The following is a 72,089-nucleotide window of genomic DNA, read 5'->3' as shown; positions in this document are numbered from 1 at the left end:
TATAAAAGGAAGGACTGATTGTTTCTTCGTGGACATAGCCCAAATTGGGTGAACCACATATATTTGTGTCTCTCATGTTTTTATGTGTTTTCTATGTTTATATTTCTGTAATATATTGTATGTGTTCCATTGCTCTATAATATATAATTCTCTAACAAGAAAGGCCTTTGTTGTCATGACAATGCCCCTAGTAATTTGAATTTGATTTGCACCTACTATAACAACTTAAAAAAAAGGTCTCACTTCAAATTCTTATTCAAAAATTTAAGATACAATGCTTTTCTGTTGGTTCCTTCCTAGAAAGCTCATAACAATTGACAAAAGGATCAAAATTTTCAAATACTTGATGGCAATTTTTTCATTCAAATACCATCTTAAACTCATTAAATTCCAAACCAAAACTAAAAAAACAAACACCATAAAACCCTACAAAAATGAATAGATCTTAAAGAAATATTAGTGGAAAAAAACTACCTTTACACCTTCACTTATTAAACCCTGTGCAAGCACAACAGATGTGGTAATTCCATCCCTAACTAAATTATTTGTCTTTTTTGTAGCTTGTCTTACCAACTTGGCCCCAATATTTTCAAGTGGGTCCTCTAACTCCCTTTCAAAAAGATGAAACCATGGCATTTAAATAAATTTCATTAGGCTGTCCATTACAATAGAAATTGACTTAGCCACAACTCTTTCTTTTCAATTGTGAGAAGTTTTATTCATTACTCTCATGTGACTAGTCCATAAATGTTGGGTCCCTATAATACTAGTGATTACCCCATTACTGTTGTAGTTATACCCCTTATTTATATTGTTGTGCCCCTATTACCCCCATGTTGTTATTTCTGTTCCCCATAGAATCCCTCTATTGTTATTTTTGTGGCTTTATATTATTATTTTTAGGTCGGCTGGATTATATTGTGACTCCTTAGACTCCTATATATAGAAAGGAGGTTTTGTCATTTGAATCATCCAGGAATTGTTCATTTATGTAATGTAAAGGAGGTTTCCCCCTCGAAGAGGCTGAATTCTAAGGTGTGGATTTATCTTTTCTATCTTTTCTTGAGCTGGTTTCATAACATTTGGTATCAGAGCTTTGGATTCTAGGGTTTCGCTGCTCCAAACAGGTCATCGTGGAATTTTCGCTATACCTTTTTTTCTGTGACGTTTTAGAAGTCGCAAAAAAAACCCGTTTGAGAAGAAATCGCGCTGAACCTTGGGTACGCATTTTAGAGCTTTTCGCGCGATATTTGTGGAGATATGATATGAGGAAGTTTGTCTTTTTGTAGACTCCTGAATTACATTCAAAACAGGTGACCTGGGGAAATCGTCATAACTTTCTCTCTGGGGATCAGATTGAAATTTCATCAGGAGGTACAGAAAGAGGTGTAATTGCACAATTATGTTCGCTAGATGTTTCCACATCAGAATCATCTATTTCTCCAGATCTCCAAAAAGTCCTGGACAATCATTCCAAGGTATTTGAGACTCCCAAAGCTCTCCCACCTATGCGTGATCATGATCATGCTATTCATCTGATTCTAGGAAGTGTTCCTCCAAACATCAGGCCGTATAGATATCCCTATGTCCAAAAAAGTGAAATTGAACGTATGGTTGCAGAAATGCTAGAGGTTGGTATAATTCAACCAAATCAAAGTTCTTTCTCTGCTCCAGTAGTATTGGTGCACAAGAAGGATGGATCATGGCGCATGTGTCCGGATTATAGGGAGCTCAACAAGCTCACTATTAAAGATAAGTTCCCCATTCCTGTCATTGATGAATTACTGGATGAATTGCATGGATTAATTTACTTCACCGAGTTGGATCTTCGTTTGGGATATCATCAAATCAGAATGAAGATTGAAGACATTCCGAAAACGGCATTTAGAACTAATGAGGGTCATTATGAATTTTTGGTCATGCCTTTTGGCCTTACCAATGCACCTTCAACATTTCAAGGTTTGATGAATTCAATTTTCAAACCATTCCTTAGAAAATTTGTGTTAGTATTTTTTGATGATATACTAAGCTACAGCAAGTCTTGGAAGGATCATGTTGAACATGTTGACAAGGTGCTACAACTATTGGAGGAGAAACAATTATATGCAAAAAGATCCAAATCTTTCTTTGGAGTCCAGGAGGTGGAATATTTGGGTCATATTGTATCTCATGAAGGAGTTAAGGTAGACCCTAGCAAAATTAAAGCCATTAAGGAATGGAAAATCCCCACATCCATAAAGCATCTACGAGGATTTCTTGGGTTGACAGGGTATTATCAGAAATTTGTTAAGAATTATGGGAGAATAGCAGCACCTCTAACAACATTATTGAAGAAAGATGCATTTTCATGGACTCCGGAAGCAACAAAGGCCTTTGAACATCTTAAAGAGGCAATGTGCCAAGCACCAGTCTTAGCTACACCAGACTTCACAAAAACCTTTATTGTGGAATGTGATGCTTCAGGAAATGGAATCGGTGCTGTTCTAATGCAAGATGAAAGACCTATTGCTTTTGAAAGTCGTCCAATCAAGGGAAAGTTTTTAAGCAAAGCTATTTATGAGAAGGAATGTTGGCAATACTCCATGCACTTAAGAAATGGCGACCCTACCTAATGGGAAGACACTTCAAGGTAAAAACGGATCATGATAGCCTTAAATGCTTTTTAGAACAAAGATTATCCTCTGAAGAGCAACAAAAGTGGGTCACAAAGATGTTGGGTTATGACTTTGAAATCATCTACAAAAAAGGGAAGCAAAATGTGGTGGCAGATGCACTCTCAAGAAAGGATGAGGATGTGGAAGCATTGTTGTGCGCCATTTCTATTATCCAACCAGATTGGATAAACGAAGCAAGGGAGGAATGGAAGAATGATGAAGAAGTGTGGGCTCTTATTCGAAAGCTACAACAAGATTCCAATACATCTGATACATTTAGCTGGCAAAATGATTCGTTATGGTACAAAGATTGCTTATACCTATGTAAGAATTCCCAGCTAAAACAAAAGATTCTTATGGAATTGCACACTTCTCCCTTAGGAGGGCACTCAGGATTTTTAAAAACTTACCACAGGGTTAAGAAGGAATTTTTTTGGGATGGCCTTAAATCAGATATTCAAAAGTTTGTGGTGGAATGTTTGGTTTGCCAACAAAATAAAGTTGAAACAATTAAGACACCGGGTCTATTACAACCTTTATCCACTCCAAGCCAATGTTGGGAGGAGGTTTCAATGGATTTTTATCACAGGTTTACCCAAGTCTGAGGGAAAGAGTGTAATCATAGTGGTAGTTGACAGACTTACCAAGTATGCACACTTTTGTGCATTATCACATCCATTTAAAGCCAGTACAGTTTCTATTGCATTTATGGAAACAATTCAAAAGCTACATGGAAACCCAAAGATTATTGTAAGTGACAGAGATCCCATTTTCACTGGAAATTTTTGGACAGAATTATTTTCTTGTCTTGGTACTCAGTTAGCTCATAGTTCATCTTATCATCCTCAATCTGATGGGAAAGCTGAGATAGTAAACAAATGTTTGGAAGGATATCTTCGTTGCTTCAAATCTAATAAACAGACACAATGGGTCAAATGGTTGCCTCTGGCTGAATGGTTGTATAACAGTTCCTTCAATACAACAACAAAAATGACCCCATTTATGGCACTTTATGGGTATCAACCACCATCCATCACATCATATTTAAGAGAAAATTCTAAGGTTCAGGAAATGGAACATCAAATCAAACATCAACAACAAGTCCTCCAACTCTTAAAGGATAACCTCGTTTTGGCACAAAATAGAATGAAACAACAGGCAGATCAACATCGCAGTGAAAGAAGTTTTGATGTAGGTGATTGGGTATTCCTACGGCTACAACCATATAAGCAAATGTCCCTAAAGCAAGCTAACAAGGATAATAAATTATCACCAAAGTATTATGGTCCGTACAAGGTGTTGCAAAAGATTGGTACTATGGCATAAAAATTGGAGCTTCATGCAGCTTCTCGATTGCACCCAATTTTCCATGTTTCATGTTTAAAGAAGGTTATAGGCGATAAGTTCCCAGTTCAAACAATATTGCCAAAACTTGACGAGGAAGAAAAAATTATATTGGAACTGTAAGCAGTCACAGAAACAAGAACTCGACAGCTATGAAATCGATCAATTTCAGAGTATCTTATCAAGTGGAAGAACTTATCCGCTGAAGATTCCACATGGGAGGATGAGAATTTTATGCAGAAGTATCCAGAACTACTCAAGCATTGAGGACAACACTCTTTTGAAGGAGAGAGGCATGTTGGGTCCCTATAATACTAGTCATTACCCCATTACTGTTGTAGTTATACCCCTTATTTATATTGTTGTGCCCCTATTACCCCCATGTTGTTATTTCTGTGCCCCATAGAATCCCTCTATTGTTATTTTTGTGGCTTTATATTATTATTGTTAGGTCGGCTGGATTATATTGTGACTCCTTAGACTCCTATATATAGAAAGGAGGTTTTGTCATTTGAATCATCCAAGAATTGTTCATTTATGTAATGTAAAGGAGGTTGCCCCCTCGAAGAGGCTGAATTCTAAGGCGTGGATTTATCTTTTCTATCTTTTCTTGAGCTGGTTTCATAACAATAAACCATGTAGACCATTAAGTAACAAATATATTTTCTTTAACCTTTCAGTTTGAAATTTTTGCCTACCAGATCTAACACATTTTGGAAGTGGAAACTAATACAACATTAAAAATAAAACGAGAACACACATCTACAAGTTACGTGCTTAGCTACTATCATGCAATTGTTTACTATTTTTAGATAATCATACTTGTTCTCCAAAACAACATTTATTCCATTCAGTCCAAGGGTGACTCCAACAAGATAAACAAGTTTGTTCACGCTTGTCTGCAAGACAATTATAATGGGCTTTCAATAAGAGTGCAATTGAACACAGGATTATATGCCAAAACAACCCTCCACAAAAGTTAAAACTATGCATTAACATCAAATATAAGTGGAAAAGGAAAGATCATCAAGAGTGAAGTTTTACATGCAAGCGAACTTCCTTTAAACAAGAATTTTTCTCTGACCTACCATTTTTTTGTCATTGAGCCATCCCAGTTGAAGTACAACTCCTTTTCCATGGCTCTTGTATTAACTACCTTCTCTCTGGTGTGTAATCTCAAAGTCCATATTTTTCTTAAGTGATTAAAAGAAATGGGTGAAAAAACTAAAAGAGAAGACAATTGTCTACCATAATTATTAAACACTGCACCCAACTTCCTCTCCTTTCGAATGTTGCCCAATGAGGTAGACATGGAAATTATTGTCATGTTTCCTAAAGAAGAGGCCATCTTCTCATATCCTGAATAAATTACAAGATCTTCATATTAGTATCTATGTTTGAAAAACATGAATGCCATTGCATAAAAGCACTTATAAGTGTTAAAAGGAGAACTAAACAGCTATCAAGACTTTAGGAAACTTATGGAGCATCAAGAAAGAAACAACCAAATAGAAATCCAACCACAATCCTCATTTTAATGAGACAGATCTATATATTTACATTAAGCTAATACAAAGAAACCCCATCTATATTAATACTAGTACAAAACAACTTTAATCTAATACAAAGAAACCCCATCTATATTAATACTAGTAGAAAACAATCTAAGCTAGTTTCTATTGCAGGCATCCAGGATGCATATTTTTAATTTGAATTTTTGACCTCTATATAATGTGCTAGGGTAATTTTGCCCTAGTTTTCAACAAAATTTCTCCTTCTTGTACAACAATTTAACACAATAAATCCAACAATGCACCCTATCACTGATACCACTGTACATTGTTATGATAATTCACAGTAGAATTTCTTGATAATTAACCTTTCTTTTTCTATTATAGTGGTTAAATTTTAATTCATAATTGCTACTCTCTCTTCAGTGATTACAGTGAACAAAGGTATCTGGAATACTAAACAACAATACAATAGTTTTTGGCAATACACTACTCAATATCATATAAACACAAAGTCATAGCATGAAATTCAAGTCAAACAACTTCAGTTCCTGACCGATGAGAACTATGAACCACAAGTTAAATCCAAACCCCACAATATCAGTTACTCTAACCAGGAGTCAAAACTTAAATTAGTTATGTTTTCTACACTTCTTGGGCTTTACATTGTATAAGAAGTCAATTCTGAACCTATTACAGAGTTGGCTTCACCACAATATGCCTTCTTATACCAGACTACATCCTTCTATTGGAGGATCTGAATTGCATGAAGTGTCTTTGCTGGCCTGTACAGGACTTTCTCCACAGATTGAATGGAAGACAAACTCAGTGGTTTCCTTTGGTTCCAGAGACAAGAATCAAATCCCCGCAACTTGGAAACCCTCCTTGATGCTCAACCCGAATAGGTTCCGCTTCAGGCAACTCTGATTGAGACTGTATTTAGGCTTTGGAACCCTACGATCAATGCCAAGTCACTACTCCACTGCCTTTTAAACCTCCAACTAACCATCCACTTTGGGTCCAACTTGCTGAGATAATACCAAGGCTCATTCTATGACAGGAAACACCAAAGGGACAAGAACAATAAACAGTAAATTCCAGGTCCTTGTCAAGACCCCTTCTATAGGTAATCCCATATTAGTTTAGGATAAGCCAGAGGAATATTCTTGTTTTGGGAGGAGCCTAAGGTTCCACTTCCAACATCATGAGGATGAAAGCATTCTGATTTATAGCCTAGATTTGCTTTCTAATGTCCTCACATCTTGTTTGATGCACATACTAAACAGTCAGGCTATTGTCTCAACCTATAAGAGGCTAACTTTAGGACTCTTGTAAATTCTCCCTGTTCATTTTCCAATTCATCTCTAAAGTCATGAGACTAGTGCTATTGTTGGTATGTTGGTCGAATAAGAATGACCTATAAGATTCTTATTAAGGTCTCAACCTTGAATCCCATCTTAAGATTGAGTGGATGAGAGGGTTGTTGAGTGGGTGGTGGGGGGTGGTGGTGCAGGGAGGTCAATGTTTCTTGAATGAACTTCCTATGGACATTGTCTACTGCACGATTGATTTATGCCTTCCAAGGAGGTGGAAAGGGGGATTCAAAGAGGACATGTAGGGAGGAAGACAACCAATGAAAATAACTATAGACTACAACAATGTAGATACCTCAAAAAATTTAAAATACCAACATTATTTCCTCAATGTACTTTGAGAAGGATGTGAAGCAATCTCCTTGGAAGATAAAAGAGCCATATAGGGGTACCTCTCCTCTCCAAAGGCCAAATCTCTAAGAGTGAAAAGGTTGTATAGGTAAGAGGTAAGCTTGAAAAAAGTCTCTAGTTGAAGTGGGTGAGGTCTAAATCAACTTGTATAATGGCATGTGGAACTATGTTCTTACATCTGATCATCTGGTGGAGCATGATGGTTGATCTATCATCTGATCATCTCTCAATAAGTGATCAAGTAGCCTCATCGAAGTTCAGTCTAATTAGACCTTTGATCCATCCAATAAAATTGGTATAACGAGATAGTGAAAGAGTGCCATCATCAAAGGATGCCTTCAAAATGAAATTGGAAGTGCTACTTTTCCAAAATGGCTAAAGAGGTGTATACATTGCATAGGCACATTTGAGAAGGTGGTCCCAGATTGAAATGTGCCCTTAAAAACTAGACACCTAAATAACTTAATAAGAATAGGTAGGGTTGAACTTAACTTGTTCTCCTCTGTTGGAGAAATGCAACCAAGACATAGTATCTTTTGTTGCACTAAAAAATGTATTCTTAGCCTTACTAAGATTAACAACCCCAACTTACAAATGGAAAGCCAAAAAATCAAGTTGTGACTGAAGACTCTCAAGAGAGGAAGAAATTAAGACCAAATCAGTCAACGACAATAAGTACTTAGACCATGGTGTAAAATGCACCCTTCATTGGCATGTGTCATCTCCCTTAGAAACTAGTCAAGCTCATGATTCAATGTAAATCTTGATTAAGATGGGGAAAAGAGTGCAACCCTGTTTAAGCCCCTCAACGCTTAGAATAAGGTCAGAGAAGCCACCGAGTTTTCAAAACCAACTGATAACTGATCCATAAAGCCTTGGGATGCCTACAAAGCCCTTCTCCAGATCCCCAATACAAGTTGGGCACTTGTCAAATCACCCATCTTCCAGTGCTCTAGCTTCTGCTATGGATTTTGCAGTGCAAAATTTGTTTCTTTTCCTGTCAACCTTAAGACAGATAGCCTATTCATCACTGCTAACATATTCAAGATGTTGAATAGATAGTTATGTCACTCATGTCTGAATAATTTCTTGTGAAACAAGATCCCTGTAAGAACAAATAACTTTTAACATTTTCATTTCATTAACAGTGGTGCTCTCTTCAGGTTTTCTAAATGGAGGAAGATTAACATGTACCAAGAACTCCCTCTCCTCCTCTTCATACAAGTCTCCAATATTTACCAATACACTCTGCCCATCATCTAGAATAGTGCCTACATAACTGCTTGCTTGCATGGCACTGAATTGCACTCCTGAAATTTCATATGTGACAGTAACCTGCATATACTAAATCACCACACTTAGCAAACCACCAATGCACTGTGCAAAAGCATCTTGAATAATACTTTTTGTCTCAATGAAGGAAAATGTGGCACTATAATTCTTTGATATGGAGTGCATGGATGTTGAATCTTGATCTGTCACAAATCCAAAAGTGCGTACAATGATCTATATGTTACGATGCTCTGTAGTTTTGCCTTATTGATCCTAGCAACAAGGACTGATAATCCAAAACACTCCTAGAATTTGACAAAATGGAAACCTACATGTGGTTTCTCACATTATAGGTATCCTTCCCATCCATGAGTAAAATGATACTACAGACAGCCAGCGGGTTTAACATTTTCATTTCATTAACAGTGGTGCTCTCTTCAGGTTTTCTAAATGGAGGAAGCTTAACATGTACCAAGAATTCCCTCTCCTCCTCTTCATACAAGTCTCCAATCTTTACCAATACCTTCTGCCCATCATCTAGAATATTTCCTACATAACTGCCTGCTTGTATGGCACTCAATTGCACTCCTGAACTTGCATATGTGACAATAACCTGCATATCCTGAATCACCACACTTAGCAAACCACCAATGCACTGTGCAAAATCATCTTGAATAATACTTTCTGTCTCAATGAAGGAAAAGGTGGCACCAAAAGTCTCTGATATGGAGTGCATGGATGTTGAATCATGATCCGTCACAAATCCAAAAGTGTGTACAGGGATCTATATGTTATTTTTCTCTGTAGGTTTGCCTTATTGATCCTGGCAACAAGGATTGATAATCCAAAACCCTCCTGGAATTTGAAAAAATGGAAACCTGCATGTGGTTTCCCACATTGTAGGTGTCCTTCCCATCTGAGAGTAAAATGATACTACAAACAAGGTTCTTCTCATGCCAGTCTTCCAGCACTTTGGCACCCTTTTTCAATCCTTCAGCAATGTTGGTTCCACCAGTGGACACTAGGCCATTCACTGCTTGCAAATAAAACTGCTGACCCCCCTCAGACATACATCGTAGAGGAAACAAATGCCTAGCAGTTGATGAGAAGACAATGACTGAAAGGCAGTCCATGGGGCCAAAATTATGAATCACGAAGCCCACAACACACTTCAATAGTGCCAGTTTTGTGCCTGCCATGCTTCCACTAACATCAACAAAAATTACAAGATCAATGGGGGCTCGATCTTTGGGCATATCAGGGGTTTGGGATGGATTTCCAGTATTCCAAGTTCTTTGGCTTTGTTGTTGTTTTGCACTAGAGCATGGATCTTTCAGATGTACCAGGAAACTGAAATTCCCAATAAAATTTAAGCATGGAATTCCGAAGAACGCAAGAAACATTTGTAACTATATAGATGTACTATCAACTTCTATGCCTTGAATCCCTTCACTTCCTTGTGCCAATTTTCCTCTTGAATCCATAGCCTATGAATTTCATGTTGCTATCTCAATTTCAACCAAAGTAGGTTCATTCCCATTTTCCCCACCTGGCCCATTTTCTCCACTTGACCAATGCTCCAATGGCTCATCATTAGCAAAAATAGCAGGGTCTGTAACATGTCTTACAACTTCAGGATGTGGGGGACAAGAAGGTGAGAAACAGGGTAAAATTGTAGTCCTACCATCTTGTTTTTGTGGCCAATTCAAAGGACTTATACATGCTCTGCAACGCACTCATTTTGAATGAATTCCTTGTAAGGGAACTTCTTCCCACTTGGCTCGACAAACTGGACACAACCTATTTCCATGCTTCACATTGGAAGCGATGCAAGTAAAGTGGAAAGTGTGGGAACACTTTGCAGTAAATAAGGCATGGCCATGGCCTGGTTTCATTGCATTAAGACATATTTCACAAGTTTTCTGCATCATAAAATGTATGCATTAGAGAACCAGATCTATATACACATAACCATGGTTTTACAATTTCTTCAAAACACCCAATAACCAAAGTAGGAAATTTCATCCAAAGAGATAAGAAGTTTAGAATTTCATGGTTCTTTTTGTTGAGAAAATTAATCAACTTGAAATTTTTGGAGAGAACAAGTGATGAGGTGTGGCCACAAAAAGGAATTTCTCTAAGCTAAATATGACTACTGTTTTGTCAAGGGAGATTTCTTTCAAATAGAATGGGTTTCCTAAGCAGCACAATACTAAATTCCAGTATCTATCTCCTTTTCTTTTCTTCCATTTTTCGAAGCAGTCTTGACCATCCATTAAAACCAAGAGCAGAAAAGAAAACAATAACAACAAAGGAAAAGGCTTGGCATTTTTTTTCTAGCTTCTTCAATGATAGCTTGTAAAGTGAAAATGTGGTAAATGGCTTGGTGGCCCTTTCTAAAGCCTACCCTCTAGCTCTGAGATTTCTCTTCTCCAAATTTGTTGATTAGTGCATATCAATCACCTCCTCATAAAATAATGCGTGTGCTCAATCACAACATCCCTCTTATTTTTCAGATCAATAATAATCATATATTTATGAATATGAAGAATAATGTTTCGTGACTAGGATAAAGGGAATATTTAGTATCATATTTCCATTTCTATAAATTGTATTCTAATTTGTGGAGCTTTGACCTTTTGCGTCTAATGTTCATCATGCGTCTGCAATGTTTGGTTTCAAATATGATGAGACTTGAGCATGAATTTGATAAATAATAGAGCTTCATTCTAACACATGTTGCATCGAGCCAGTATTTCACCTTTAACCATTAAGAGCACATAGTATTTGATAGACAAGCATGCCAGAACTGGGAACCACAATTGGATTGGGTTTACCATTTATGGTGGTGTGAACAATATCAATTTTCTCTAAATTTTGTTTCCATGTTGAATTTCCAAGAGATCATTCTTGTTTCTCGTGCTATAACATTTTGCAATTAGTAGGGGACAAAAACTGTCTCTATAGACTATAATATTCTAAGAAGTTTCACAGTTGATTTCCTACTTATGACATGACAATTGTACCAATTGTCTTTTGTCATTGCTCACGATCACAATTTCCATTGGTAGGAAATAAATTATGAGTCACGTAAAGGTGTTCAAGTTGTTGATTTTGGAATCAAAACAAACAATGAGAAAAAAATTGATCATATGCAGCTAAATCTTGGGGTTATATTCGATTGAAAACATAGGCTTTTATGTTTTTTTTATTACTTTGTTAATTTATGTCTTATAGCAATCAAAATATATGTTGTATACTTTTTGTCAGGATTCATGAAACTATTCAAGGCAATTTAAGTCAGGATTCACTAATCAAGATCCTATTGACTTTCACTAAGCCTAATAATGTTGTGGAACTACCTAGAAAAGAAGGGCCAACATGGACTGAGAGATAAGATAAATTAAGAATGCTCACTGGCATGAGAAATTCATTCCCATTTTTGAAAAATCAATGTTTTACCAACAACTGTTCATTTCAAGATTTTTCTTGAAAATAATATCTTTTGACTATGTTCTAGAGACGGATCATTCAAATTATGCCCCCTACCCCTATATCAGTGAAAGATTAGGTGACTATCACCACTAATATGCATAAAAGAGAGCCCATGAATTACATAAGTGCTCACTGTAGGTTTTAACCCCGTACAGAAATTACTTGCATACAAATTCTAAAACATAGAAAATAAACAATGCGAGAGCAGAACACATAAAACACATATACACAGAGATTTTCCCCTAGATCCCAAAACCGGGACTACTAGTTTGATTTTTTATTATGTTCCTTTCAATGTTATAATACATATTTATACATTCTGAAGCATCCAATACCATGGACCAAAAACCATCGCGTCCAAAAAACATGTGTGAAAATCATGCACAAAACCATAGGTGGGTCTGCCCAACCTAACATAGGGTCCAAAACCAAAATTTTCCGGGGCAGCGCCTATAAAATGGGGTTACAGGTGCCCCTCAAACCCCTTGTTAACTATGTGGAAAGAATATAAGACAACCCAAAATTCTCCTACTTGTTGTTTTCTTTCCACAAGGGGCCACAAGAGAGCTTAGTCATTTTTCCAGCCCTGAAATGCCCATTGTCTCTCTACACCAAGAGAACTTCTTAGAGGTCACAGATTTTGTCAATGCATCTGCATTATTCTTCAAATTGTCCACCTTTACCAGCAACACCTTTTTGTCTTCTATCATATCCCTCACAAAGTGATACTGAACATCAATATGCTTTGTCTTTGAATGATATGCAGGGTTCTTTGCCAAGAAAATTACACTTTGGCTATCACAGTCTATCCTTATAGCTTCCTATACTAACCCCATACTTCTGCAACCAAACTGCTTCCTTACTTGCATGAGTGGCTACCATGTATTCTGCCTCTGTAGTTGACAGTGCCACTAAAGATTGTTTCTTACTCATCCAACTGACTGCACCTCCAAATAGGTTAAACACATACCCACTTGTAGATCTTCTCTGATCCAGATCTCCAACCTAGTCTACATTAACAAACCCATGAATATCCAACACTCTGTCCAATACTGGTCTTTCTTGGTAGCACAAACCATAATCACTAGTGCCACGCAAATACCTGAGAACACGCTTCACTGCTGTCTAGTGCTCCTTCCCTCCTTTTGACATAAACCTGCTCAATACTCCCACTGCATGTGCAATGTCTGGTCTAGTATAAACCATTGCATACATTAGGCTACTTATTGCACTTGCATATGGAACATGGGACATGTCCTCTTCCTCTTCTTGTGTCTTGGGACACTGTTCAACAGATAACCTCACACTTGCAGGAATAGGAACCTTCACCGGTTTACTATCCTGCATATTAAAAATCTGCAATATTGTCTCGACATACTTCCTCTAGCTTAACCAGACCTTCCTCTTTACCCAATCTCTTTTTAATTTCCATGCACAAAATATAGTTTGCAGCACCAAGATCTTTCATGTCGAATTTGGAGGACAATTGGGTCTTCAAATCCTGGATAACTTCTTTGTCATTCCCAACCAACAACATATCATCCACGTACAAGACCAGATAAATAACACGGTCACCAATTAATTTAAAATACACACAGTGATCTTCTTTGCTTCTGGTGAAGCCAAGTCCCCGTATAAATGTATCAAATTTCTGATACCACATCCTTGGTGACTGTTTTAACCCATATAGAGACTTCTTTAACTTACATACCAGTTCTTTCTTACCCTTCACCACAAAGCCTTCAAGTTGCTTCATATAGATCTCCTCTTCCAGATCCCCATGAAGAAATGTTGTCTTCACATCCATCTTTTCTACCTCAAAATGAAAAGCGATAGCAACAGATAAAATTAATCTAATAGAAGTTACCTTGGCAACAGGAGAAAAAATATCACCAAAATCAATTCTCGGCACCTAGGAATAACCTTTTGGTACCAAACAAGCTTTATATTTCTCCACTTTTCCTTCTGCATTTGTCTTCTTTTTGAATACCCATTTTCTACCAATGGGTTTCCTTCTAGCCAGAAACTCCACTAGATCCCAAGCCTCATTTTTGTACAAGGATGTCATTTCATCAACCATGGTCTCTTTCCAGAGTTTTCCATCCTCTGAATCCATTGCTTCCTTCACAGTTCTGGGATCATCATCAGTAACAGACAAAGAAAAATTTGAACAAAAAGCAAATGGACTATACCTTTCTGGCTGCATTCTTTCTCAAACTGATCTTCTCACAACTGGAGTTTGTGGCTCTTCATCTTCTGATTCCTCCTCTGCTGTAAAGTTTAATTCTTCCTCCTTTAGCTCAAACTCTATATTCTTAGGTTCCTTTGGTTGGAATTCATGTTTAATAACATATTTCACCTCTCTGAACACAACATCTCAGTTGTACATAACCTTCCTTGTTACTGGGTTCCAAATCTTATAACCCTTTAAACCATCCTTATACCCAATAAAGATTCACTTTTCAAATTTACTATCCAACTTTGTTCTTTTCTCCTTTGGAACATGTACATATGCATCACATCCAAATACCCTCAGATGTGAAAGAGAGGGTTTCTTACCAGTCCATACCTCTTATGGAGTCTTATCCTCCAACACTGACCAAGGTGACCTATTGATCAGGTAACATGTAGTATCCACTGCCTCTGCCCAGAATTCCTGTTCTATCTCGGCACCACTTAGCATGCTTCTTGCCCTTTCCATCAACGTCTTATTCATTCTTTCTGCAACTCCATTTTGCTGAGGTGTATATGGAGTAGTCTTTTGCCATGCTATACCACACTTCTTGAAGAATTCTTCAAATTCCTTACTGCAAAACTCTCCACCATTATCTGTCCTCAACACCTTTATCTTCTTCTCTATCTGGTTTTCCACTAGAGCCTTAAATTCTTTAAACTTATCAAAGACTTCAGATTTCTTCTTAAGGAAATATATCCATGTATTCCTTGAGAAGTCATCTATAAATGATACATAGTACATGGACTTACCCAGTGATGGAACCTTCACAGGTCCAAACATATCACTTTGCACAAGCTCTAATATATGTTTCACCCTTTTACCACCAGAGGGGAAACTCACCCAATTCTGCTTCCCATATACACAATTTTCATAGAAATCAAAATCCAGAGAGCTATTGCTCATACCTTCTACCATACCTTTACCATGAAGTATTCAAAGGCCCTTTTCTCCAATATGTCCAAGCCTTTGATGCTATAGCATGGTCTTTTCTCCAGAGACCACTAGATTTTTTGCTCCACTTTCAGGAACCACGGAATTGTTGCACCCATCAACAACAGTGCTACCTTGCAGCTTGTACAAAGTTCCAATCCAAACTCCCTTGCATCAATACCAGTGCTCCTCGAACCATCTTGTAGGTATCCTTCTCGAACACTATTTTTACACCTACATCATCCAGCTTACTAACAGAAAACAGATTTCTGGCTAATGCAGGAATATGAAAAACACCTGGAAGTGTTCTAACCATTCCACCTTGCAGCTTCAACTTTACTTTTCCACGACCAATGATTCTAGCCTTCCTGTCATCCCCCAAGAAGACATCACCACCATCATATTTCTCATACTCACAGAACCAATCTTTATGGGGAGTGAAGTGAAAATATGCACCTGAGTAAATTAACCATGCCTCATGATCTACATGTGTACTTGAAGAAGCCAAGTACACATCCCCACTTTCATCTGAGGTGGTTTTCGCCTCTGCAGAAGGAGCCTCATCAGATCCCTTTCCTTTGTCAGGAGCTTTAGATTTACAATCCCTTTTGAACTGGCCTTCCTTTCCACATTTCCAGCACACCACCTTTACAAGTTTTCCTAGAGATTTAGATCTCCCTCTAGATTTAGATCTCCCACTCGATGACTTATTTTTGTTTCTGTTCTGGGACCGTCCTCGTATAGACAAGGCATCACCATTTTGGCTCTCCATATTTTTCCGTCTCATCTCCTCCATCAGCAAGGCTGAGACTATTTCATCAAATTGTATGATAGTTGCATTGCTACCTATTGCAATAGACCAGACTATCCCACAAATCTAGTAGAGAACACAACAAACTGATGCACTTATATTGATCTATAATTTTAATATCAATAGATGCTAACTGACTTACCATAGTATTAAATGCATTCAGATGCTCTATCACCGAGTCTCCATCTTTCATCCTCAGGTTACACAAATTTTTCCACAGGAACAGTTTATTCACCAGAGACTTAGATTGGTACAAAGTCCCTAACTTGTCCCACAAAGCCTTTGTTGTAGCTTCCCCTAATACAATCAGCAATACTGAATTTGAGACACATAATCGTATTGTGCTCTTTGCCTTTCGATCCAAATTCTTCCATTCTTCATCGGACACTCCTGTTTGTTTAGTACATGGATCTACCACGATCCACTGATCTTTATCCACTAACAGATCCTCCGTCTTGAGTTTCTACAACTCAAAACTCCGACCATTAAATTTCTCAATCTCTATCCTTCCACTGCTTGCCATCTTCTTTCACCACTAGAATCGATCTCACAGATCTCCCACTAAACAGGGTCTACCACAGGCCCGAGCGAAACCCCTCAGCAAAAAAGGCGTCCCCTTGAAGCCAAATCTTCTCTTATACCAAATGTAGGTTTTAACCCCGTACAGAAATTACTTGCATACGAATTCTAAAACATAGAAAATAAAAAATACGAGAGCAGAACACATAAAACACATATACACAGAGATTTTCCCCTGGATCTCAAAACCGGGACTACCAGCTTGATTTTTCATTATGTTCCTTTCAATGTTATAGTACATATTTATACACGCTGAAGCATCCAATACCATGGACTGAAAACCATCGCGTCGAATACCATGGACCGAAAACCATCACGTCCAAAAAACATGTGCGAAAATCATGCACAAAACTATAGGTGGGTCCACCCAACCTAACATAGGGTCCAAAGCCAAAAATTTTCGGGTGCCCCTCAAACCCCCTATTAACTATGTGGAAAGATATAACACAACCCAACACTCACAAATGTGGGTCTGATACTCTACCCACCTAAGCGGACCTCTAGAGGGAAGATCTTGCTGGGGACCAACCATCCGAGAGTGCCCCATGACTAGGCAAAGGAGATGACGTAGAAGCAGATGAGAAGCACACCACCAGTATGAAAGATGAGAAGCACACCACTTGTTTCCAGACCTTTTTCTTCCCCCTATTACAAATTACAATATTTAGTATACTATCTAGATCTAAGATTCTGTTTGCATTTATGGGAAGTTTATTTTGTGGCATCAAATTATCATCTTCATCTTGATTTCATTTTTCACAATATGATCATACAAGGATCCCATATGGTCATCTGGTAAATATTTTCCATCATATATACCTCAGTTATTCCCTATGAAATCTTCCTTTGACATTTGCAATAACACTGCCAGTTAGGAAAGAGGCAGTTGGACAAAGGATGATCCCAAAATAATTTGAAATATGATGATCCATGAGAACTGCCAACTAATTACACAGATGAAAAAGGCATACCTTATTCTTCACCATTGGATTATGTGCATCAATGTTGAACATGATCACAGAGTATGCAAGCACATAAACTATGTCTACGCTAGTGAAAACCTTTGGGTTGCACTTACAATAGCGCTCTACAAATTTTTTTGTGATGCAATCAACTTTCTGTGCTTCTCCAGGTAATCTAAAGCCTTGTAAGAAGGAACTTATTGCCTCATTGAATTCCATCCCTTCAAAATTAAAGGAATCAACATATGCATGCAACACCCTTAGAGAAAAATCATCTATTTCCGTTAAATCTAAGTTGCACAAAACGCCGAAGCGTCTTGAAGTTTCTGAAATAGGTACTACTGGAAACATGAACCCAAAAATGGAAACATCAGGAAAAATGTAAAAACCACCTAGTATGTTGAAACATCAAATTCAAGAGGATGATCCCCTAGTTCATCATCCATACATAGTTTTCAATAAACCCTTTCGGGCTCTAGATTCCATTCTTACTTTAGAGGGGTTGTTACACTAAAAAATGTCACCTTGACTACTTACAGTTAGTATGGCTCAAATCAACAGTCATGCTACCCTCTTAGGCAAGTCTCATGCCTCTGTTATCCATCTCAAACTAAAAGAAGAGAGAAAGTCTTGTAAAAACTATGTTTATCTCTGGGGTCGCAGGTTCTCTCTAGCCTTACCTGCGGGGACGCGGACCATGTTCACAAAATCTGCGTCCATGGACGCTCTGTATGTTAAGGGGCAGGTGCGTCCCTCTGTAAAAGGCAAAATGCGCGAGTTTTATCTTGAAAAAGTTACTTGTGGTTACTTCTAGAACATTCTAGAGGTCGGTTTGATGAAATGGATGCGCCTCCAGTTGGTTCATGTATCTCTATTAAGGGGGAGCTTATCCCATCAATAAGGGAGCTATCCCACCCATAGAGGGGGATGATCCCATTGATAGTGGACCTGAATAACCTCTTTACAGCACTATAAATAAAGGCATTGAGCCAGAAGGAGGAGAGGTTGGAGCTATACATTTTCTTTGGGTAAATGCTGCAGGATTTAGGTCTTCCATTAGAGCCTTTGTGAGGAGAGATTGTCTTCACTTGATTCTACTTGGGAGAGGGTGAGCTTTGTCAAAGTAGAGGAAAACCCTTGATGGACCCTGGGAGGAACTTGCACAACACCAAGGCCAGGTTGTAAGAGTTTCTTTGTTTCGTTATTAATACAAACTGGTTTATTTTTCTCAATAGCTTGTGTTAATGAGTTATTTCATGTGTTCCTTGGTCTGCATGTTGAATATATGTTTTATTATATGAAATGCAAGTGCTTGGTAATTGTTTGATTGTTTGTGGTTGCAGGAATTGACTTGAAGGAGGAGCTCATCCGGATCGTCAAGAACGGACTTCAACAACAGCGTTTTGGAATAAGGTAAGCCTAAACACTTGTAGTTTTCATGTTGTAAAAGGTGTATTTAGAGAAAGATCACTCCATTTTGTCTTGTTTGTCATTAGAATGTCTTAGACTTCTAGGAAGGTCAGTCGTGTCCGCACCCTTGACAGATTCCGTGTGACAAATTGGCGACTCCGCTGGGGAGAAATAGGTACTACTATGTTGCACAAAACGCCGAAGCGTCTTGAAGTTTCTGAAATAGGTACTACTGGAAACATGAACCCAAAAATGGAAACATCAGGAAAAATGTAAAAACCACCTAGTATGTTGAAACATCAAATTCAAGAGGATGATCCCCTAGTTCATCATCCATACATAGTTTTCAATAAACCCTTTCGGGCTCTAGATTCCATTCTTACTTTAGAGGGGTGGAGGTTGAGATTACTAACACATACACATATATAGGGGCTTATTTTTTAGGTTTTAAGTTTGGTTTGAGGGAGGATCTCCAACCTTGAGTGAATAAGGGGTATGGATGCCTTTCTCTTATAAACAAGAAAATGTTTCCAACACCATTTTTAGGGCATATCACCCAGACAAGACCTCATGGATTCCAATTTGACACTTATAGTTTTATATGGTTCAGAGGTATGGAGGTCAAGCTTACTCAGGTTAGATTGGGCCTTTGGTTAGGTTATAGTGACCTTGAGTACATGCCCACTTATTGTGTTGCATCATCAAATGCAAGAGGATGATCCCCTAGTCCATCATCCATACATAGTTTGCAATAAACCCTTTCTAGATCTAGACTATGTTTAGATTGGTAGAGTTGTTTTATCCACTTTAGATATTTAGTCAATAGTAGGTAGAGACTAGTACCCATATATTTCTTATTTATCTTTGGAGGCCATTGCGCAATTGGCCCCCTTTTGGGAGAGCATAGTGCTAGTATTTAGAAGTTTCTTATTTCTTTTGATCCATCATTGTATTGATAGATCATCTTCCCCCATTCAAACACACTTTGGATGCTCCTGGTCACTTTTTCTCTAATAAGCAAGAGATGGATGGGATTATCCAGGAGGATATGTATAAGTAGTATATCTAGGTCACTTGGATTACCATCTTGGGGATTTCAGACCCAAAATTTCCTTTTATGTAGAGCACTTGTTGGCTCTTAGAGACAGCTTTATAGTGTTGATCCGCTTACACTCTTTGACACTTTATGCATGGAATTAGGATCCCCTTAGGCTAGTTTTGAGTGTGCACTGATAAGCTTCAGGTGGAAGCTGAGCACCAAATGTCACAAGAGGATAAGTTATGTTGGATATGCCATATATAGGAGATAGAGACAGGGGAGCACTGCATTTTTAGGTGTCCCTATTCCAATGAGATACATGGTCACATCTATTATATTTAGGGAGTGCCATAACTCCCTCTCCACCTTTTGTTGGTGCCTAGCCTAGTGATGCCAAACCTTATACTTGGGAGAGGTTGTTAGGTCCACAACTCACATTCTCCTGCCCTCCCCCCACCCCCCCTTGATAGGACACTACTAGGAGGATCACAGTTTTCTTCCTAGGAAAATTGCAGAACCATTCCAGTTTGAGAGACAACTTAACCCCCTGCAGTGAGACCCACGTGGAGTTTTTGTTCATGCTAGATTGGTAGGAAACCCCCTCCTACCACCACATGGCAGAGGGCCACCTCTTCCAAAGAGAGACACATCCCCAGACTAGATCCATCTCCTTTGGCTAGTCATCTATACAATGTTTCTTTCCTTTTGGTCTCCAAATGGTAAGAGATATTCCCTTTCAACTTCAAAGGAGAACACCCTCTCCTTCATTTGATAGTGGGCATTTAGAGAATTTTGGCCCATTTAGAGCATTGTATTTATTCTTTTTGGTGTTGTGTTAGTTATGCTCAGATACTGACCTTTGCACTCCCACTCTGTGTTGCCACTTTTTCACTGAGCAGTCTCGTTGACCTACCTTTGGTCATTCATTGGACACTAATAAACCTATATTATCTTATCATGAATGAATATACTTAATTATTAGTTTGAAACATTTAATAAAGATAAAATTCATTATTATATGCTATTGAGCAGTAGAGTTTTCTATGAAGCAGTTTATATGGGATAATATTAATTGATGAAAAGACATGTCTTTCAGATAATATCAACATGAAAAAACATGCTTAAGGGAAAAGAAAATTCTATTAAATTCAAAGTATTTACTTTAGGCCTTCACTATATGCAAACCAAAACCTGAGACTACCTATTTGATTGCCATCATAAGATGAAGAAATGATCTAAACTTCTATGGCATCTTCCTATGGTAAGTTAATAATAGTGCTTAAGGTATTGAGCCCCTCCTACTGCAATTCATAGCCCTGATATATGGATTGTTCAGACAATTCAATAAGATTATGATATATGGATTGTTCTAATTCAAAATATTGCATAAATAAATTCACTGACGAGCTTATATTATGCACACTCTAAAAAAGCCTCCATGCACAAAAGCCAAATCCTCAAAATTAGTAGACATTGTTTTTATACAAAAATATTGAACATCTGAAAATTGTATTACTTCACGTGACTGCTAAACTATACAATTCCTTTTAAATGGTCAATCTTCAACCATACAAAATTGTATGTCATATCATCCACACTAAGCCTCTTTATAACAAAAAAATCAGAAAATGGTATTATCCTTGACAGGACTGTGATTTTCATTGTTTGATACACTTGTGATACCTCGAACATGCAAGGCTTAACTTTAGAAAACTGTTAGATGACCCAAAATATATATTATCATAGGTTATAAGGTTAGAATAAAATAATTATTAATTTAAGATATCAAATTATTAATTATTAATATACAATATTTAATTATTTAACGAAGACATTTAGAATTAGTATATTGTTGTAACAAGATATGAGTCTACAAATGTGGCATATCTTAGGCTCTAATTTAGGAGAATTGTTAGTAAGTTGTTTGAATAGATTTTATTGTAAGTGGACACTTGTTATTGTATAAGTGATCCATAATTAGAGGTATTTAGGACATTGAGCTTATAAATAGCTCATTGCAAGATTGTTTGGTTGTTCGGGTGTAAACTCTTGCAAAATTCCATATGTAATTGTTTTTTCTTATTAATAAAGTTACGTTTCTAAGGACACTTCCGCCATTATTGTGGTATCTGAGCTTCAGTAATGTTGTAGCTAATGTGAGGAGGAGATTCCAGCTCTACAGGCACATGGGGAACTCCATTAAATTGGTCAGTTAATATTTGGTACCTACTTTTTGGTTTTTTTTAACAATTTTTAAAGCTTGAGCCAAATTGAAAACAATCATGTGAAAGAAAAAGGAACAGATGACAGCGTCCTACATATAAACTGCTAGAAAGATTTACACTGTTGTGCAATTAGATAATCCTAGCATACAACCTGCTCTCACATTTTGTAATAAAACACAATATCATGAGGTAGAATCAAAGTATATATAATTCTCGACAAACATAACGTGTGTCAAAGGCATTGAAAAGCCGAAAACAAACACTCCTTAATCGTGTGCGGTTTATATTATTATTTTTTATCCTTTCTAGCATGATAAAATCTAGTAACTATTCCATTGTTGTTCTCCCATTTCCAGGTATGTCTAGTAAAATAGCATTGGCCCAAGCCTATGGCTATGAGATATAGAGCTTGGGTTCATACCAAGTGCCCCACTTCGAAAACACTCCAATTGTAGCAGTGGTGGACAAGTTTCACTCCAATGACATTTTTGGGTTGCAGGAATTCAATTGTAGATTTTCCACTGCTTCCAAGGATTCGTCTGTGGGGTATTGTGGTTTGATAGACTCTAGCATCATAGTAGACATGATCTTTTCTGGACATGACCACGGCTCTATCAGACGATTTACTTCAGAGATTTGGATATTTTAGCTAATTGTGGAGTCGAAAATTGGATATGTATCCTTTATCTGCGCCAGTCAAACTCCTGTACACTTACCATTGAATCTGGCCACTATACTGGTGTGAATGTAGTGGAGTGGCTCATAGCGAAAGTCATCTGAAAACCATCCTCAGATACCTGGAATTTCACATGCTTTTTCCTGCAACAAAAGACCCTAGAAATACTTCTTTATGATGTTAGGAGTCTTGAACAGCCCCCTTACATGCTTCAGGGACATGTGGATCGAATGCTCTAGAAATGTTCTCAAATTTACATGCCTGCATTCGTCGACTTTCACTATGGGCGAATGAGTTCTAAGATTTTACAAGAACGTGAATATGGGTGCAAGAAATAATATGATAAGGACTGCATATCTTTTCAAATTGATTGCTAGGAGGCGTACTCCATGAGGCAGCCAGACAATCAGTACCGACATTGCCCTAAATGAAAACAATGACAGAAAAGAAAACGTTATAGAATAATGATTTTCTTGTTATATTTGGTATTTTATTCAGCGTGTCTCTGCACGCCCGATAGTTGTATTCTCCTGCTAATGTTTCACATTTCCACTTCATAGTTCCTATGGTACATGGCACAATCTTTTGTAAGAATTGCTTAAGTTTGGGTTCTAGAATTACATGACTTTATGGAGAGAAAAGTATTTTTTTGTAATGGGGCAATGAAGTTTTTTTTTGGAGAAATAAGGTGAGTTGGGTAATTTCTCAATGAAGTGATTTTTTTATTTAAAATTTGTTAATTTTGGTTCATCGCATTGTAGCTCAAAATAATTTTACTTTGAGAGGGGGTGACATTTTTTTATCAGGATATGCAAGAGCATTGTAAAAGTCAAATTTCGAAAGTTACGTTGTAAATATTTGAGAACTTGACTAGAGCCAAGTGAAAAGCTCAGCCATTTTTCTCCTATTTCAATGACTATATGAGGGTCAAGGCCAAGCCTTGATAGAACATTTTTTTACGTAGTGTGTTGCATGTTGTCTTGCCCATCTTGATACTTTTTTCTGAGCCTAATTCTTGGTGTGAAGCTGCAACACTACAATGTCAAAGTTGATTAATTTATTTTCTGATTCCAACAAAATTGTAGGCACAAAATCTTACAAAACATGGCAATATATCATTGAAAGCACTTGCATCTATAATAAACTTTGGCATGATATACGCGATGGAGATATTAAGCCAAATAAACCCACAGATGCCACTGCACTAGCAAAATGGAAAGTTAAGAATACCAAAGCATTAGCTCTCATTAAATCTTCTATTAATGATGAAATGCATGTCCATATAGCAAATGCTACAAATGCATGGTCTGCTTTGCAAATTTTTAAATACTTTTTTGATACTCAGGCTGAATCAAAGAAAGTTGATCTACAATTAAAATTGTTGCAACAAAAATTGACTAAAGGAGGTGATGTTCATGAGTACAACTTCAGACTTAAGAATATTAGGCAGGAAATTGTTAATGTTGGTTTTCAAGAAGTAGATGCTAGTTCTATGGTCACAACTTTAATTGTTGGACTTCCTTCTTCCTACACACATTTTTTGGAAACTCTACAATTAACTGGAAAGTTAGAGAAGCTAAACTTTGATGAGCTCTGCGAAATGTTGACCCAACATGATAAAACCTTTGGGAAGAAAAAGAAAGTTGTAGAAGATGTCTTTTTCATAGAGGCCAACACTAGTAAATCATCAACTGACAGTTCTAGAAACAGAGACAGGGGGAATTTCAATCAGAATCAAGCAGCACATAATGTACAAAGTAGAGGTCGAAGCCAAAGCAGAGGAAACAACTTTAATAGTGGCAACAGTTCAGGCCGGAGTAATTTTCAAGGCAGAGGAAATAGTCAAGGAAGAGGCAATTTTCAAGGAAGAGGAAATAATAATCAAGGTAGAGGACAACCTCAAAACAGAAGTCAAAGTAGAGGAAGAGGAAAGTCTCTAGGAAGAGGAAGAGACTTAAGTCAAATTGTGTGTCGAAGATGTAACAAAGTTGGACATTATGCTAAATATGGTTGAACTTCTATTGGTAAAATCCCCAAGTTTCATCAGCACTCAGCACAATTTGCAAATGATCAAGATGATTATGGTTCAAAATATGTATTTACTTCTTCATCGACATTACAACTTTCCTCCTATGTTAAAAGTGATTATGAAGATGCTTGGATCTTGGATTCAGGAGCAACTCAGCACATGACTTGTTGACGAGACTTCTTTTTGAATTTTCAGGATTGTCATCTTAATTCCATATTTCTTGCAGATTATACAAAACACACTCCTTATGGAAAACGTGTAGTTAAAGTTTTTCTCCTTGGCATTGGAGAAAAAATGATTTCAAATGTATGGTATGTACCAACTTTTAAGAAAAATTTGTAATCTTTAGTCACAATTCGACAAGCAGGACATGAGATAATTATGGAATATGGCTTAGTTAAAATTAATTCAGTCAAACAGAGCTTGCAAATAGTGATGATAGATTATGATGATGGAAAATTATTAAGGATGAAAGGGACAATTATTCCAAGGCATTCTGACTTTGCAGGGACAATGACTATCGGGATTTCACCTATAATATTGTGGCATGTAAGATATGGACATTTAAATTTTGATAGTCTTTCTCAATTGATAAAAACAAGGGATGGTTAAGGGACTTCCAACTTTCAAAAATGAAAATGCAAAATGTGAAGCTTGCATTTATGGAAAACAAAGTTGAGAAAGTTTTCCAACAAGTTCATGGCGTGCAGACAGGTTGATGTAACTAATTCACAGTGATGTTTGTGGACCACTACAACCTTCATTCAGTGGTTGCAAATATTTCTTACTATTCACTGATGATTTCAGTAGAATGAATTGGGTTTATTTCTTGAAGCACAAGTCAGAATCATTTGAAAAGTTTAAAATTTTTTGCCAACTTGTTGAAAATGAAGTCAAAGAAAATATAGGCACTCTGAGGAGATGTAATGTGGGAGAATTCACATTAAATTAATTCAAAACTTATTGCAGCGATAATGGCATAAGAAGACATCTTACAAATGTTTACGCTCGACAACAAAATGGAGTAGTAGAAAGAATGAATGGCACCTTTTTTGGAATGGCGATATCTATGTTAACTTTCAAAAAGTTAAGTTCAACATATTGGGCAGAAGCAATTCATACAGATGTCAACTTACGAGACAGATCTCCAACTGCTTCTTTAGATGGAATCACACCTTATGAAGCTTGGTTTTGTTTCAAACCTCGAGTTAAACATCTTAGAGTTTTTGGATCAATATGTTATGCCGTAGTTCCAAAAGAAAAAAGAACTAAGCTTGACTCTAGAAGTTTGAAATGCATAATGATTGGGTATTCTAATGAGAAGAAAGGGTACCATATTTTAACCAATGGAAAATTTATTGTGAGTAGGGATGTAATTTTTGATGAAACATAGAGTAAGAGTGCTGAAAAAATTGAAAGTACTCTTCAAAAGTTAGAAACTAAAGGTAGTCAAAGAAAAGGAAATACACAAAGTCAACCAAATTCACCAAATTGGTATGAACTTGATTTCCCTTCATCTGAAGATGATTCATCCAATCCATCTACTTCAACAACACCATCGGGATCTTCTAGCAGTTCATTCGCATCTCCAAGTAGCAGTGATTCTTCAGACAATGATTCTCCACCTCCAGAGTCTTCAACTGATTAACGAACATCAGTTTACATTAATCCTCTTTACAATGATGGTGACTTTTCAGAATCTCAAACAAGTGAGCATCAACTACCAAAATGGGCAATACAACTTTTGAAAGATGTAAGGCCTGATGCGTAGAATAAAATAGGAATAAGGAAGTCTGACAGAAGTGAAGGAAATTTTGCATTGATAGCAAATGATTTTATTTAACCTTCCACATAAAATGAATCAGTAAAACATAAAGAATGGCAACAGGCTATGATTGAATAATATTAAGAAGTAATTGATAAGAACATTTGGAAACTTTTTGATTGTCCTCAAAATGTTAAACCCATAGGATGAAAATAGGTTTACAGAATTAAGTACAACCAAAAGGGAGAACTTGAAAAGTATAAAGCAAGACTTGTCGATAAAGGTTTTGTGCAGCAGGAAGGCATTGATTATGATGAAACTTTTTCTCCAATAGATAAATGGAACACCATCCGATTAACAGTTGCATTCGCTGCTCAAAAAGGATGGAAAGTTCATCAAATGGATGTAAAAAGTGCTTTTCTCAATGGGGATTTACAGGAAGAAGTATATATGATAGAACCACTAGGTTTTTAAATTGAAGGGCAGGAGCATAAAATTTGCAAATTGATCAAGGCTTTATATGGGTTGAAACAAGCTCCCTCAGCATGGTATGCAAAAATGGATGAATACCTTAGGAAAGTTGGTTTTCAACGAAGTGAATCTGATGATACTTTATATGTGCAACAACGAGGTAAATATCTGGTGATTCTTATTATGTATGTAGATGATTTGATCATTACCAGAAACAATCATGATCATATTGCATAGGTGAAAATAGAGTTACATGCAGGTTTTAAGAAGACAGATTTTGGATTACTTTATTACTTTCTTGGAGTTGAAGTCTTCCAATGTCCACATCATATTTTCATTTCTCAAAGTAAGTATGCAGTAGAGGTTCTTCAACGATTTGGAATGCAGGATTGCAAGCCCATTCTTACCCCCGTGGAGCAAAACTTTAAACTTAAATTTGAAGGGGGGACATGGTGGACAACACTACTTATAGACAGTTGATTGTCAGCTTGATTTATTTGACAAATACTCACCCTCATCTATCTTATGAAGTTAGTATTCTTTTCCATTTTATGCAGGAACCATGAGACATCAACAGGAATGCCACCAAAAGAGTTCTTCGATATATCCAAGGAACAAAATATTTTGGTCTTCTTTACAGAAAGACTAAAAACTTTGTAGTTGGTGGATTTTCAGATGCCGACTTTGCTAGAAGTATTGATGATTGAGCATCAACATTAGGTTATTTAATGAACATGGGGTTAGCAGCAGTGTCTCGGAGTTATAAGAAACAAGCTATAGTGGCCACTTCTTCAGCAGAAGCAGAGTACATTTCAACATGGGAAGCAACATGTGAAATCGTTTGGTTGCACAGAATTTTGCAGGACTTGGGCATTTCTTAGGCAGAAGCTACGTCATTATTCATTGACAACCAGTCAACCATCAAGCTTGCCAAGAACCCAATTTTTCATTCAAAGACAAAGCATGTGGACACGAAGTATCATCATATCATATCTCTCATTGTCAAAGATGTCCTGAAGCCAATTTATTGTCCTTCAGAAGATCAGTTCTTCGACATTTTCACGAAACCTCTAGGCAGAATAAAATTTACTAAGTTTAGGGATGAACTTGGTATCTATTGTAATGTATTTTTGGATCATAGGGGGGAATGTTAAATGATCCAAAATAAATATTATCATAGGTTATAAAGTTAGAATAAAATAATTATTAATTTAATATATTAAATTAATAATTATTAATCTAGAATATTTAATTATTTAATTTAGACATTTAGAATTAGTATATTGTTGTAACAAGATATGACTCTACAAATCTATCATATCTTAGTCTCTAATTTAGGAGAATTGTTAGTAAGTTGTTTTAATAGATTTTATTGTAAGTGGACACTTGTTATTTTATAAGTTATCCATAATTAGAGGTAGTTAGGACATTGAGCTTATAAATAGCTCATTGCAAGAGTGTTTGGTTGTTCAGGTGTAAACTCTTGCAAAATTCCAGATGTAATTGTTTTTTCTTATTAATAAAATTACATGACTAAAGACACTTCTACCATTATTGTGGTATCAGAGCTTCAATAATTTTACAGTTGATGTGAGGAGGAGATTCTAGCTCTATAGGCACATGGAAAACTCCATTAATTAAAACCATGCTTTCCTGTTGCGCAATTCTAGTTGAAAGCATGGTTTCAAGAATTCTACTTTTAGAAGACACAAGAAAATGTATACACTTTAACACAAAAAGTGTAAGAAGTATACCAAATCCAAGATTGTAACACCATATGGCATAAAATAGTAGAGATAAATGAACCTAACAAATTAATAATTAAATTCTCCATCATATTTTGTAAGTTGTGTAACTCTAAAAGTAGGCCACATTTACAAATCACAAGTAGTCACACCACAGAATAATAGAAAGCATGGAAAGAAAGTAGGAATTAAATCCCATCACCTACTGTAACACTTTCAAAGTACTTAGCCTTTATAAAGAAGGAATGTGTTGCTCTGATTGCACTTCTGGGACCAAAGAAGATGAAGACAATTTGTCACTAAGCTTAGAGAGCCTTACTAGCAGTGATTGAACTTTATCAGCAATACCTAAAGGGTGGAAATCATTTTCCAATAGATGATACAATTTTTTCACTTCTTGCAGAACATATGTCATGACACCTTTGGAAACCTAAAATATAATAAAGACACAAGTTACCCACATAAGTAGATGTTTCCAGTTTCTTTTCATGAACCCAAAGAGCCTTTAAAGTCAGTACGATTAACTTATATTCACATATCCTCAAATGTTAACTTATATTTGAAGGCAACAATTAACATAAACCATTTTTTTATAAGAAATAATGGAGATACATAGAACCAAAAAGTTTGAGGTGAAGACGCTTTTGAATTATTAAAAAATGAAGCGCATTATGATTATATGGTATAGAACTTTAGTATAAACTATTCTATCTAGTTATAATTGAAACCATGTAGCTTGCTAAAACAAAAAACTGTACAAGCATAAAAAGTGCTTAGAAGAATATATGTGTGCTCTGACTTTTCAGCGAAATCAAGGAAGGAATTAATTTCTTCAATAAATGACTTAATGAGTTCTATACCTATTACTTACCATTTCAGATAGAAGTGTTGAGCATGAAAATTGCGAAAAAAACATATTATTATTAGACATTGGAAGAAAACTCCTTGAAATAAGCATAAAATATAATATTTATACTAGAAAAACCTATACAAATGCAAACATATCAAACAGTGACAGATGAACGTAAGCCCTTTCATTGAAATAACTTACCACTTCTCCAGTATCCATTTTAGAATCCAAACTAAATCCCAAAAGACTGGCCATTCTCAAACTTCTTTCCTTCTCATTCTCTAGTTCAAAATGGTGAGCCCCATGTTTGTGATCATAAGGCATAATAGAAATGGAAACCAACAATCCAGATTATGCCATCAGCTGTAAATCCTTCAATGCTCAATATTTATTGTAGATTTTTTGTAGGACATAGAGCTTGTACCATGCATAAGAATGATACAAATGACTTTCTAATATCCAAAATATCTTTTTAAACTTTGAATAGCACATTTCCATCATTTGAGGTTTAGGAGTATTCTTCAGAATCTTGACCATACACATAAGGCCTTCAATATCTTCTATAGAGTGAAAATATTCCTACATATCATATTCCACCCGTCATAAGAAATAGCATAAGGAAAAAATATATTACAAATAAAATTTTTAGCTCACCAATCTGCGAGCGCTCAAGCTCAGTTGCAACCTTCAGTTGTTCAAACCTTGTATAAAGTTAAAGCTACCAACTCTCACGGAGATTCAGGTCAGGACTGTCTCTTGGATCCCTGTACTTATTGAAATTCACAAGATGTTTGTTTATTATTTCACTAAGCCAACGAAACTTTATTGTCCATTTATATTACAAACAAAACTGAAAGGCTCAATGTGCAGTCATCTGTCAATCCAATTAGGATTGTAGTTAGCCATACTAGAATAAAGACCTTATTCAAAACACTTTTTAACAGGTAACTAAAAAGCAACACAATATTTTTCCTTTATGTAATCATTAGATGTTATATCCACTACACATGCTAGAAGGAGTGCAACATGTGTCTCTGTCATTGAAACAAAATATATACTCTGTCATTGAAACAAAATATATAGAACAAAATCTGCCATACTTGCCATAGACAAACATTTAAAGCTCCTAAAACAAGATAGCTCAGGATCAATCAATGTCAGTGCATCCACTGCTGGGATTGGGGCAGGCTATTTGGAGTTGTTAGTGAAAGAATTAAGTGGAATACATGTTAACAACCATTACTATAAAATTATACAAATTAAGAAATTGTTCCATCTATTCCAACACTAGTTAATATGCACTCACCGCATATTATGCTTCCAACTTTGAATTGTTATGATTCACTAAGTATTTCAAGTATGGTCCTGTAGGTTTCCCAAAGAAACTTAAACCATGGGGTAACCAATTCCCGATCAGACTTGTCGTTCCTTTTCTCTCCACTGAAATAACTAAGCATCAAGTCCTCTAGCATCTTCTCTGCCTCTAAGTCCTCAACATCAAGAGAAATCTTAGATGCCTTTGCTTGAGCTTGAGCCCATTCAACCTTCTCACTGGAGAGATGGAGGAAATGCTTGATAACCACCTCCAAGGAACTGACATTCATTTGCAGGCATACAATGCAATATGAATAAGTTCATCCTTTGTAAACCTGCCACGTATCATATCCACACAAAGTTCCACATATTTGAACATTATCTTTTCCAGTGTCTTTTTCCATGCTTATAAACCATCTTTTTATAAGCAATATTGGAGATATGTAGAACCAAATATTTTGAGGTGAAGACGCTTTTGAATTATTAAAAAATGAAGTGCATTATGATTATATGGTACATAACTTTAGTATAAGCTATAAATATAAGTAGATATAGTAAAATTTGTCCTAATATTTCACCACATTCTATCAATTTATAATTGAAACCATGTAGCTTGCTAAATGTGTGCTTTGACTTGTTAGAAACATCAAGGAATGACTTAATTTCATTAATAAATGATTTAATGAGATCTATACCTATTACTTATCATTTCAGATAGAAGTGTTGAGCATAAAAACTGCCAAAAAAACATATTATTATTAGACATATTAGAAGAAAACAACTTGAACTAAGCATAAAATATAATACTTATACTAGAAAAACCTATACAAATGCAAACATCTCGAATAGTGATAGATGAACTTAAACCTTTTCATCGAAATAACTTACCACTTCTCTGGTATGCATTTTAGAATCCAAACTAAATCCCAAAAGACTTCCCATTCTTGAACTTCTTTCCTTCTCATTCTCCAGTTCAAAATGGTGAGCCCCATGCTTGTGATCATAAAGCATAATAGAAATGGTAGCCAACAATCCAGATGATGCCATCAACTGCAAAGCCTTCTATGTTGAGTATTTATTGTATCTTTTCTAGAGGATATAGAGCTTGTGCCATTAATAAGCATGATACAAATGACTTTCTAATATCCAAAATATATTTTTAAACTTTGAATAGCATATTTCCATCATTTGAGGTTTAGGAGTCTTCCTCGGAATCTCGACCATACACATAAGGCCATGAATATCTTCTATAGAGTGAAAATATTCCTACATATCATATGCCATCCATCATAAGAAATAGTATAAGGAAAAAATATATTACAAATATAAAATTTATCTCACCAACTTGTGAGAGCTCAAGCTCAGTTGTAGTCTTCAATTGCTCAAACCTTGTATCAAGGTAAAGCTACAAACTCTCACAGAGATTCAGGTCAGGCCTATCTCTTTGATCCCTATACTTATTGAAATTCACAAGATGTTTGTGTATTATCTCACTAAGTGGACAGAACTATATTGTCCATTTATATTACAAACAGAACTAAAAGGATCAATGTGTAGTCACCTATCAATACAATTAGGATTGTAGTTAGCCTTACTATAATAAAGACCTCATTCAAAATTTTTTTTAACAGGAAACTAAAAAAGAACACAATATTTTTCCTTCATGTAATCATTAAATGTTATATCCACTACACATGCTAGAAGGAGTGCAGCATGTGTCTCTATCATTGAAACAAAATATATACTTTGTCATTGAAACAAAACATATAGAACAAACTCTTCCAAACTTGCCATAGACAAACATTTAAAGCTCCTCAAACAAGATAGCTTAGGACCAATCAATGTTAGTGCATCCACTACTAGGATTGGGGCAGGAAATTTGGAGTTGTTAGTAATTAAGTGGAATGCATGTTAACAACCATTACTATAAAATTATACAAATTAATATGCACTCACAGCATTTGATGTTTCCAGCTTTGAATTGTTATGATTCACTAAGTATTTCAAATACGGTCCTATAGGTTTCCCAAAGAAACTTAAACCATGGGGTAAGTAGTTCCCGATCACACTTGTCTTTCCTTTTCTCTCCACTGAAATAACTAAGCATCAAGTCATCTAGCATCTTCTCTACCTCTAAGTCCTCAACATCAAGAGAAATCTTAGATGCCTATGTTTGAGCTTGAGCTTGTTCAACTTTCTCACTGGAGAGATGGAGGAAATACTTGATAAACTCCTCCAAGGATCTGACATTCATTTTCAGGCATACAATGTGATATTGAATAATTCCATACTTTGCAAACCTACCATGCTTCATATCCACACAAAGTTCCAAATTTCTGAACATTATCTTTTCCAGTGTCTTTTGCCATGCTCTGTACTGCTTTGATTTTATCAAGTTGTGAAGTGCCTGCAATAATTCTTGGCCAACGTTCATCAAAAATCTGCATACAATTTACAATAAAGCTCATTAGTCTTCTATATCATTATTGAAAGTGTTAGGCACATATTTCTACTTCTGAAAACAAATTACCATGGTTTCATGTGTTCACATCTAGACACTAAGCACATGCCATTTATTTTTTATAAGTATTATGAAACTACCTAACAGATGAAGAGACTTAGGTGTTAATCTAGGAGTCTTAGGTGTCAATCTAGAAGTTGTTGTTCCATATGTTTGAGTTGCAGTTGTGTCATTTCCTAGTCATAAATCCACTTTCTTAGGATCTAGATTCATTGAAGTATGTGATCTATGTGATATATGTTTTATATATTCGTAACTGTTGTGATGAATAAAGATATCAAGTGATTTGTGTGTTTCATAATGTGTTTTCTCTATTTTTCTAACATAACTTACATCATAATTAATTTTTGAAAAACTAGTTATACATTCATGTTAGATTGGAGTATATTCCACTAAATTTATAAATTCATGTAAAATTAGAGTTAGCTCCACTAAATATTTAAATTTATGTAATTGAAGTGTGTTGTACTATCTTTTCAACTTCTAAGTCTTCTCTCCTAGTTTGAGTTGTGTTGGATGTGATATCTTGTTATGCCAATGCATGTAAACAACAAGAAACAACAATAATCACTATCCAAAATCTCTCTTTGGAGTTTCAAATTGTTCACTCTCTAAAATTTGTAAATCTACAAATTTTCATATGCATTTCTTAATACATTAAGGATGTGGATACAATCTTGCTACAGATTGCTAGGTGGAAATAGCTGTTAAACACACATGGACAACAAGAGAGATATGAAAGATAAAACATGCAATACATTTTTTATTAACATGAGATATACATTTATAGTACAATACGTGACTCTTGGGTTTCAAATCCCAAGGTATCTTGGATTGCTTTGGTCTATTCGGCTTCCACACTAACCCATTTAGGATTAGGTGTCCAACATTCCCCCCCTTAATCTGAAGGGTTATGTATGAGTCCAAGAAGAGAGCTGTAATACAAAATGTGCAAAAAATGCATGGCTGCACTAGGCTGAATGTGCTCTATGAAATGTTGGTATAAAGGGCGGTGGTTTAAGGATGACCACCAACACTGGAACGCTTAGTGCAGTTCCCGGAACTCTTCCAAAACTGGCAAGAAACTGAAGTTTTCTGCTAGAGGAAGTGATCCTATTGTTTTAAAGAGGGAAACCTTCAACCATAAAAGGGAGGTCTCACCCCGCATAAAAGGTAAAACTTCAACTTGAAAAGGGAAGTCTCAACCTGTGATGGTTTAAGGATGACCAACAACTCTGGAATGCTTAATGCAATTCCTGGAACTCTTCCAAAGTTGGCTAGAAGCTGGTGTCTTTTCCTAGAGGAAGTGTTCTCAATTTTGTTCCCGCAACTCTTCCAAAACTGGCAAGAAGCTGAAGTCTTCTGCTAGAGGAAGTGTCCCAGATTGCTAACTGAAGGCATGTTCAGGCATCTTTGTCTCTGGCTACCACTCTGAAACTGGTGTGGTAGGTTGTGGCTCAGGCTCGCTTGATGTGGCTTTGAAGCTTGTAGATGACCATCATTTCCCCCCCTGTCAAATACAAGGTGAGATGATGGAGAAAACTCAACTGCAAGACTGTTCAATATTCTGGAACAAGTTTTGACAGGTGTTTGGAATATCTTCTTGGCTGTTGATGCCCATTGCCAAGAAGCGATCCATCCAAGATGAATCTTTGTTCTTGCAGGACGTTTGCTTTTGAAGCATCTGTGTGAAGAATGGCTAGTTTTATGACAGTGCTTACATGGATGAAGATCAAAACAGTGATCTTTCAAATGGCCAACTCGGTCACAGTGTTGGCATTTCACGATCTGTTGTTTTTGTTGTTGTTGTTGCTGTGGAAGAGGGGCAAAATCTGGAATAGCTGAAGCTGAACTATCATGAGGAGCAGGTGAACTGTCATGAATGAATCCGACACTCTGAAATTCAATGGGCTTTGAGTAGTTTGGAATATGAAAGGACAAGTCTTTGTCATATCCAAGACCAGTTATGTGCCTATTGTGGACAAGTTGTTCCCAAGGTCTGATGATGGGCTTGGGAAGTGCACACTGAGTTTCTGCATCTGCATGTACAACTGCTGCTTTATCTGAATGAACTGTAACATTATTGACTTGCTGTTTATGGGAGTCTGTTTCAATCTTCTGAACAGAAACAGGTTCAGAATGATGACTCCATTGCTGTAGTTCTTCTTGCTGCAGCTTTGTCTCAAGCTGCAAAAACTCAATATTTTCATGTGCATTTTGGAGACAAATTTTGATATTGGAAAGAGAGGTTTTGTTGATCTTAACCATCTCATCAACAGTGGAAAGTATTAAATTATTCAGTAGTTTCAATACATCATCTATTCTATCCATTTCAAACCAATATAATCAGAGAAGTGATGTTATCTTCAGCTACAAATTGGTCTATAAAATGATAAATAATTGCAACTATTAGATGAGTAGCAGGATGCCAATATCACCAAGTCACTGTAGCAGACAGCACAATACCAATTTCAATGTAGCAAATGACTCGCTGCTTTAATGTACTTCTCAAATTATTCAAACTACTCACACTGTTCGAATGCATAACCGAGAATTACTTCTCAAGAACTTTCATACGTTGATGCAGCAACCTGTATTTCCCGGAATCACATTGCTTGATCATATCAAAATACCATTCAATCACTTGTTAAGAAAATCCACTTCTGGAAAATTCAACTACTTTTGGAAACTTCTTTGTACAAAACAATAATGGTTATAAAACCATGATTAGTACAAATTATCCCAAGTTTTCATCATAACTTCCATTTTTTTTTTTTACAAACTTTCACCCTGCGCTCTTACAGTTCAATCCAACAATTCGATTTCATTTCAATAGTGTCCAGGAATAGAGCAACTAGCAAGACTTTTCAAACCTGCGTCCGGTTTCCACTTGCAACTTCATTCTTGTTTGCAACTCCTACATCGTATTTAACGTTTTCTTCAGCAAATCATCGTCCACAGGAATTGCATTAACATGCTTAACCTTACAAATACTCTGGCAAACTGCGTCTTCAACATTTCTGTCCACGCTGTCAATTCAGATTTAATTCATCAAACTTTTATCAACTCTGGATCGCACCTTCTGGCATGTCATTTCTGGATTATCAAAACGTTGTTTGCTCTCCAGCAGAACTCTGATGATCGATTGCAAATGAACCGATACATTCTTCAACATCCAGAAAAACCGTTACATTGCTTTTCCACTGCACTTTTGACCTGTGATGCAATTCTCATCAGGCAATCAAACAACAGGTGAATGCATTGAACACAATCATTATTAATGGCAATGGCTTATCGAAGGCATCATTACAAATTCAACACCACTGCAGAAAATGCTTTAATCGATTTTGATATACATCGATTTTCCCACAGTACCAATTTATCACGCATTCAACTGCATTCAATGTGTTATATTATTCAATCAACAGCGCCATTCATAATTTAAACTGTAATAAGTTACAAAGACTACCTACTCTGGTTTAGCGTGCCCATTTCCAAGGTAAAAAATTTCTTAGGCTATACCAGAATATGGAGGACCAACTACTTATGTGGGCTGGAATTATATGCCACCCAATATACAATTTCCTTGGAGCTCCTCTTAGAGAACCCTTGAATCATATCGGTTTTGGAATTCGCCGGTGCCAAGGAGGATTAGTTCGCTTATAGATATGCCCACTTACTCACCAAAGCGAGAAGAGAAGGCTGGAAGAGGCATCCGAACCATCTCCAGTATCCACGGACTAGTTGACCTTTTTAAAAGGTTTTGGGTATGGAATAGGCCCGCCGATCGTGTTTACTCGGCACAGCCAACTGAAATAGTAATCGATCAGGCTGGCACACACCCCCAAAACATCTCCCACATTTCCAATGACTCGCCTGCTATCTCCCAAAGTAAGCAGGAGAAACTGTATGCGCCTCAGAAGTTTCCTCTTGGCCCTTTTTATCACAGACCTGACTTAGATGAGTCAGAAATAATTAAAGGCAGTCTCATCTATGAACGCTATGAAGACTGTTATTTCAAGGAGTTGGTGAACAGCATGAGAGTTGATGTGTTTACGAGTGAGCTTCGAGCTTGGTATATTCGGTTGCAATGTCCTTTGATTAACGAAGAAGGCCGGCGTCGGAAGATGGATCTTTACAGTGACGATGACCTAGCTCGGATGATGGCTCGGGATGGCTTATTCCTTCTGGAATTCTTGAGGTTTTTAGGCGGTTTACACCAGCGTAATGCATCTCGAGGCCGATTTAACTGCTGAAAAACCACAGGCTTGTTTCTCGAGCAATAACCACAACTGTAGTTGCTCATTCAACATCCGTAGACCATAACGACTCCATACCATCAATGCCTGAAAGTTTTACTGTCTTTTTTTTTTCAGAAAAATGAAATGGCTCCTTCCACCATTCACGCAGCCTCAGTTTGAAGAATCTCAAACGTTCACCATGTCAGACGTTAACCATGTCAGGCGTTAACCAACGGATGCAAAATAGCAGACATATGCGTTATGGTAGAGTATGGGACAGAGGAGTTACAAGTCACGCCAAAAAAGGAGCCTGGGACCTGTGCTCCGATACAGCGTGCCACAGCGTTCAAGTTTAATGGCTATTCAAACACATTCAGTAACGTAGGTGAGAATAATCAGGTGAATTGTCAGGCAGTAGAGGCGCAGGTGTAATGACGCTCTTTTTTTAAATGTTTATGACAGTCAGAGAGCGATTATTGTATTCAGAAGAACAGGCAGGCATAATTAATGGAGCGTTACAGGTAATGAAGACAAGGCCAGCACTATTCAAGGCAGCTCAGACTGGTTGCTCAGGGAATAACAACATCTCATTTTTTTAACTAAAGGATAAACCCCGAGGAAGAAAACTACACATGCCACACATTATGGCTCCGATACCATGTTAAACACACATGGACAACAAGAGAGATATGAAAGATAAAACATGCAATACATTTTTTATTAACATGAGATATACATTTATAGTACAATACGTGACTCTTGGGCTTCAGATCCCAAGGTCTCTTGGACTGCTTTGGTCTATTCGGCTTTCACACTAACCGATTTAGGATTAGGTGTCCAACAATAGCCATGAGTTCGTAGTTTACAAGAAATAATCATCTTGTAATGTAACATTAGATATGGAAAATTTCTATGTATATTCATGCACATATATTAATTAAAACATAACTAAGTAGGTATCTATTTCATGCCATCACATGTGATGGAAAATACTATTTTCCATGTAGGCATGCTCCAACTAAGTCAACCCTTGCACTCTAACATCACAACATGTGATATTCATGGCAGGGTTCAAGGTTAGATTCTTAAGACGCCAATATTATTTGATATAAAAAAATTAGGTGCTCTAAATTTTCTAGCTTGCAACAATGATCCAATATTTGTGCCCATCCACTACAATATTATATGTTTAATAAGATATAAATGTGCATATATTGAATTGTGTCCATGCATAATTCAACATCCATGTCCAATCCTCAGCATCTTATGTGCCAATTTTTACGGTTACATGTGGCATGATTTCCAGTCATATTGAGGATCATAGTGGAAGCCTAACTAGTTTCATTGAGATCATGGTGCACGCAAAACATACAAGAGAAATAAAGATAAAGCTTAAGTAACTTAGGGAATCAAACCTTAATCTTATAAGTGAAAATGTCTTATAGATAAAACACTTAATAGATGCAGTAATAAAATGTAGTTCTTCTATGGATAGGTCTATGTTGTTTATTTGAAGGATTCACTTATTTCATTTTTTGACACTAGTGTGATTCCCCTCATGAGTCTCTATGGGGTCAGTATTGTACCTATCTATTATATCATCAGAGATTTTTGGTCTTTTTTTCCTAAAGAATCTAGATAAATGGCTCTTCACCATCCCATCATAGGTTGGAACATTTAGAAATATAATTTCTTTTTCCTTTTTGGAAAAATTCATAGCTAATAGTAAACAGTTATTCATTCTCTCTTTTTTATCTCATCTTATTTTGTAGAAAGCAATGGAAGAATAATTTATAGTTCTTTTTGAACTAGAAGAAAATCATTTGTCTTACCTCACTCGACATTTGTTGCATTTAAAACAATAGATAGAGTGTTATGTACCATAATTTTGAATATAAATCTATCACATACCTTCTTTACACAATACTGACAACCACCTACTATGCTCCAATTCACTAAATTTACTTCAATTAAATTTATATTCAACAGTTGTCACATGCATAAGTATTAAATCATCTTATAGGCAACTAGATCACATGCAAATATATTCATATGTTAAAATAATCAACACATAATGTGTAAGGAATCAAAACATCTAGAACATCATATGCAATTAAATCAAATTAAATTAGCTGGAAGAGTATCACTTGGAAAATCGAGCATTGCCACCCAATCTAGAACTTACTTCCTCTAGTTCACCCTCGAGCTAAGAGTTCTTGCCCTTTGATCCACTCCTTCTTGTTGATATCTTCAATGGCTATTTAATTCCACCTTTCATGATATGGTTTCCTTTAGCGGCATCCCTCTATTGTGGATATTTCTATCCACTTGCCTAGGATTTTCTCATAAAAGCTCATCTTTCTCTCCTGCAAGGCTTTTATGTTTTTTTCTTAACCCTAGCATCTTTCTCTTGCTAAGATACTTAATGCATATTTATATCCCATTCCATTAAGCTTGTCTAGAATTTTATCTAGAAGTCTTGTCATGAAAGAATTATCCATTCCCATTCACCAATGGGATTTTATTTGGAAAGAACCTCATCTCTTGGTGTCTTGATTTCTAAGCATTTAAATTATGTTATGAAACCAGCTCAAGAAAAGATAGAAAAGATAGATCAACGCCTTATAATTCAGCCTCTTCAAGGAGGCAACCTCCTTTACATTACATAAATGAACAATTCTTGGATGATTCAAATGAAAAAAACTCCTTTCTATATATAAGACTCTAAGGAGTCATAATATAACCTAGCTAACCTAACAATAATAATATAAAGCCACAAAAATAACAATAGAGGGATTCTATGGGGCATAGTAATAACAATATGGGGATAACAGGGGCACAACAATATTAATAAGGGGTGCAACTACAATATTAATGGGGTAATCACTAGTATTATAGGGACCCAACATGCCCATCTCCTTCAAAAAAGTGTTGTCCTCAACGCTTGAGTAGTTATGGATGCTTCGGTATAAAATTCTCATCCTCCCATGTGGAATCTTCAGTGGATAAGTTCTTCCACTTGATAAGATACTTTGAAATTGATCGATTTCATAGTTGGCGAGTTCTTGTTTCTGTGACTGTTTCCAGTTCCAATATAATTTTTCCTTCCTCGTCAAGTTCTGGAAATATTGTTTGAACTGGGAGCTTGTCGCATATAACCTTCTTTAAACATGAAACATGGAAAACTGGGTGCAATCGAGAAGCTGCAGGAAGCTGCAATTTGTATGCCATAGTACTGATCTTTTGCAACACCTTGTACGGGCCATAATACTTTGGTGATAATTTATTATCCTTCTTAGCTTGCTTGAGGGAAATTTGGTTATATGGTTGTAGCCGTAAGAATACCCAATCACCTACATCAAAAATTCTTTCGTTGTGATGTTGATTTGCCTGTTGTTTCATTCTATTATGTGCCAACACGAGGTTATCCTTTAAGAGTTGCAGGACTTGTTGTTGATGTTCGATGTGATGTTCCACTGCTTGAACCTTAGAATTTTCTCTCAAATATGATGTGATGGATGGTGGCTGATATCCATAAAGTGCCATAAATGGGGTTATTTTTGTTGATGTATGGAAGGAAGTGTTATACCACCATTCAGCTAGAGGCAACCATTTGAGCCATTGTGTCTATTTATCAAATACAAAGCAACGAAGATATCCTTCCAAACATTTGTTTAGTATCTCAGTTTGCCCATCAGATTGAGGATGATAAGATGAGCTATGAGATAACTGAGTACCAAGACAAGAAAATAATTCTGTCCAAACATTTCCAGTGAAAATGGGATCTCTGTCACTTACAATAGTCTTTGGGTTTCCATGTAGCTTTTGAATTGTTTCCATAAATGCAGTAGATACTGTACTGGCTTTAAATGGATGTGATAATGCACAAAAGCCTGCATACTTGGTAAGTCTATCAACTACCACCATGATGACACTCTTTCCCTCACACTTGGGTAAACCTGTGATAAAATCCATTGAAACCTCCTCCCAATGTTGGCTTGGAATGGATAAAGGTTGTAATAGACCCGGGGTCTTAACTGTTTCAACTTTATTTTGTTGGCAAACCAAAAATTCTGCCACAAACTTTGAATATCCAATTTAAGGCCATCCCAAAATAATTCCTTCTTAACCCTGTGGTAAGTTTTTAAAAATCCTGAGTGCCCTCCTAAGGGAGAAATGTGCAATTCCGTAAGAATATTTTTTTTTAGTTGGGAATTCTTACAGAGGTATAAGCGATATTTGTACCATAAAGAATCATTTTTCCAGCTAAATCTATCAGACGTACTGGAATCTTGTTGTAAATTTCGAATAAGTGCCCACACTTCTTCGTCATTCTTCCATTCCTCCCTTGCTTCGTTTATCCAATCTAGTTGGATAATAGAAATGGTGCACAACAATGCTTCCACGTCCTCATCCTTTCTTGAGAGTGCATATACCACCACATTCTGCTTCCCTTTTTTGTAGATGATTTCAAAGTCATAACCCAACATCTTTGCGACCCACTTTTGTTGCTCTTCAGAGGATAATCTTTGTTCTAGAAAGCATTTAAGGCTATCATGATTTGTTTTTACCTTGAAGTGTCTTCCCGTTAGGTAGGGTTGCCATTTCTTAAGTGCATGGAGTATTGCTAACATTTCCTTCTCATAAATAGCTTTGTGTAAAAGCTTTCCCTTGATTGGACGACTTTTAAAAGCAATGGGTCTTTCATCTTGCATCAAAACAATACCAATTCCATTTCCTGAAGCATCACATTCCACAATAAAGGTTTTTGTGAAGTCTGGTGTAGCTAAGACCGGTGCTTGGCACATTGCCTCTTTAAGATGTTTGAAGGCCTTTTTTGCTTCTGGAGTCCATGAAAATGTATCTTTCTTCAATAATTTTGTTAAAGGTGCTGCTATTCTGCCATAATTCTTAACAAACTTGCCATAATATCCTATCAACCCAAGAAATCCTCGCATATGCTTTATGGATGTGGGGATTTTCCGTTCCTTAATGGCTTTAATTTTGCCAGGGTCTACTTTAACTCCTTCATGAGATACAATATGACCGAGATATTCCACCTCTTGTACTCCAAAGAAACATTTGGATCTTTTTGCATATAATTGTTTCTCCTCCAATAGTTGTAGCACCCTGTCAGCATGTTCAACATGATCCTTCCAAGACTTACTGTAGATTAGTATATCATCAAAAAATACTAGCACAAATTTTCTAAGGAATGGTTTGAAAATGGAATTCATCAAACACTGAAATGTTGAAGGTGCATTGGTAAGGCCAAAAGGCATGACCAAAAATTCATAATGACCCTCATGAGTTCTAAATGCTGTTTTCGAAACGTCTTCAGTATTCATTCTGATTTGATGATATCCTGAACGAAGATCCAACTTGGTGAAGTAAATTGATCCATGCAATTCATCTAGTAATTCATCAATGACAGGAATGGGAAACTTATCTTTAATAGTGAGCTTGTTGAGCTCCCTATAACCCGGACACATGCGCCATGATCCATCCTTCTTGTGCACTAATACTACTGGAGTAGAGAAAGAACTTTGACTTGGTTGAATTATACCAGCCTCTAGCATTTCTACAACCATACGTTCAATTTCACTCTTTTGGGCGTAGGGATATCTGTACGGCCTGATGTTTGGAGGAACACTTCCTGGAATTAGATGAATAACATGATCATGATCACGAATAGGTGGGAGACCTTTGGAGTCTCAAATACCTTGGAATGATTTTTCAATACTTTTTGGATATCTAGAGAAATAGATGATTCCAATGTGGAAACATCTAGCGAACATAATTGTGCAATTACACCCCTTTGTTCCTTTTTTAGAAGCTTTGTCATACCGTTAGAGCTGATTATCTTTCCTGGTTTCCCTGCAATACCCCTTAATTCAACTTCCTTTCCTTCCATAGAAAATTTCATGAAAAGTTCTTGAAAATTAAAAGCTATTGTACCCAAGGATTGTAGCCATTGGACTCCTAGTACAACATCAGCACCTCCCATTGGAATGGAAAGCATTGGGCTAGTCAATACATATTCTCCCATCAATAGCTTGATATTATGGCACTTTCCAGAGCAATTTATTGTTCCTCCATTTGCAACCATCACTTGAAACTCTGGTGCTGGATATAAGAAGCAATTCAATTCTTTTTCTACCTTATAACCAATAAAATTGTGGGTACTTCCTGAATCAATCAACACTATTAACTTTTTCTTCTTGATTTGTCCTTCTATCTTGATGGTTTGAGGAGTGGTAATTCCAGCCAATGCATTACAAGATATGGTCGGATTCATTTCTTATTTATCTAGGCTTTGTTCTTGGAGTATATCCTCTTCTTTTGACCTTTCTTGCTCCTTTTCTTCTTCCTCTTCGCAATCTATGTAGAATAATTTCTTCTCAGCACACTTATGACCTTTAGTGTATTTGCTATCACAACTGTAACAAAGCCCTTTTTCTCTTTTTTCTTCCAATTTTTGTGGTGTCAACCTTATAGGTTGTGGAAATCTAGGGGCAACAACACTTCCATCTTTATAGTTGTGAGTGGTATGCTTCCTGGTTGCCATAATTTTGCTTTCCATTTTTCTTGCTAATCTGAATGCCTTCTTTAATGAATCAGGTTCCTAAAGGCGAACATCATGTTGGATATTATCCTTTAAAGACCCTATGAACACATCAATCCTATGCTCCTCTAGAATATTTTTTACCTTTATGTTCAATTTTTGGAACTCTTCAATGTGCTCCATTATTGAACCCTTTTGTTTGAGACTTATTAATTGGCTAAAAAAAGTGTTGCTTTTTGTATCCTCGTAATGTGCTGTCAATTCTTCCTTAAAAATTGCCCAAGTAATAATTTTTTCTACGAGAGAAAAGCCATTGATACCACACAAACTGATTTGGTTCCAAATATAAAGTTGCAATACGTACCTTTTGTGTGTTTTTCATATTATTGAGATCGAAAAATTGCTCCATATGTAATATCCATGTTGCGGGATCCTTGCCATCAAACTTCCTCATATTGATTTTTGGGATATGGTGGGTCTTCGATCCCACATTAGAGTCTATGAAATCATGATTAACATTTCTTTTGTTTGCATCATGAGTTTTCTTTACAACCTTTTCACCATTAGTAAGTATTTCTTGTAGAAAATTTGTCAAATCTGTCTTCAAATCTGCCACGTCTGTCTTCAAATCTGTCTTCAAATCTGCCATGTCTCTCTTCAAATATGTCTTCAAATCTATCTTCAAATCATCCATCTTAGCTTCCATGCCCTTTATCTTAGATTCCACACAATTTATCTTAGCATCTGTTAGCTTTTGTGAGCGTGAAATTTGTTGCACTTGTTCTTGTAATTTTGATATATCATGTAGCATTTCTTCCTCTTCTTCATGAGTCATGCTAGCGCTTTCAGGTTTCTTACTAGGTGTTTTCATTTTCTTTCCTCGGGGCATCAGTTACAGATAATAATGCTCTAATATTCCCTTTGAATTTCTTTAAAATAAATTTTCAAACCGATCTTAAGAAAAAATTTAAAAGAATCTATACACCTTTTTTTCACTTTGTAGGAACTCAATATTGCCTCTGATGTATCTCTGTAATTTTGTATCATCCAATTCTAAAATTTCAATTTGTAGTAGCCATCTATGTCCTATTTCCAATGCCACCAGTTTGATCCCAATTGGATTCTCCAAGGAAGAGTTATGTCAAATCTCCCATAGTGACCTAATTATAGACTAGTTCAGTAGAGCTAACTTGTACGACGTGCGACGTGTCCCTGTTTTGACCTTTGGCTCTGAAAAATATATAAACGAAACTACAGTCCGTCCTATTTTTGTACCTTCTTATGAAATTTCAATCTGATGCTCAGAGTGAAAGTTATGATGATTTTCCCCAGGTCACCTGTTTGGAATGAAATTCAGGAGTCTACAGAAAGATGAACTTCCTTAGCTCATTTCTCCACAAATATAGTGCGAAAAGATCTGAAATTCTGACCCAAGATTCAGTGCAATTTCTTCTCAAATGTTTTTTTTAGCTTCTGAAACGTCATAGAAAAAACAGTTATAGCGAAAATGCCACGATGACCTGTTTGGAGTAGCAAAACCCTAGAATCCAAAGCTCTGATACCAAATGTTATGAAACTAGCTCAAGAAAAGATAGAAAAGATAGATCAACGCCCTAGAATTCAGCCTCTTCGAGGGGGAAACCTCCTTTACATTACATAACTGAACAATTCTTCGATGATTCAAATGACAAAACCTCCTTTCTATATATAAGAGTCTAAGGAGTCACAATATAACCCCGCCGACCTAACAATAATAATAATATAAAGCCACAAAAATAACAATAGAGGGATTCTATGGGGCACAGTAATAACAATATGGGGATAATAGGGGCACAACAATATTAATGGGGTAATCGCTAGTATTATAGGGACCCAACAAATTATCTTTATTTATTTGTTTATAAAACATTTACTCCCATTTTTTCCTCTCATACCTAGATTTTCTATTACAACTTAGTCTAGCTTTGGTCTGGCACGATAGCATACATACTCCCCCCCTTAAATTCACACTGTCCTCAGTGTATTGTTGAATATTACAATTTATTTCATCGTTCTCTTGTATTTGCTTCTAAAATTACAAGTTCCCATGGCCTTCTCACCTGAATAGATATTCTGATATATATAGGTTACAAAGGAGTTCTACCAACAAATATCCTTTAATTCATACATATAACATTTGTTTCAATAAATTTTGTGAGAGACGTTAGATGCCTTAAAAATCTCAAATTCGTTTACCATAGTTAATGTCATAACTTGATATAATAGTATTACTATTTGAGTAACTACGAGTTAATGTTTCCTCCCATTTAACTATGATTCCTCATTTTCAATTTCACTGTATTTATTATAGGAAGAAATGCATGTTCTTGCACTGCGTTTGTATTCTTGCCGAACATTTTCTTCCTGCAATCTCCCTGCATTAGTCACAACAATCAAACTAGCATATTTGACCAAATCAACATGTATAAAAATATCACATTAGGTTAGCTCAAAACATAACCATCAAAATCATAAATCGCATGTAACCATCATCAACCCAATCATAGATCACATGTAATCATTCTAGATAGAATCATAAATCACATGCATATTAAAACTAATAAATACTGATACTTATCCTTTAATAAATCCTTAGCTTCCATCCTAGTATTTATTTTGTATGCACTTCGAATTAATTTCCATACCAGACAAACACCCATTGCCTTCTCCTTAACCATGTGTACATACACATAGTGTGCATCACACACAAACATCTATACATGTCAGACAACACCATGCAATACATGCATCCCCACCAGTACCATATGTACCACATGTACATAGTATTGCCTGTACAATATGTACACAGTACCAAATGTCATAGCATCACTTGCATGACATGTACATTATCCACATGTTTTCAAACAATGTTAGTATTATTAACATAACATCAAGTCATCACCAAAAATTCCTTTAATTATTTATTCACACTACTTTTAGTTAAGTCCATTCAAAACATGCTCGATTTGTCAATTGGAGAATAGAGAATTAATGGACCTGTTCAACTTCTGCAATAGAGCATAAATGAATAAATTCATGTCAAAGTATTTGAGTGCTTCTATTCAGCTAATCTTGTTCATATATCTTTTGGTTGCAGGACAATTTCAACAAGGAGAGAAAATGATAACACAGAGGTAATCCTACATAATTCAACTTTAGAATACCAAGAAATTTGGCTTTTGGGATTGATTCTGTCACTAGAAAAGGTCCTAATAACACTGGAATATGACGTCCGCCCAATCATAAAGTAGGGTATTGACTATGACAGTTAGTCTAGTCTGGACTTCAATGTTATATTTGAAGTTTAATAACAACCTTAACCTTGTCTTTAGATGTGAAAATAATTATTTGGTACTCAAAAGTACACCACACATAATTCATTTATGTGATATGATTTCTCGTTTGCGATTTTTAACACTACTCCCAACACCTGTTTGGCCATGAGTAATTTAGTGTATATCCAGAAGCATCGAACAATCAGTATGCAAGTACATACACCTCCTATACTTGAGTCATAAATGAAGGTTACAATGTTCTCAAATTCCCCAATCTCGTAATTTTGCAGGGTACTATGTGTCCTAGGGTTTAAGCATAGGTTATCAACATGTTGACACCCCACCTTAAATATTAAATCACCACCTAGAAGACAAAAGAGTATAACTCATTTATTTTAAACAAGATCAATTATCAAATTCATTAAGGTAAATTTCCGTGTGGTTTATGCAACTATTGTTATGTTTCCATATTCTAACCCAGAAACCACTATCAATGCAATTTGACAGGTATACTTCTCCCATATTTCTTGGTAGGAAATAATGGTACAAAATATGCATGCTAGATTATATGATTGTCAATTAATTTGAATAGATTGCTAGATATCATTTTATCAAAACCAATTATCTTTGTGCACAAGAATCTTGATTACCAGTACCACTTATCCATCCAATATGGTTGAAGCATCCTATTAACAATGAGTTTTTGAATGGTTTCTTATCCTCTCCCTTCAATCCCTAGAACATTTTATAGGTCACACCTTAATTGATGCATGCATAATTTTACTACTAGAATAAGATCCTTAGACTATCATGAGCTCATTATTTTTAAATTGTTGGGTTTAGACTACTTTTGATCATTAAGGGATATAATGTAATGTATAACAACCGCTTACTGGTTTATAAGATTCCATAAGTATGACTCTTATAAATATGGGTACTTTGACAAAAAATCCTTGAAGCATCGATAGAGTTTCAGCTATGAGTCGTTCAAAATGCATTATGTATTCTATCCTCATTTCAAATCATTATAATTATCTTTAACTAGTTTACCAATTATAACGATAGGGTGTACATTTAATTATTCCACCATCATAGGTTGTATTAATGCGAAGCCTTTTGTTTTACCAAAAAATTGTTAATTAATTCGGACAAGTCATGTTCCAAATCTAGTGTACAATTATTATTAGTCATTACAGTGCTTTGAATTCCTCTATTTCTACTTCAAATTCATCAAGCACCACTATATCTAATATTTTTTTCATTTCTGTTCTCATAAAGCATGTATACTTTGTTTATATATAGTAGAAGCATACATATCATTTCAATCTTATCAATTCCCACAAGAAGTACATTCGTAATATCTACAATCATTCTACTAGAAGCATCTTCTTCTTGTTGCAGATTTGAAAGGTTCCTATTTGTGAGATATTACTAACAAAAACCTATCTATATCTAAATTGATATGCACATCAAGGTTGTGGAGTTTGAGGTTGCATACTTTGAGTTGACACATTGGAATTTGAGTGAACTTGAGAACTTTCCCTTGAGCTTGCATTTAATACTATCTTTCTGCTATTAATTGAGAGGCACTAAGAGTTGATTTTACACTCCCATTGTGTATTTACACTAGATGTCCTTTTGGGTGTCATTCCCATTGACCTACTTATTAGGGTCATAAAATTAATAATGTATGATGTCTTCTCCAACATGTATACAATGAGTTGTATTGCATGCGTGCACACACATCACAACCCTGAACCTTGTTTAGTCTAGATTGGAAATATTATTTGTGCCTCTTGCATATCTTAGTTACAAGTATTGGCATACTGCTTCACTCAAAGAGAAACCTGTAGGTTCCAAACTATGCATATCTAATAAAGTATGCATGTTGCTATTGAATATTTGCATAATGACCTGGTAAAGTTTAGTTCCCCTCAATAGTGTATATTTGAAGGATTTTCCCAAGAAGGGAGAATTAAACTGTTCAACAAGTGGAAAAACCACCTCCAAAATTGAATTTCATTATTCCATTTAGATGCACCAATCAACGCAAAAATAAAAAATTGAAATACATGTATAAATAATCAACATACATAGTCTAACACCATGTAAAATGGCTTGTCTTTCATGAGATTAACGATATTTCATGGGAAAAATTCATGAATAGATACAAATCAGGAAAACCTTCAGAGTTTGTTCTAGGATGGAAACATATTAATTAACCATCAATTTCTGATACTGTTGATAGAATGTCATGAACTTTTTTCTTGTGATTAATAGAGATTCAATTTATATACTTTTATTTTGATCCTTCCCCATGTTGGCCATGATCTATGGAAAGGGCACTTATCATTTTATCTATTATTGTTTGTCTGTTACCTCATAAGGGTTCAACATTTCTTCCCTTCATATTTCATCCTTTCTTAAAATCTCTATAAGCATAAAATTCATTGAATTAATCTATGTCCTTGGATAGATTGTCTTTATTGGCATTAGTTGTATTTTATTAAGCTATGTCCTCAAATAGACTATGCATAGAAATCATACAACTCATAATTTAATTTTTATATGAGCAATGTAATATGAGGATAGTATGGAAGAAGAGGCCTATTGGCACACAGTTAAACATAGGATTCAAAATTTACTTATCCACCATTACTCCTTTCAACCCTTGCATCATATTTATAAGCCATGATGACCACACCACTAAAAGCCATCATCTAAACTTTCAATACCATAATCATACTTTAAAATTGTTCATTCATCAAGCTCGACTATAAACATATAAAACTAGGTCTATCATTCGTAAAGTATCTTAACCAATTTTAAATCATGTTAAATAGTGAAAATTTGAGCCATCCATGCATGTAAGCACGCAAATGAAACTCATCGTAAGCACACAAACGAGCCATACATTATTATCATTCACCCTGTTATAACTCAGAAATTTTCCCTAGAAGTTATCAAAAGAAGGAAAATACCGAGGTAACTTCAAACCAATCTTTTAAGTATAGGCTCTAGGCAACCTATGACTCAGAGAGGGCTCTCTCTTTATGTTTTAGCTTTGTTTGCTGTGATTTTAGGGTAGTTCTTAAAGTTCAGGGGTTTTTGGGTTTGTTTTGGAAATTGGATGGTGGAATCCTTAAACAGATGGATAGAATGGTGTCTCTGGCTATTGGGTTATGGAGTCATAGAAGGGTAGTAGAACTGGGATTAAATCATTAAAGGGAGTGTTCAATGGGAAAGCTAGCAAAGTGAAACACAGGTTTTTAGGTCAAATGGGTGAAATGGTCTTAACTAGGGTGAGAGAGCACTTAAGAATCCTCAAACCAGGATTAAAAGGAGGAACAAAGGATGATCATGAGCAAAGGGCAGTTAATAATCCTTTACTATAGACCAGAGGGAATCTACATGAACTAAGGAGCAATCAATAATTCCTTAACTTAGATAATTTAGCAGAAAACATAAAAAATGCATAATAGCCAAAACAGAGTTCAATGAAGCAAGTTTTGAGATATCATTCCATATTATAGCATTTAGATTTCAGATACATTTAAGATTATGGAAAAACTTTTAAAGAAAAGTCACAACACAAAAGAAAATACTTGTCTGTATTTCACACTACACATGAATCCACATAAATGTATTTTCTTTATTCAATAATCCAGCTTGCTGGTCCAACAGTGATATAATAGCTTACAGTATTTGATCAAGAAAGCTATAGAAATCTTTAAGAATCCACCCTACATACTTCGAATTGTGAAGTATTTATACAAAAAATTAGTACAAAATATATCAAAACAACTTGAGATTTAATCTAGGAAGTACAAAATATCTCCTTACAAGAAGATAGAGACAGTTGATGAAGTGTTTCATGGTATCCCTTTTGTTATGGTTGTGCTGGCCTTTATTGCTGAATTGTAGCCCTTTATGCTGGCTTGCAGTTGTAGAGTTTCATGCTGGAGTCTTCTTTACTTTCATCCTTCAACTGATACTCTTTAACTCTGATACTCTTTGACTCTTCTGCCTTGTTTTCACCTATTATACCTAGCTGTCTTCATTTTTATTGTGCAGTAACTTTCTGATGTAAATTTATTACAGTATATTTGTCATTTTCTCCCACCATTCTGCATCAGGTAATTTCACATTCACCATTCTCATGTAGATTTCATCAGCCTCGGTATACTTTGCAAAATTAGGCTTGGTGAGGAACAAATTTTTTACTTCATGGTCAAGGAAAAACAAGTTTTCAAATGTCCCATATAACAGTTTGCCTATTGGCAAGGATTTTATGGATGATGAATAGGCTTGTTCCTTAGACAATTTTCTAAGTCTATCACCATAGTGCAACCGTGTCATGAGCTTGTCATTGATTACTATAGGACTAGGTAGACCCTTCTCCCTCAAAATCTAAAATTTAGCCATGAAGCTATCAATGGCTACCTGCATATTGTGGCACTTTTCTTCCAAATTAAGCATAAGGTTCCTTTTGGAAAGGACGTTCCTTATTTCTAAAACAGTAGCAGTCCTATCTTCTATATTTAGCTCCTGGAGCTCATATCTATTCTTATTGTTGAGGAAGTGGATGAGTCTATTTGCATCCTCTGGCTTATCTCCCAACTCCTCCTTCAATTTCTAGATAGCTTCTGTAGCTATCTTTACCGGCTCTGTTTGTTGAAAAATAACTTGGATTGATGGCCAAATATCATTGATGGAGTCAATGATATTGGCCCACAGCATTTCCTTGGTTTGTCCAAGTGGTTTCTATAATGTTAAATCCTTCTCTAGGGTTTTGATTCTCTCACCCATTCTCTGGGCCTTTTGTGCTTCTTCCTTCTACTTAAGTTGGGCAAGTGATCCAGGTGGATGTTGGTGGCCACCCACCAACCCATTTGGACCCCCACAACTGTCTCTTTCAGTCTTTTCAGTTTCCTAAATTACAGCACAGTTTACTATTTTTAGCAGTTTTTCGGGTCCTGAACTTCCGGAGCCGTTTTGAGGCCCTAAACGACGTTTTTTTGGGATTCTGGGGCAACATGGGTCCATGGACCGATGTTGCCTCCCAAAGTGGTAGTACTCGGATAGATCTTTCTAATGAGCTATCGTACGCGTCAAACGGAGATCGTATGCCAAAGTTACGACCCCGGGAAATTGATGTACCAATTTACCCAAACGGGGCCCACAATTTGGCGTTTCATCTTCTAGGGTTAGGTTTCGGGATGTGAAGGGTTTTCCATTGTTTCTCAACAATAAATAGGCCTTCGAGCCTCATTGTAATACAGTTCGGAACAGTTCAGAGGCATGTAGCCGCACATCTCTTCTCAGAGATAAGCTACCATCGCCCTAGCTGGTTTATTTCCATTTCTGGTTGTAAGCATATTTCGGTATTTTCCATTAATGAAATGAAGTATTATTTCCGGTGCATCTCTGTATTTATGGTTATCGCATCTCTGTATTTGTGGTTATCTCTGTAATTTGTTGCGTTCCTGTCTAAATCCGGATCAGTGGTATCAGAGCGGTCTGCTTTTTCTTTGTTTTTCTTTGCATGTCCCCAACAAGGTCGGGATATAAGGAGTTAGGGCTTGAACTGGTCGAACCTTTGCAAGACCAGCCTCGAAAATCCCAACGGCCTCCCATGGCGGATGAGAAGAAAGACGAGGGAGCAGGAGATCCTATCAAAATCTTGCTCGAAGAAGCACTCGAGCGGCAAAGGAACGCGATGATGGATAGCTTTGCGCAAATTCTTCAGCGGCTACCCAGAGGCGACGCATCGACTTCCAACAGCGACTCTGGAAATGCCACACCCTTCAAGGTACAAGTTAATTTTGAAATCCCCATCTTCGAGGGTCAGATAGATGCAGATGCCGTAGATAAATGGTTAAATCTGCTAGATGGGTATTTTTCTGTTCATGAATTTTCAAGTCGGGAAAAGATTGTTTTCGCTCTTCTCAAAGCAGCCCCCCACGTCAAGGACTGGTGGGAAACCTACTGCGAGCAGAAGGATGAAAGTACAGGCTCACTATTTTCGGCCGCACCCACTTGGAATGACTTCCGGGATGCCATCAAGGAGCAGTACTACCCTGTCGGAACCTATGAGGACAAATACATCAAATGGACCACACTGCGGCAGGGACGAGACCAAGATGTGTCGGAGTTCACAAACATTTTTCATACCCTTCGCACACAGTTGGGTATCAAAGATTCTGAGCTGCATCTGGTACTCAAATACCGTGGCTGCCTACACAGATACATCCAGGAAGAGATGGGGTTCTTAAACATCTCCTCACTCGGCACAGCATACCGATACGCTGTCAAAATCGAGCAAAAGTTCAAACAAAAGAAGCGAGACTTTGGATCTGCAAATCCAAAGCCCAAAGGACAAAGCCAAGGCGGGGTGACCCAAGACAACCCGTCGAAGCCGCAAGAAAAGAACAACACCACGAAGCCGAAGAAGGACACAGGGAAGTGGTGTGAGTTCCACAAGAGTCCCACTCATAACACAAGTGAGTGTCGGACCAAGCAGTCGCTGGTGGCCAAGTTGAAGGCTTCCGAATCAGATGCATGTTCCGACCTTGAGCCAGAACTTGACAAGGGGAATGGCAAAGGGAAGCAGATCATTGATGCGGATCCTAGCGCCACTGTTGCCACTGCCAAGATCAAGAAAAATGAGCCCGAAGATCCAGAGGAAGGGGAGCGTCTTTTCCACTCACAGATGTGGGTGAAGGGTTCACCGCTGCGATTCATTGTCGACAGTGGTAGCCAAAAGAACCTGGTTTCAGCAGAGGTCGTGAAGCGGTTGGGCCTACCGACTACACCTCACCCACAGCCGTACAGTATCGGGTGGCTTCATGAAGGACGAGATCTCAAAGTTCGCCAGCAGTGCCGCCTTTCCTACAGCATCAAACCCTTCACAGACGAGGTATTGTGTGATGTTACACCTCTGGATGTTTGTGATGTATTGTTAGGCCAGCCATACTTGTGGAGGCGACATGCTGTGTATGAGTCAAGGCCTCGTGCTATCATTATTTCTTTGAATAATTCATTATACAGGATACCAGAGGTAGCCCCACCTACCGCCACATCTTTGATCACTACCAAGAAAGGCAGCAAGCTCATATCACAGACCAGGAAATTCATCTGTCTAGTTCACTCCCAAAATAAGGGGAAGATCGTTGCTACATCCATGACCCCTGCAAAGGGTTCCTCCATGCAGCAGCAGCAGCAAAGGGATACGGTCATGACAAAACACAGGAACAACTTCTCCTCACCCACATGGGTACCACACAAGTTTCAGGTGGGCAACAAAGTTTGGTTGCATCGACAGAAAGAATGCCTTACCAGAACCCATCAGAAGCTCAGACCACTCCGACATGGTCCTTACAGCAGTACCAAGGCTATGGGGAACAATGCTTTGGAGCACATCAATCCTCCATTCCTTCACCTGCACCAAATGTTCAATGTGGACCATCGGCGACCATGCTTCCCACCATCACTGGACACATCAGAGATTGCAGGACAAGTTCAGCAGATGGAGGAACTCAACGCAATGGGGACCATTGCTTCCTAAGGGGGGAGGAATGATCCAGGTGGATGTTGGTGGCCACCCACCAACCCATTTGGACCCCCACAACTGTCTCTTTCAGTCTTTTCAGTTTCCTAAATTACAGCACAGTTTACTATTTTTAGCAGTTTTTCGGGTCCTGAACTTCCGGAGCCGTTTTGAGGCCCTAAACGACGTTTTTTTGGGATTCTGGGGCAACACGGGTCCATGGATCGATGTTGCCTCCCAAAGTGGTAGTACTCGGATAGATCTTTCTAACGAGCTATCGTACGCGTCAAACGGAGATCGTATGCCAAAGTTACGACCCTGGGAAATTGATGTACCAATTTACCCAAACGGGGCCCACAATTTGGCGTTTCATCTTCTAGGGTTAGGTTTCGGGATGTGAAGGGTTTTCCATTGTTTCTCAACAATAAATAGGCCTTCGAGCCTCATTGTAATACAGTTCGGAACAGTTCAGAGGCATGTAGCCGCACATCTCTTCTCAGAGATAAGCTACCATCGCCCTAGCTGGTTTATTTCCATTTCTGGTTGTAAGCATATTTCGGTATTTTCCATTAATGAAATGAAGTATTATTTCCGCTGCATCTCTGTATTTATGGTTATCGCATCTCTGTATTTGTGGTTATCTCTGTAATTTGTTGCGTTCCTGTCTAAATCCGGATCAGCAAGTCTATAGTCTATTTCTAAACTTGCAACCTTTTCTTTTAACTTGTTCATTTCAGTAGCCTGGATGGAAATTTCTTCCATGGCTCTGACTAGTTTTGTTGCTTTCTCTCCTGATGTACCTGCTGCTGATGTAGACTCTGTTGTTGATGGCAAGGCTATTGCAAGTGTAGTTGTAGGTGTCAAAGATGCTACTAGTGTGGATGGCACAACAGTGGGTACTATGGGGATAAAATTTGTTGAACAAGTGGCCACATGTGCCTGTTTTAATTAGATCAAAGCATCCAATTCATTTTCAGTCCCTTTTAGTTTATCATTCAGCTTCATGACCAAGTCCATAAACTCCTCATATTTGGTTTGATTCTGTATTACTTCTAAGGTTTGAGGATGTTGCAGCCAGGGTATTTTCAAATGCCTCTTAAGTGTAGCAATATCATCATTTTTCTTCCTAATAAGCTACTCTGTAGCTTTTATATCCTTGGGATCGTGTCCCAATTCAATCACTAAGTCCTCTAAGAACTTGATCATGGTATCCTTGACCTATGAGGAGGCCTTCTCTAACTGGAATTGAGCTGAGATGTTGTTCAGAGAGTTCTGTAGCTAATGGGTAGTTATGGCTTTAGCTATCAGGGTGGAGTATATCATCTCTCCAGCTTGTTTATGTAGTTCAATCTGGTTTATGGAATGAATATCCCTTGCCAACACTTCAAAATCTACCCTTTTGAACTCTGATGCTATCTTTGGTTGCTAAGTTGTAGGCTTCACAAAAGTCATTTGTAGCTTTCCCTCTTTAATGTCAAAGGCTGACATTAGCCTCGTTTGATTGGTGGGAGTCAGCTTTAGGTACTGAGCATATTTTTGGGCCTTTAGCCTCTCATTTCTAGCCTTGATTTCTTTATATATTTCCTTGATATCTTGATCTTTATCAGCAGGCCTTCTCAAGGAAGACACTTCAACACTGAGCTGCCTTTCCAACATCTGAGTTTGTGATGTGGAAGTCTCTTACATGCCTCCAGATGGAGTGGCAGGCATACTTCTTTTTGCTCCTATATTTGTGACCTCAGCTGAGTCTTCAGAATACTCTTGCTTAGAGGCTAGATTTAGCCTTTGCCTCTTGTTTGATTCTTGCTACAAATCAGAGGTGGCCATTCCTGAAGTGGAAGCCCCTTCTCTGTTTCTTTTTGGAATCTTCTCCTCATTTTGAGGAGTCTGAATAACTAGAGGGGTACTCATGTTTCTTTTTGGTTATTCTGTTACCTGTAGAAAAGAATTGTCACGAAGCTGCTTCTCTAAATCAATTAGAGCATTCTCTACATCTACTCTGGTGCTGTCTTGGTCTACTAGGGTACCGTCCACCCATGTTGTCTGATTTGCATAAGCTTCTATCTCAGGTATGGGATGGTGAATGAAAGTTCCTAGCTTTAACTTTTGTCTCTTCTTTGTGATGAATTATAAAGGATCATATCTCCAGAAAAACTTCTTTGGAACTTCATATTCTGTAATATCAAATCTGCCTCTTTGCTAGCCTCTCTAGAGTTGCATATGAAGGGGGCTAGTTGGTCTTTTATCTTAAAATAAGCCTTATTCTTGGCATTGATGAAGTTTACTTCATCTGCATTGATAATTTTCCTATAATATACTAGGGAAAACAACCTCATGGGGAGGTATCTTGTCAACTTATATGGTGCGAGAATGCAACCATAAATCGTAATTTCTGTATGGTTTTTGTAAAGGTACTAGTCACCAACTTTGGTCTACTTAGACAATTGAAGGAATCTCTTTATTTCTGGATTGATTCTAGGAGGAGAGCTTCCAGTGAACATTTCCATGATCAGATGCAAAAACAAATCAACAAAATCAGAGTAAGAGTATGGGGACTGGCATTGGTGGATCAATGGGGTCCAAAAAATGACTAACTTGGGCCAACCCTTGGTGTCAAAATTTTGAAGGGTGAATGGGAACTTCTCTGATTGATAATATAAGAACATATGGTATAAAACCGAGGAGTACTTAAAAACCCTTTCATTGTTCATTGTAAGGAATTTCTCATGCACCCTATCAGCTATAAATTCGGCATAGTCATAAATGACATCAGGAGGTTGTCATGGAGTGTAGATGGACATGAAGGCAAGGATTATTTCATCAATGTACTCATTGGTGGAGTAACCCAAAATAGAATATATCATGACCAAAATATTCTGACCCCATGGAGAGAAAATGACTGATACATATGGAGGGGAATCCTTAGGGATGTGTTTCTTTTCTCTTACGAAGGTTTGGAACAATTGGGCCAACTTTGCAGAGCTAAGTTTTGGATACAAGTCCAACAAGTCTCCAATTGAGAGTGAGGTTAGGATTGGTCCTGTTTGGAGCTGCAACATTTCATTTATAGACTCAGTAGTGATGGTGGAAAGGACCTTCTAGCCATGAGACATGACAATTCTGTGATTTGGGATGTAGCAAGCATAACACATATGCATAATTTCCGGAAAAATGTGGACTTTGGGGAACTGGTACTTGGGAAGATTTGACTCCCAAAGGTTAATTTCATCAGCATGGTTCAGGAACTTGTCCCTACTTTGGCAATGTACTTTGAGCAGGGGTTCTAAGATAGTGGTATCTTTTATTTGGAAATCTTTATCTGCCAAAGGAAGGTGGTCCAGGTCTAAATGAGGTGTAGTGATGGGCCTTACATCCATAGCAACTGGGGCAAGCATACTCAGTTCTTGTGGATTTGAGTGTGGGGGAGGTAATTCAGAGTTTTTAGGGAAATGGAGGTTCTGCAGTTGTTTATGGCTCATAGTGTTAAAATTTAAGTAAATTTGATCTTCTTTACTTAACTAACAGTGTCACGAGGGTGAATTGACTTTGAATTTGACAATGGAGTAGGAATTCCACAGTTACATACCTGGAATTGGGTAGAATTGACTGAAATGGTGGTTTAAGGTGGCTACAGAGGTTTTCACAATACTGGTACGGATTGATGAACAAACTAGGCTGTCTGCAACATCTGTGGAGCAATGGCAGAGGTTTGTGAGCAATTTGGTTGTTTGCAAGGGTCGCAATGACTTTCTATGTTCTCAAAGGAAAAATGTGCGAGAAGAGTGAAAAGAGGGGTAAACAGGCCTTTATAGAAAAAATGGTTAATTTTGACGAGTTTCACTAATTGATGAACAATGAAGGTTTTCGGTTGGAAAGGGGAAGTGGTTTGGGAGGTCCATCTCATTGCTTTTGTGGTGCGGGCAGTATTGAGGAGGGGTCACCCAATTCCATTCAGTGCTTGACACGCATCGGGGGCCAGGGGGAAAACTACCTGATCGGGCAGGTAAAGGGTGGACGTCGAGCCAACTCGACATGCTTGTGAGGTGTTGGACGTGGAGGAGGGACGATCAATGGTGATTGGGAGATGGGAGTTGCATGGGGTTTTAACCATAAAGTTTTTTGGGGGGCCCATGTGTTATAGACAATTTTGTGCCTTACAGCAACAAGCATGAATTGTCAATAATCCAAGGGATACAAAGTTCCCTAAACATGATGTTCCTACCCCTAGAGGAACAAGGTCAGCAAACCAACAGCTCTCAGATCAGTTCTCCACCTGAAAACACTCAAAAACAAGCAATCCTGAAATCAAAGCAGGTGCTCCACTAGGTTTCTGCGCTGAAACTCAGTTGCTCCATGGTGTACCTGCGTTGCAAAGCAAGTGGGACAAAGGCCACCTGCGCTGAGTGAGAAGGGACAAGTGGCACAGTGAGTCATTGCTTTGGAATCTTCCAAAAATGACACTTGGATCAGGTATTTTGCCTTGTGATGAGTCAGAGGCTCTGTTTCTCCAAGTGGAAGCAAAGTTCTCCAAGTGGACTCAAGAACTGAAGATCAACTAAAGATTAACTGAAGAGAGAGAGGACACAAGGCCGCTACACATCAGTTGCAAGTTGACTCATCCTTTCTCAATTCATATATATATTGAGCTCTCTCCTATGAGCTCAGGAGGCTGGAATTTTGTGCAAAGTAATGATATGCTGTTGGTTTCACTATTGAGCTATTGGGTGATTGTTTGAGAGAGGTGAAGAAGAGCAATTCTTTCTGCTGGGAGGTGTTGCTGGGTTGGAGCCTTCAATGGTTGTAATACTCTCAGAACCTTTACTTCTTCATTAATAAAAGCTATTGAGGTTCTTCTATGTGCTCTTGTTTCAATAATATATTGTGATGATTGCATGTTTGGTTTACACTAATCCATGAACCAGTTATGATTGCATGCCTCTTGTAGTTTCCTTCTTTGTTATTTTGCAGGATCTCATTGTAGCTGGGCAAGCAAAAGGACAAGGAGCTAGGAGCAAGCGGCCAAAGAGAAGAGTTTGGATTCGACATTAAGCGCAAGGCAACGGTTAGTGCATTTCTCCATTCTCTTTTGCTTTCATAAAGAAGTAAACCTTTAGTAGTTTTTTTTACAGTTGTTGCTAAGGAACTGTCACCCTTAGAGTGGGATAGGGTCATCCGAGTCGGATACTTTTCCCTACAACAAACTGGCGACTCCACTGGGGATCGTATCCGTTTGATTGTGTTTGTAGTATCTTGCTATTCATTTCCTGAACAAAAGAGTACCAAATCGAAAAGCTTTTGACTATATCAAAAGCGAAGTAGAGGGCAGCTACTCTGGCTCATTTCTGAGCAAGTTCATGATTTGAAGAGCTGATCTACAAGGATCCTTGTAAGCTCTTAGTGATAGCTTTGCACCTTCCTAATCATCCCTTTGAGTGTGCTTGACTGATTGCTTCTGATTTGAGCAAAAAACGTGCATTTTTGAGAAAATTATGACCCGGAAACTGTGAAAACGCAATTCTCGTTTTCCAAAGCAGGTAGTACACAGGCTACCTGCTTTGCAATGCAGGTCCCGAAGGGGCTACCTGCGCTGAGAGCCAGTTTGGCTGTGCAGAGCCTGCGTTGGCCCAAATTTGCCTAGTGCATTTGGGGTTTCCTCCTTTCTCTTGCCTGTTTTCACTTAGTTTTGCTGCTAGGTGTCAGTCTTATGCCTGTTTTGAAACCAATATTACTTGCCATCATTATGCCTCTGTTATATAATGAAATTGTACTTGTTCTTTGTATTTCTTACTCATTTACAATTTCCCATAACGAAAGGTAAACTGGTCATGCTTTTGGCCTCTTAGATCTGAACCTGTGTTAGGCATTTTGCTGGTCTAAAGAGTTAGCTTGTTTGCTGTCTATAGTTGATTAGTCATTTTACTTTCGTTAGTATGGTTTGATTTCATGTATTTCCAGTGATTAAGCAAGTGAATCTTAAGGTGTCTTGTGATTTTGGACAAACTTGTTTACTTTCGCTTTAAATCGAAATCAAAGTTATATAACCACTTTCTTTTTGTAATCCACCCACATTAAGAAAGGGAAAAGAAAATACATGCATTGTGCATTTTGCATTTGACTGTGTGCTTGACGATTTAGGAAAAATTTGCATTTTAGTGTGTGCTCTATGATCTGTGTGAAAAGATTTGCCTTTCTTTTCCCTCAGTAGTTAAGGTTTTCAAAGTTGAAAGATTGAAAAGTTTGCTTCTCATCTTAGACTGCATTCAGGAATTTGTTATATACATCTCGTGGTGATCCTTAAAGGCAAACTGATAAGCAAGATCAACATTAAAATAAATCCAATTTACATAACAACGCTTTGTAACATAACGCAAACACATAGAGGTCTAGGTAGAGACGTGTTCCGGCGTCGTTAAACATAGTGACTGTCGATCTCTACGAAGGTGGGTGATTCCTCCTGAGAGTCGGTGGCACTAATACGGACTTGTGCTCCCACATACCGTCGCGTATATATTGGGAGACCCCTATAGGAAATTATCCTTTATCCATAGGAAACCGTGTCGACCGCCCTACTGATCGCGATGCAGTGAACACAGCATTCACGAAGATCGACCACCCGTACCGTAAAACGTATTCTGTGGTTTCGCGAAAAGTTTGGCACACCCTCTGCCTAGAACTCCAGAGAAGTTTCTTTTGGCCTTTTTCAAACTCTATAACTGAAAAAGTCCATCCGAGCATTTGTCACTTCAGGCTCGTTAAAACATCGAAGGCGACTAGAGTCATCTTTAGCTTTTTCTCGACTCTTAAAACATGAAAAAGCAAGTTTGTGTCTAAAAGCGTCGTTAATAAAATTTATTTTAAGCGGAACATAATCACCTGTTATTCCCACGTTGATCTTTCAGTTGAAAAGTATGGAGCCCACCAACCAAGGAAGTAACCTTGGCGGAAGTCCCAATCCCTTCTCCTCTTGGGGAGATGTTGGTGCGCCTCAGATGGCCACATTGTCACTTCCAGGATTGACAATTGGCCTACCCGTATGGCTCTTTTCAACTAATGTAGTGCAGATCACCACTAATCCTGAGCAGTCGAATCAACAGTCAGAACAGTCTAGAGCTACCCACCAGCCTTCCACTTCTTACAATTCTTCCTCTGATCCTTCATCTTCACAAGGAAGAGCCAGCAAAAGTCAGCCTCCCATGGAGAAGAAGGAAAAGAAGAAGAGAGAAAAGAAGCAGAAGGGGCCTATGGCGAAGGCGACTGGGGGCAAGCAAAAGACAGCTGACAAAAACCCACACACTGCACCAACCGGGCCTAAATCGCCATGTGTCATTTGCAAAGGGGCCCACTTCCATCGTGATTGTCCCTGTATTCCCCGGATACTAAGGGACTGGTCCCCAAGGTTGCACAATCCGGTAGCATCAACCTCTGGTAGTCATGTTGATTGCAGTCCGTCAAATAGCGAGAGTGAAGGACGAAGAGGGAGACCAAGATCACCCTGTATATTGTGTGAAGGCGATCACGCCATCCACAAATCTCCATTCTTAGATGAGGCAAAGAGAGTTTTGGAAGATCGTCCGGTTTCACCGTTACGACTTCCTCCTGGATACCAAAAACTTGCGCCTAATCCCTCGGTAGTTGAAAATCCAGCTGACCCGCTCAAGTGGTCAGCTGAAGTGTCGGTCATTGAAAATGAACCTACTGAATCCAGAACAGACGAAAGTCTAAAGGTCGAAACGGCAGTCGACCCCGTTCTTCCTTCAGAGGTTTCATCCTCCAATGACCCCGTCATTGAAGACCCATCTTCAAATGACGCCCTCACTGAAGAGGATAAGGATGACACCGTCCATATTCTTTTCATCAACACAGACTCTGATGAGCATCAGGGCAATGCGCCCATTCCTTTATCGCAGGAAGGAACATCGTCAGGGTCGTATCCGGCCGTATATTCGGTCCCACCACCAAGCAACCTAGTTGTATCCTTTGATTGGAATCAACTAGGCAGACCCCGGTTACCAGCCAGTATCCCATTCAGAATCATAGTCCAAATCTACAGAATGGTGATGGCTGGAACTATCATTGATGAAGGGGCATCTGTGAGTATCCTTTCCTCTGTTGCTTGGAAAGCACTTGGTTGCCCGACGCTTTTACCTGAGATGAGAAATCTATCAGGTTTTGATAAAGGAACCAGTCACCCGTTAGGGATTCTCCCCAATGTTCCAGTTACATTGAAAGGGAAGACAGTTCATATGAACATCATGGTCGTCCAGGGACCCTTGGCATATAACTTACTCCTTGGACGAGACTATATATATTGCATGGAGGCAATAGTGTCCTCGCTCTTTAGAGTCATGTGTTTTCCGCACGAAGGAAGAATGGTCAAGCTCGTAGACCAACTTTCATTTCTAGGATCACGCATTGCAAATAGTCAAATACCATCCCTTAACAGTTTATTCACTCAAGGAATGCCACCGCCTCCGGTTCTACTTCCCGATGAATGAGAGTAATTCGAGAAGAAAAGAATGGGGACCCAGGGGGCATGCACCCTGGCCTGCCTCGGGCAGAGAAAACCTTAGGTATAAAGTTAATTTCCGCAGAAGAATGGACTAGTCCGTACCCCGTCCAAAAAAAAAAAGGAAGAGAGGGTTGTTCTAAGATAAAATTCTTTTGTCAAAGTTATGTTGAAGCGGAAGAATCGCTCCCTTTGTCTAAAGAAGTGGGCTCTCCTAAGGAGAGGATCTATTTGTGGCAGCAAGAAGGCACCATCTTTGAATGTCAAGCCTCACCCATTAAAACAATATGTTTTAAAAGAGAAGTAGGGGCAGTCTTCAAAGAAAGAGAGGAAATTGCTGCAACAAGTAGTCACCATCCTTAGCAACCTAATGATAGACATCGCCGAAAAGAGAGTTTAGTTTGCGGCAGCAAACGAAACCATTTTTCGGATAATAAGTAAGAGGACCTCTCCCCCGTAACACCAATGTTTTATCTGTTGCGATCTTGCAAAAATCAAAAAGTGAACTGATGGGAAGACAAGTACCATCGGCACCGAAAAATAACGAGAAGACAAGTATCGTTAAAAATATAGCAAGACGACAAGTAGAAAAACAAAGGTGGGACAGAGGAGAAGAAGAGCCTTGAAATTATACTTTATACCTGGGGGCATGCAAACCTTTTGGAGTGCAAGCATGGGACGACTATTTATTTTTTGTAAATTTTTAGGTCCTCCCTTTAAACCTGTAGGTCTAACCCGTTAAACTCGTAGGATTAGCCGTTTCCAGCTTGCATAAAGAAAGGATGAAGGGCAAAAGTTAAAACCTGCCAAATTGGAGTAATTAGTGAGGTATCGCTCCTTAAATAAGATTACCTCACCTAAAGCATTCCTTGTATTAAGACTGGTATAATCGAGCAGTTTTAGCAATGTTCATGCTCGTTAAAAAATAAACGCAAGAATCGAGCAGTTTTGTACAGAGTTCATGCTCGTTAAAAAATAAACACAAGTTGTGAGCAATCTTTCCCTACAGTTCAAGCTCATCCAGAAAAAATGAACCGGTAAACAACCTCGAGAAATGTAACCTTTGAAAGCCATATTAAAAGCCCTTGGTCGTGTTTATATGCCATCACCTCCATCCGTTCATTTGGCCAATCGTTCACCTCCATATGTTTGTTTACCCATTTTGAGGAACAGCTACGAAGAGTGATTTCACTTAGCCATCCTTGTGACACTGCCGTGATTGGAGAATTCCAACCTCTACCTGGAATCTGCTGCTATCCCTGTTCATCACTCGTTCCTCAAAAGACGAGTCTTCTTTGAGCTCTTTTCACTGACTCGTAAAATATGAAAAGTTTGCCGAGTTTTGGCCTTCCAGCTCGTTAAAGGACAAGAAGAGCAATCCCTCCTCTAGATTTTAATCTTTTTGGACCTGAGGGATTATTACACAAAAAGATCGAGTGCTTGTTTTGTCCGGCTCGTTAAAGAAATCGAAAATTCATCCCTTCTGTATTGTTTTATACTTTTTCGGACTTAAGGCATTAGAAGACGAAAAAGGAATTTTGGAGTTAACTTTTCGTACCTTTTCAGACTCTCTAAAAATGAAAAGGACCGAGTTTTCTTTGTCGTTAGACTCGTTAAAATGATTAAATAGCGACAAACTTGTCTTTAGACGAGAACGAGTTTCCCTATCGCTAGGCTCGTTAAAACATAGCGATGGGCTTGCCCGAAGGGCAGGTTATAGAACAAGCATATGTTATCCTCCTCAAGCTTGACAAAAATAAAGAGGTACTGGTCAGCAATGACTGGGGAAAAATTGGGAGAACCTCACAGCATTAATGGTAGCAAGTCGCTCTTGAAAATGACACTTTGTCCTCCGTATCACATCGGGTTGGGTTGTTTCATTCACCGGTCTCATAACCATGGTCTTCGCCACACCATCCACAATTGGGGTAATGCTACCAATCCATCACATCAGTGTCGTTATATGTTCAAGAGATGTGGTTCTGTAAAGAGTCAACCGTGTTCCACCCACTACCATACATTATCCTTCATCCACTTCATGACCGCCATCCTGAATCATACATCACAGTTTGTTTTCACCTCATCACAATCACTAGCTCCGTTCCGTGTCACTGATGTGGGATTCATTAAGGCCCTCCTTTGACGGATCGCTCCTTGTCGACATCAGCTCATTATCCAAGGAGTTGATCTAGGAACACCCCCCTCAGTACTTTGAAGCTTGCATGCCTCAATGGCAAGTTTCTCACTTCCGGCCACAGGTATACATCAATGACCTTCGACCAGAAGATTTTGCATGGTGGTCGACGCCAAGTCCTTTATTCCCATCATGTGGATTGTACTGCCGTGCCTTGAGGGTCATCATCCTTATCGATGACTCCTATCGCGCTTGTTAACGGTTTACATCATTGACCGGTAATCAAGCGAGGTCTTTCCATGTTCGACTTCAAGAAATTCTCACATGGATCGACTTGTACATCGAGTGAAGATCGGAAGAGATTGAAGACCCCGGATCTAGTTTCATCCATCCGGGCTGCGATATATATTCAGGACATAAAGACATTTGATATGTACACCATTGCAGCAGATGATCATCCTTCTCAAAGGATGATAATTTCAGCAGAGAATTATCAGTCTACAATCAGACGATCGTCTGTTCTATGTACCAAAATGTATTTATAAAGCTGAGCATGGGAATGCCCGCCTCAGCTAGATCATGAAAAATGTATGAAAAATAATGTATTGTATTGTATCTTATTACAGGACACTTCTCAGCAGATTGAATGAACTTCGGATCCTCTCAATAAAGCATTTCACCCGATAAACGACCTCATACTTTAGAGGGCATCTGTTATAGACAATTTTGTGCCTTACAGCAACAAGCATGAATTGTCAATAATCCAAGGGATCCAAAGTTCCCTAAACATGATGTTCCTACCCCTAGAGGAACAAGGTCAGCAAACCAACAGCTCTCAGATCAGTTCTCCACCTGAAAACACTCAAAAACAAGCAATCCTGAAATCAAAGCAGGTGCTCCACTAGGTTTCTGCGCTGAAACTCAGTTGCTCCATGGTGTACCTGCGTTGCAAAGCAAGTGGGACAAAGGCCACCTGCGCTGAGCGAGAAGGGACAAGTGGCACAGTGAGTCATTGCTTTGGAATCTTCCAAAAATGACACTTGGATCAGGTATTTCGCCTTGTGATGAGTCAGAGGCTCTGTTTCTCCAAGTGGAAGCAAAGTTCTCCAAGTGGACTCAAGAACTGAAGATCAACTAAAGATTAACTGAAGAGAGAGAGGACACAAGGCAGCTACACATCAGTTGCAAGCTGACTCATCCTTTCTCAATTCATCTATATATTGAGCTCTCTCCTATGAGCTCAGGAGGCTGGAATTTTGTGCAAAGTAATGATATGCTGTTGGTTTCACTATTGAGCTATTGGGTGATTGTTTGAGAGAGGTGAAGAAGAGCAATTCTTTCTGCTGGGAGGTGTTGCTGGGTTGGAGCCTTCAATGGTTGTAATACTCTCAGAACCTTTACTTCTTCATTAATAAAAGCTATTGAGGTTCTTCTATGTGCTCTTGTTTCAATAATATATTGTGATGATTGCATGTTTGGTTTACACTAATCCATGAACCAGTTATGATTGCATGCCTCTTGTAGTTTCCTTCTTTGTTATTTTGCAGGATCTCATTGTAGCTGGGCAAGCAAAAGGACAAGGAGCTAGGAGCAAGTGGCCAAAGAGAAGAGTTTGGATTCGACATTAAGCACAAGGCAACGGTTAGTGCATTTCTCCATTCTCTTTTGCTTTCATAAAGAAGTAAACCTTTAGTAGTTTGTTTTACAGTTGTTGCTAAGGAACTGTCACCCTTAGAGTGGGATAGGGTCATCCGAGTCAGATACTTTTCCCTACAACACCATGGGTCTAATCATCGGCAATATGAGATTAATTTAGAGCTTAACCTCATTAGGGACTCTTTAACACGAGATTAAGGACTAGGGGCGGGCTTTAAAATATTTTGTGGGATAAGGGGTAATAATATAGTTTATATATAAATAAGGGGTAGGGTTAATTTATATGAGGGAGTTAAATATATACGGGATAATGGGTTTATCAAGAATTTTATATATTTAATTAAAAATATAATATGAAGTGAAATGAGTAGAAGGGGTATTGCATTTAGGTACATGAAACGTTATGTGTTTCTCCATATACCTAGTACTTAGGATAAATGTATTTAGTGGGTTTTTGTACATGAAACATGTTTATAAAGGGGTTTTCCTAGGCAAAAGAACTTAACCTTAGGAAAAGGGGTTTTGTGAGGGGGATGAATGAATTATGATGAAAGTTAACACCTTTCCTTCTTAAGTCATCAAGTCGAGGGTCCGATCCCACTAGAAGTCAGAGAAATGATCTGAGCCTTTTTTACTTAAAAGCTATAGGTATTAATATTTTTATTATGAAGGGGAAGTTAGTGAGTGTCATGGGGGTTAAAATGAATGAGGGGATTTTAAGTAAACCAAATTGTGAACCATTTCTTTAGTTTTATTTGATCACTTATGCATATTTAAATCATACATTTGAAACAATGACATAAGTGAGTTTTGTATCAAATGACATGACATTTCTGCAGCCTTTCTACTACTTACCTACTTACTCATCCTACCATTTTTTCTTCACTGTATTTGGGTGCATTTAGGCTAGAAAAAACTTGTCAATATTTTTCTTTTCTTTACAAAATAAACTATCTAATTCTAACCTTATATCATCCAAGGGCTCAGATTAAACTGTTGAGCTCCTTTTATTCACTTTACCTATCTAATGATCTGCCAAGATTACACTATTTGGTTAGATTTATTCACTAGCTATGAACATAAAATTCAAGGTATGAAATAGCCAAGTTTAAACATTTTGATTACCATGGATTGTGGCATAAATAACAAGCTTCACACAATCATTTATTATGCATAAAAAATAAATAGTAATGGCATTTTGACTTGCACACTTTCATGGTCTCTTTTTGTCTTTTGGGGTTCATATATTTCATTTTTTTGACCTATTTTCATTCTTTTTTTCCTTTGATTATTTTTTTAGGACATACCCTCTTTACATTTTTTAATTTTTTAGTATGAAAAACATTTGAAGAAAGCAAAGATATGTACAATATTACAAGGCTTAACCTTAGTCAATCAAAATTTTGACACCTATTGGTATAGGAACCTAACACACCCAAAACACTCATCATATGCAGAATGAGAAAGAATGAATGTAGAACCTTAAAATCATAATGTAAATCAAACCAATCTGAGGATAAAATAACAAAAGGTATTTACATTTTGGATTCCGATCCAAAATACACATTATTGCCTTTATGCACACGATTGGGCATTCAAATCATCCAGAACCATTCACTCCATTTTCACAACCTCTTCATTAACATTGACATTTTCTTTGACGCTCTCTATCTGGCCTATTTGATCATTATCAAAAATGTTACTACCGCAATATATCCCAGTCCTGGTTGTGGAATTTGTGAGTCTCCCATTCAAGCACTACAATATCGCATATGAGTTCATATCATGAAAATTAATGAACTGTGGGCCGGGAAGTTTAATAGCTCCATTAGACCCTTAATCGAAAAGAACGGGGGATTTCTCTAAGAATGGATTTATACTAATAAATGGCGTTAAAATTTATAGCTAATCATATTAAAAATAAAATTCGAACCCCCTCTTTGAGTGACTTTCTTTTATCATGCAACAGAAGCTTGAGAAAGTTTATGAGTTGTTGCATAACTAGTAATGGGAAAATTTTCTAAGACATTATAGAACTAGTATTGGAAAAGATGACATACCATAGTCATTTGTCCATTGCACATAGTGGGGCAAGAGTCTATCCGAAATTTCATGACTGGTAGGGTCGATGTCATTAGCGGCCTTGTGCTCTCTGAGTTTAGTCATGTCACCCAGATTTCTACTAATAAAACAAGGTAGTGGCCCTCTGATTCCTTTAGTTTCCATAATCTTCTTGATGATGCGTACTTCCACTAGTATGTATAGATAAAATTCCAGAGCTACTTGCAAATTATCATTTTCAAACTTAACATTTGCAAAAAAAAGTAGCGGCAATAATGTTTCGAAGATATAATGAGTAGCAATAGCTCCTCCTTCATCTAATCGAGACATGGCCGCATGATTTAACAAATTTATGTCTGTGTAGGAAGAGGAGATTCATTTTATAGACACAAGAAGTAAAGGTACAATGTGCAATCAATGTTGTCGTTCCACTTACTGTAATCAGGTGAGTACATGGCTCTATGTCTTTCCTCCATCAATTTACAATATGTCAATTAACGTAGAGCGCATTTTAATAAAATTTATCGTACTATTACTTCAAGAGTTAGTTTTGACACAAATGAAAATCTCACGCAATTTTCATGCAGATTGATTCTTTATTACACTATGTGTAACAGTGTGGTTCATTGTGTATTCTCTCAAACCTCAAAGAGCTCACATGTTTTCCTTCCTTCTTGTTCACAAATTATTGACATGGTATTTTGGTTCAAACGCTTGTCACAATGGGAATCCATGGCCCAACTTTATCATATTATCAGTGAAATCACCATGCAATGAAATAGGAATGATTGCTTTTATAAAAAGATATGGATATTGGCACATGCCTGTATGCCATAAAGTTCTTTATCCAAATTTAATTACAACAAAAATAACCCCAATCAACGCATTCTGTCCATCTCTTTTTCCCAGTGGAACGCACTCACCTGTTGCAGAATTTGAAAGGATTAACTAACCGAAGAAAATACTTGACATGATTTCTTCATAGGAGAGGGTAAAACCTAATGCCAATATGATCCAATAGATTAGCATAATGGATATAAGATGTCTTCACATCAATAAGCTAGGAACTGAACAATTGACTAAATGATCTTTCCAATCCTAACTACGCGTAGCTTCCATGTTCAAAATTACAACGTAGCATAAAGACAAAGCTAACAATAAATTGTCAAATGGGAAAATCTGGATAAACATTATCCAATTGAATTCTTTTCGGGGGTAGAATATTCCTCCCAATGTAACTATTGTTGGAATTGGTAATTCATTAGTTGGTACTACTACAAGGCATAACCTGATAAGCTATTTCACCCAAAACACCTCTAGATTAGTGGATACGGCATGTAAAAAGAGTGACATTATGGATCAAAAAGAGAAACAATAGTCATCAATGTGATTTTCTCCATCAGTCTAATTGGGAAAGTGATGTTGTGCTTTAAATCTACTAATAAAATGAGCATACTGAAGCAGAATTAGCAGAGCGTGCCTGAGAGGCTCAAAGGTGTGGGGTTTTAGCAAAGCTCCTGGGTTATATGAAAAAAAAAATTAATTCTAAGGAAATTTTCGAAGAAAGTGTTACTCTCTCTTAGTTAGAACAATAGATTGGGTACCACTAGTGCTTGAAATGTCACAGCTTCTCGGATTTTAGAGCTGATGTTAGATAACACAATTCTGAATCAATCTGGAATTGATAGGGTAATAATCACGACAGAGGAAAGTGACATTCTACAAGTCATTTCTCGCTCAACAATAATTATTTCCTATAATGATTCTTTATCACACTTAATTCAAGGAGTTGTAGAGAATTCCACAGCTAGGTTGTTGTTGAACGTAGTTCTAGATGACTGCTTGAATCAAGAAAGCGTTACCCAGTCGAGCTTGCTGAACAAAAATGTTAAGCCTATTCAACTACTTAAGTCATGTTGTAACCTTGAGGCTACAAGGACTGGCAAGTTTTTCTTTGTGGAAATTCTTCAGACAATATTAAGGTGAAACATAGTGACATAATCCATTGGGCGCTGCTCCTCATTTTATTTTTTTAAGATTTCGACTTGGGTCTAAACCATAGTGACATAATCTGTTGAGCATTGCTCGTCATTTTGTTTTCTTAAGATTTTGACTTGGGTCCACGAACCCTTGATTTGTTTCTATATATAATCTCCTCTACGTTCTTTCAATTAAAAAAATAAATAATAAATACCTTCGTATCATAGTTATAAAATCGATAACACATAAAGATCTTGTTTGTGATAACAATTTTTATTTTGCATGCACAATTATACTTCCTAATAAGTCATTGTCTTTGAATCTCTTCTTTGTTGACATTTTCAAATAATTCACAGAGATATAAAAAACATCGAATACTACAAACTTAAAGTGGAAACACTTTTTTGATTATATGTAAATGTGGCCATTCTAATTTGAGATAAATGATAGATAACCCATACCTTGGGTTCTTACATGTTTATTTCTTCATACATATTTCACAATTATGACATATTTCATT

The 72,089-nt window shown here is 37.4% G+C and overlaps 3 pseudogenes; all 3 read right to left on the bottom strand.

Annotated features, from left to right (window-relative positions):
• Positions 1–8,304: 8,304 nt before the first annotated feature.
• LOC149139592 (E3 ubiquitin-protein ligase WAV3-like) lies at positions 8,305–9,761 on the bottom strand (annotated as a pseudogene).
• An 11,739-nt stretch (positions 9,762–21,500) lies between these two features.
• Positions 21,501–31,751, bottom strand: LOC149139591 (eukaryotic translation initiation factor 3 subunit A-like; annotated as a pseudogene).
• Positions 31,752–31,903: 152 nt separating this feature from the next.
• LOC149139590 (eukaryotic translation initiation factor 3 subunit A-like) lies at positions 31,904–36,953 on the bottom strand (annotated as a pseudogene).
• Between the last annotated feature and the right edge of the window lie 35,136 nt (positions 36,954–72,089).

Source organism: Pinus tabuliformis, chromosome X (assembly GCF_031772625.1).
Source record: "Pinus tabuliformis cultivar Carrire ecotype Pingquan chromosome X, CPIR1, whole genome shotgun sequence".
NCBI lineage: Eukaryota > Viridiplantae > Streptophyta > Pinopsida > Pinales > Pinaceae > Pinus > Pinus tabuliformis.
This window is presented reverse-complemented; position numbering and strand designations above follow the sequence as displayed.